This window comes from Petromyzon marinus, chromosome 4, assembly GCF_048934315.1.
Source record: "Petromyzon marinus isolate PM22_M1 ecotype Great Lakes invasive population chromosome 4, UKy_Petmar_22M1.pri1.0, whole genome shotgun sequence".
In the NCBI taxonomy this organism is placed as follows: Eukaryota; Metazoa; Chordata; class Hyperoartia; order Petromyzontiformes; family Petromyzontidae; genus Petromyzon; species Petromyzon marinus.
The window spans coordinates 1,006,666-1,070,246 of record NC_133670.1 but is presented as its reverse complement, the minus strand read 5'-3'; the positions used below and the strand labels follow the sequence as shown (position 1 = coordinate 1,070,246).

Here is a 63,581-nt window from a genome sequence, read left to right as displayed (position 1 = left end):
ATCCTTGCAAGATCTGAACACAGTCCCAGTCATTGGCGAGCTCCTCCGGCAGGCAAGGCTGCGTTGGCTGGGTCATATAGCCCGCATGCCCAGCCACCGCATGCCCAAGCAGCTTCTGTTTGGCCGCATGGAGGGGGATTAACGGGCACGACATGGGCTGGAGAAGAGATGTGGTATGGGAGTATGTGGAGCTGAGTGGGCAGTTAAAGGCAGTTGCCCTCCAGAGGAGCGACGCTCACAACAATGAGCGAGGCGTCGTGTGGCTAAAACACAGCAAGTTGGCACAGTAGGAGGCACAGGTGGTGCATCGGCCAGTCATCTCAGTGAGTCAACCCATGGCACCTGGGTCTGTCCCGTGACCTCCTACCAGCGGGTGTTCGACATTTCACGTGGCCTTAATGTGCACATAGCCTGGTACAAGTGCCGAGTTGACGTCACTTCCACTTAGTGGCGAATTGCGGTTGTTGTGGTTGTGTGTGTGTAAGAGTGTGTGAGCGTGAGCTAGAGAGTGTGTGTGTGTGCACGTTAGCTATATGGGGGGTCTTTGTCCCTGTATAAGAGCGTTACAGGCGTTGCTGTTCACTTACAATGAACGTGCCAGTGCAATATCGAGCTCCGGGGGCCCCATAAAGCTAGCCCCTACAACGTATATGGGTTTTCGTAGCCAATGTTAGCATTCACAAATAAACCCTTAGGCAAAGTTAACTTCACCAGCGAGCTGAAGCAATTTTCATTGTCGCGTTAAACCCCTTTGTGCCACACGCGACGATGTAATTAGTTTGACTGTGTCGGGTGGCTGAGGGTCTTCACGACACAGATCATTGTGTAAGGAGCCTTAATCCCAAACACTCGTATGAAGATGCGATTGCGGTGTTCGTGGCCGTGAGCGGATCCATTGATGCAACTCTATTCCACTTTTTCTCGTGGCAGCAATAAGTTCAAAAGCTGAATGTCAATGTCGAGGTCTGCTGCTGGCCACAACGAGAGGGCTTCATGATGGAGTTCGTGTCGTTTTGCTGAGCCTCCTCCTTTGAAGGAGCACAGACCACAGTGGTTTACAGTATTCCCTCGTTATCCGCGAATCGCACCTGTAATGCTACACGACTGCATCGAGAGATAAATAAAGTGATGAGATAAAATGATGAGAGAGAAAGTGATGTGATTTATTATTTTTGTATGTATTCGTGAGAATACTCAAATTTAAAGATTGTACTGATTTTTTTAAATAATTATTTTCTATATATCACATTTGATGTAAAATAAGATCATCTCCCATAAGTTTTCCTTGAGATGAATTTTGTTGAATCGGCACTTCGATGTTCGTTGGATTTTTGCTTCTTGACAAAGGAACATAAAGTTGGCCATGGGAAAAAAAACAGTTTCGTCGAGATAAAGTCCAACATACTGAAAAGGTTGACTTAATGACAGTGATAGTAAATGCAGGAATGATAGGTAATTGTCTTCGCTTCAAAATAAATGGTAAACTCACATCAGACCGTGCCAGATAAATTCTGGGAATGGAGACAATATCTCCACGATTAGATTCTGAAATGATTTCAGCCACAACAAAATTACGGTGCATTTCACGAATCACCTGACGTGTGTTATTGCATAGTCCTTTTTTGGGGTTGCGGTTTCGAATCAACATTACAATTGTTCCTTTTTTCAAAAATGTATGAGGTGGCATTCCAGATGGTGTCAGCGTAGTGCAGAAATTCTACTGGCTAATTTGTAACGTGACTCGGATCCACATAGCCTACCCAGCGTTACACACAGCGTACAGTCAGGCGTTAGGTACTGATCACCAAAACTATATGTACAATAGGTCTCTATGTATCTGTATGGGTTTACCGTATGGTCCGCAGTTTGTTTTGCATGACCACAATCACACTCCTGTGGTTTGTCTTTAAGTTTCAACTCACGAAGGAGATGTGAGAATTTTCCTGTTGTTGATGTCACCACCGCGCTTAGTGGCGAACAGCGGTTGCTGTTGTTGGTGGTGGTAGTGATGGTAGGCAAGATGGTGATGGATGGCTTTTATAGGTGCTAACAGCAATTGCCCCGAAAGTCTGTGAAGGGTATACGAGGGATCTGTATCTTTCGTGGTGGCGATGCCGCAGGTCTTTCATAGAAAAGAAAATCCCCTTGCGAGGCGGCGCCTTCCATCGCAAGGGGTGGATATTTTTAGAAAATGAAACCTGCCAATCGAAACATGCAGTATGAGCGGGAGACATTTTCACCCCGTGGTTTCAGTTCCGGTTTCAGGTCCGGCTCTCTCACAAATGAAGCCGGCGGCTGCTGCTGCACCCCCCCGACCCGACCCCGAAGCTTCCCGACACGAAGGGGATCCCTGCTGACGACACGGGGTTGATGGGGTGAGGGGGTGGGTAAGGCACCAACCGACTCTGGTGCAGCAGATGAACTGGAAGATTTCACGTGGACAGCATTCCCTCTGCGCGTACCATGCTGTCTGTGTGCCCCCTGAAGAGCCGTCCCTAGTTTACGGCGACTCGCGTTGGTTTGAAGGCGTCCGGGGGAGAGGTGGCACACGGTGGGATTTGCCCCGGGCCCCGCACCCAATTTACGGGCGGGGCCCTGACAACCTGCCACGGAAATATCCCCGAGTGACAACGTATCACAGATGGTGTGGGTTTTACGCCAGAAGCAATGCAGCAGGGCAGTTTCCGCGTGTGTTAACACGCTCTATCACCGGCCTCATACAATACTTGTGAACTCAGTCGTTTGCAGCGACTGTCATTATTAGTGCCTGTCTGCGTGTAAAAAGAAAGGCAGGGTCAGTGACCTGAGACTACCAGTGGCGTGAGGGCACGGTTCCGGTCATCTGGGCACCTCCAATGAGCACGGTTGGCTGCGTATGGTACGAAAGAAGTTAAACACAAAAACGTACATTGAGCATCGTGGCAGCGTGGTGGTGGTGGCACGGTGGTGACACCTGCGCCTCACAACAGCAAGCAGGGTCTGGGTTCGACTCCCGACTCGGGCGCCTTTCGTGCGGAGTTTGTATTCTCTCCCCCTGTTATGCATGGATTTCCTCCGGGTCCTCCAGTTTCCTCCCTTAGCTAAACACACAGGCACAACGTAGCTGGTATTGGGAGAGAACAAAACATCCCAATGCTGACAATTGTCCTGAAAATTACTCAACAGGAATTACGCACAACAGCAAGATCGACCCCCTACGGCGAATCCCTGACAGGACCCACTGCTGAGGAAGATTCGAGACTCATTGAGGCTTTCTTGAAATGTAAACAAACCAGGGTTGCCGCGATATGGCGATGCTGCTACGATGCATGAATCGCGCAGAGTAAGATCCACAATGATTGTTGTGTCCCTCGTCCGTGTCGCCACATATCGGACATCTCTTCAGGTTACTCGTTTACACACCTGTCAAACCATACGGTTTACCCATATTATTGTACAGGGAAATTTAGTTTTTAGGTCTATACGGCGTACAGCCTTTTCAATACTGTCATTTTTTGTCTAATTGTGTTTCTCCCTTGTAATGGGACTTTGCAGGATGAACATTGAGATTTATAAGAGCACGGGGTGACCAATAAGGTCTGAATTGATCTGTAATAAGGTAGGGTACTGACAAGGGGTTGACAGGTATGATAGTTTAACGTTTGTTAAATATTTTATTTAACCCGCGCAACCGTCGATGAATTAACTCAGTCAACACCGTGCCCTGAGTCGGAGTCATTCATTAGATGCGTGGTCACGATTTGACTTCACCATCGTGAATGATGATTCCAGAAACTGAAGAACAAGACGTGTATTTCCAATCGAGTAGAGTCCATTGAGCAAAGAAGCTATTTTCAAGGCCGACCCGGCCGGCAGACAACACCAACGCTTTCCACAATTATACAGATTTGTAAAAAACAAACTTAACAATAGAAATTACATTAACTCGTAAACCTTCGTGACCATGTTGTGCCTCTGACAAGTGTGCGCGCTGCATTTGTATCCACAGTGGCGATGTTCATATTGTTAGTGCGGTGTGTAAACATCGCTACTAGGGATACAAAGGCGGCCGGGCGTGGTGCTGGTCACCCACCCCCTCGTGTGCCGCTCCGGCCTTGATAGATGCTCGCTAAAACGGCACTTGCCCCTACAGTCTGTTAAGGCCATACGGGGGATATTTATATTTGTTACGCCTCTGACAGAGTGCGCTTTGCGCAGTGAGCATTTACCACGAATTGGAGTGTTTACGGCGGGATTACCACCTCCACCGTAACCACTACCATTACCAAAGATCCCCGGTATAGCCTGAACAGTCTGTTGGGGCAAGTGCTGTTAGCGAGAAGCACCGATGATTGCCCGACACGGTACACAAGAGGGTGGGTGGCCAGCACCACGCCCGGCCGTCCTTTGTCTCCCTCGTGGCGATGTTTACATACCGCACCAGGTACTCAATTGAGGCTGAGCCGACCTAGGGGAGGCCCATGACCGGTTCAGAAATTCATCACTGGTGTTGTCCGTGATCTGGAATCGAACTCGGGTGGCCGGGTTCATAGTGCCGCTCGCTGCACTACCGCTCCCCACTACAATCAACAACAACAACAACCGCCATTCGTCACTTAGCGGCGGCGACGTCACCACGTCGCTTGTGCCAGGCCAGGTGCACTTTAAAGTCACGGTGTCGAGATGCTACTTACCTCACCTGGTAAACAGGAGGCCGTGGGTTCGATCCCACACCTGATGCCTATATATTGGGAGTTTGCACGTTCTCCCCGTGGTTGCGTAGATTTTTCTCTGAGGCCTCTGTTTTTTCTTTCCACATTTAGAAACATGCGTTTAGAGTATTTTGCCTGCTATATATTTATATATGATGAGCCACTTCGTTGAGCTATCATTTGTGGTCAGGTCGCTTCTGAAAAAGAGCTATGTAGCTCAATGTGCCTTACCTGATCAAATAAAAGTGTATAGTTTAGTTTATAGGCCACTTGAATTGTTGAATGTTCGCTGACAGGTCACGGGACAGACTGAGCAGGTGCAATGGGTTGACCGAGTCAGATGACTGGCAGATACACCACCTGTACTCCCTCCTGTGCCAACTTGCTGTGTTTTCGCTGCCCAGCATCACCAAAGACAAAGAAAACAATTGGGGCAAGTATTCTAAGCGAACACCCGTGAAGGCACCACCACCACCACCCGCACCACTCTGCGTCCTCCGCTCTGGTAAAGAGACCGCGTGGAGAATGTTTCTCATTGTCACCCAAGTCCAGCGAAGCACGGTATACAACGCGACGTGGCGTGAATATATCGTGGACATTTGATATCGCATCGTCAAAGAAAAAAATACCTCCATTATATTGAGGCAGCCCTATATTGCACGTACTTGCAACAGAACGGTGTATGTATGTATGTATAACACCATGGGCCGACACGGCTTAGTCATTGTGGAAATTCTCACCGACGGTTCAGGTTAACGCGACCACTACACACACCGTACGCAGTGTCGCGCTATAGGAGCCCACGGTGTTTCCGCGTGACTTCCACGGTCACTGCGAGCGGGGCTTCTCGGCCCTCACCCACCCGGCGCTCTCGACGTGGGCTGGGGGTGGGTGGGTCGTGGACTGCACGGGTGGTGAGGTTGGTCAATCTCTGCGGGCGAGGAGGAGAGTTCCCCCCCCCCCGCCCCACCCGCGAGGCCGCTACTCTTGCGGATCTCTTCGGGTTTCGGGATGACGGAGAAAAAACACCCCAAGCTGCGTGCGACGGGCATCTTCAGCGGTTTCGGTAGCAGCGGCGGCATCGGCGGGGACTATTTAAGGGCAACGCCGCAGAGATGCGGAGAGCAGAAGCCACCGTGACCGCCACCACGGTGAAAAGATGTTCATGATGATGCCGTCGTCGCGCGCCGTGCTGGGTAAGATTCAAAGCCTGGGTCATCGATTCTCTCTCTCTCTCTCTCTGCACGCGCTCGCATTCATTGGCCGATAACACATTGACACAGAGAACACAACACAACAAATAACAAGAGTAGATCAGCAGACAGTATGTGTACTTCATAGTGTCTGTATATCAGATCATTGTTTTTTTCCCCACTTTTACACGACCCACATTGACACCATCATAGAGGTGTTTTTGGGTTAGATCGCGTAAATATGAATGTGTCGTTAAACCAGCCACCACCCGACACAGCTAATTCGTAAGGTTTGTCACGAAAAAACAAACATGCGAATTTGTTACGAGTACAACACACTGGTGTGTTGGAGAGTAAACCCACTACAACATTACAAGTCATTGACACCATGGCCACTGTCGGAATTTCAAAAGTTTATTTCCCATCGAGTAAAGCCCAGTGAGCTAAGAAGCTCTTTGTAAAAGGGGCGACGCGGCCGGCAGACAACATCAAAGCATTCCACAATTAGCAGCAGCAATTATCAATCAACGCCGTTGGACACTGTCCACTCGCACAATGCCGTGGGAGTCACCGTATTGTGTAATATATTTGGAGAGACAGACATAATTATGGAGAAGACAGATAATTACCTGCTTATCTATCGCGGTGCTCTATATCGAGGACCGCAAAACTCGGGCAACGTAAATCGGCGCCGGCTCACCGGCTGGCTGTGTGTGCGGGGTCTGGAGCCGCGCAGTTGCCCTCTCTGAGCAAGCGAGCCACGGGCCATCATTGTCGTTGTTGCGATGCGAACATCGCGGGAGAGACGGGAGCCCAGGTTGCTTCCGTGGCAATGCCGCCAACACACGGGGGCTCTTCTACGGCGGCGTGCACGATCGCTGAGCATTCGTAGTCGTTGAGCAACTTGAAAGCACGACTGTTCGTCGCGTTCAAAAGATTGTGGCGATTGTGGCGATGATTATGGTGATTGCATTGGGAAGGCGCACGTGTATTCGTAACGAACGCAGACCAATGAGGAACACGAGACATTCAACAAACTATTTGGTTCTTTCGGTAGTCACGTAGATATAAATCATAAAAATAAAGCCACTTTTATTTATTTTTAAACCACTTTTTTATTTTTATTTCTATCTACGTGACTTTACCGAAAGAAACAAAGAATATTAATTCCTGCAGTCACGAAAGTTTTAAGTGAAAATTCAACAAACTCGTGGACTCCGGATCCCCGCATTGCCCGTGTCTCACGAATCAATCCCTTATCATCACCATCCATGGGCAGATAACCCGTAGGTGTCCACTGCACATTTGGACAATTGTTTCCACTTTCCTCTGCCTTGCCAATATGCTCAAGTAGTGCCACATCTTGCTGGCACCAATCGCTTATGATGTCGTCTTCTCTGTCCGGTTCTTTCCCTTTTTCCAAACAACACACCTTGAATGTTCCTGTTGTCTATCCTACATATGTTTCCAAATCGTACCAGTTTCCTTCTCGTCACTACCTACATCATCAGGTATTCTTCTATGCGTAACCTTTTTTTAACGTCTACGTTGGTCACGTCGGATTTCAGCAACCGACTCAACGTCGTCGCCGTTCTTCTTGTTTTCCTAGAGAGATCCTCAGCTTAACGACGCATCTCCTTGATTAATCTGCCGACGCGCGCGCAAAACGTCGGCATGGAAATGTGCACGCGAACTGCATCGCGGATTACATACTTAATTGAACGAGCTGAATGCCGCGTGCAGCCCCGTGTTTTACAATTTGAAAATGGGATTCGCAAACTTCTCCTGCAATGACGCCTTGACACGCGGCGCTCCGATGAAGGCCGCGCTTACTGTGTCCACACTTTAGACGCGTGGTCATGAGCGTTTTGACGTATGTGTGTGTATGTATGTTGAACTTTCTTCGCACCGTACATATAGCCGACCGTGATAATCGTGCGGGGGGAAGGACAGCGAACTAAACGTCGGGACCGAATGGTCCGCTATTGCGAACGACATCGCAGGCTATTTTAAACCCTCATTTCGTTTGACGCTTCGACAGTTTACTGCTATGGATACTTTTAATAATGCCCCGTGGAAATGATTCGGTGATGGGAGTCGTCTAGCCATGGCGCGTCTTGCCCAAGCGCTGCACTCATTTGTCCTAATAGTGAGGACGATGCCACCACCGACCTGCGTGTGTTCTCTACTCTACGCGTTCCTCTTGTCTCTCGATGTAACTGCAAGCGTGCATATTTTCCCATTTTTCAGTTTCCCTAAATTTGTTATGACTCTCCACAGGCAGTGCACACTGATTAAAACGTTCTTCTTCAGGAACATTGCAATGTGACTAGTAAGGGCTATACAGGGGATATTTTTCTTTGTTGACGATGGTGCTAGAGGTAGTGGAGTAGATGTTTAGTTTGATTATGTTTATGTTGCATTTGTCTTTGATGATGGCGACGATGCTGCTGCTGGTAGTAATGATGATAATGACGCTGGTGTTGATGATGCTGGTAATGTTGTTGATGATCATGCTGGTGGTGTTAATAGTGGTGGTAATGTTGATGATGCTGGTGGTGGTAATGTTGATGATCATAATGATAATAATGCTTGTGGTGGCAATGTTGATGCTGCTGCTGGTGGTGGTAATGATGATGATCTTGGTGGTGGTGTTGACTGCAGGTTTCGCCGTGGTCCTGGTATTCCTTTCCCCCGCGCGACTCCAGTCGCAGGGCTCGGCCAACGCGACTCTGCCCGAGTTGCTTAGCGCAGGGTACATCCACTCAGTCTACCTCTACAGGGAGTCGCAGGAGCTGTACACCGCCTACGTGAGTGCTGACCACATCAGACACAACTAATCTATACTATTTTTTTTACCAGTTAAAGTCCACTGAGCTATATGACTCTCTTTCAGAAGTGACCTGGCCACAAAAGATAATTCAACGAAAAGTGGCTTATCACGTGGAAATGTATAGCAGCCAAAACGACAAAGATTCCCCGTATAGCCTTAGCAGACTGCTGGATAGGGTAGGCCAGCACCACGCCCGTCTAGTGGTGATATTTTACACAGGTAATAATTTAAGGCTGAGTCGACCTAGGATAGGCCGGTGTTGATGATGGCCGTGAGTGGGGAATTATAAACTCGGGTTCTCTGCCGGGGTCGAAGCATAGCGACGCGCTAAGCACTACGCCATCTTACAAAGACCCCACGTATAGCTTTTAACAGACTGTTGGGGCAAGTGCTGTTAGCGGCCGCCTGTCTCTCCCCAGTAGCGATGCTTACACACAGCACCAGGTACTCATTTGAGGCTGGGTCGACCTAGGGGAAGCCCAGGGCCGGTTCAGATATTCGTCACTGGTGTTGGCCCGTGAGAGGGAATCGAACCTGGATCGCTGGGTTTGCAGCGCAGCGCACTAACCTCTGCACTATCGCTCCCCCACCACTACCACTACTACCCTCCGTGCTCGGGTTCTTAAGCCAGTGAGGGAAACAGAGTAGAGGCGTACTCTTTGGTTCTTTCGGTAAAGTCACGTAGGTATAAAATAAATTAAATCACGTGACGTTTCGGGCGCAACACAAGCGTCCATCATCAGGTGGGACAACCACAGCAAGAAACAATTGCTGAAGTGAGCAAACGGGCTTCTGTAACAAGAGGCTATGTAGGTAAGAGAGGGGGGAGGAGCCAGGGAGGAGAGATAGAGAGGGGGGGGGGGGTAAGGGGAGTAGAGCGCTGCCAATTGGAGCGCTACTAGAAGGGATTAAAGGGCGAGCAGAGAACAAAATGTCGGGGAAGGGGGGGGGGGGTAAGGGAAGAGAGCGGGGCTGGGAGCTGAAGCAACAGGAGATCTGAATATAAAGGCAACACCGTAAAGCATTAAAGGGTTTACCTGGTTAATAACATCCTTCCAATGATTGCTCAATTTGTGTCCATCTTCTCGGTTGAAGTTATGTCTATGTTTATATATCTGGATAGCTTCATGAACAAACCTTTGATAGTGGCCCGAAGGTTTGCAGAGCACCTTGGTCTTCAGATTTTTCTTGTGCTCGCGAACACGGTCCGAGACATGTCGTTTCGTTTCCCCAATGTAACAATCACCACAGGTGCAACTTAGTTTGTAGACTCCAGGATATTGCATGTCAGGAATGGTCTTCCTAAAATCCATAAAGAAGGCACTCCACTGCAGCCCATCGTTTCCACTATCAACTCACCTACCTACAAGCCGGCCCGTTTTCTGTCTGATACCTTGCTTCCATTCACTGGCAAGACTACCTCAGCAGTATATAATTCAGCTCACTTGGTCTCTCTAATCAAGGGCATTCCACTGTCCGCAGATTATTTTCTCATCAGCTTTGATGTGGTTTCTCTGTTCACCAAGGTTCCTGTGCCTGACACCTTAGCAATAATTGAACATTTAGTCCAACATGGACTGAACCCTGATGTTCCTACTCTGGTTAGGCACTGCCTTGCCAACACTTTCTTCACCTGGAATGGCACTTTCTACAAACAAAATGAAGGTGCCCCCATGGGTTCCCCCTTATCACCAGTGACAGCGAATGTTTTTTTGGAGAAATTTGAAACAGATGCCATCCAGACATCCACCCTACGTCCTTCCTTGTGGAAGAGATATGTGGATGACACTTTCGTCAATTGGCCACATGGCTTGCCAGTATTTAACCAATTGCTCAACCACATTAATTCCATACACCCATCCATCAAATTCACCATGGAAGAGGAGAAGGATAGTAAGCTACCATTCCTGGATGTTTTGTTTGAGAAGAGACCTGATGGCTCTTTGGGACACTCTGTCTACAGGAAAGCCACCCACACAGATTCCTATGTGAAACCTGATTCCCACCACCATCCGGCACATAAGAATTCCCTAATTAAAACACTACACCATAGGGCCCACTGCATTTTTGACCAACACCACCTAGCCAGTGAACTGGAACACGTACACCAGGCCCTTAAGATGAATCGATATTCGGACCGCATTATCCGCAAAGCTGTTTCTCCAACCATGGAGAAACAACCTACTGAGGCATTATCAAAAATATTTCCAAAATCTTAAACAAACACAAGATCCAGGTCCGATTCAGTACAGTACACAAAATACATGATCAAATCCCATCTGTGAAGGATGTCATTCCTGACATGCAATATCCTGGAGTCGACAAACTAAGTTGCACCTGTGGAAAATGTTACATTGGGGAAACGAAATGACATATCTCGGAACCGTGTTCGCGAGGACAAGGCAGATCTGAAACACGGCAGGACTAATACCTCCGCCGTGGCTGACCATTGCTATAACGCTGTGGGTTCTCATGATATTGTTTTTTCCGAGACCAAGGTGCTCTGCAAACCTTTGGTTTACTATCAAAGGTTTGTTCATGAAGCCATCCAGACATATAAACATAGACATAACTTCAACCAAGAAGATGGATACAAATTGAGCAATCATTGTAAGGATGTTATTAACCAGGTAAAACCTTAAATGCTTTACGGTGTTGCCTTCATATCCGCATCTCCTGTTGCTTCAACTCCCCACTCCCAGCCCCGCTCTCTTCCCTTCTCCAACCCCCCCTGCCATTTTGTTCTCTGCTCGCCCTTTAATCCCTTCTAGTAGCGCTCCACTTGGCAGCACTCCACTCCCCCTACCCCACACCCCCCTCTCTATCTCTCCTCCCTGGCTCCTCCCCCCTCTCGTACCTATATAGGTAACAGCAGCCCTTTTGCCCACTTCAGCAATTGTTTCTTGCTGTGGGGTCCCACCTGTTTACGGACGCTTCTGTTGCGCCCGAAGCGTCGAGATTTAATTTATTTTATTTTATACCTACGTGACCTTACTGAAAGAACCAAAGAGTATGGATCCCTGCTGTCACGAAAACTTCAAATCTAGATTAGAGTAGAGGCGGTTTAAAGCTGTCTCTCCGTGTCTTATTCTACGTCTCTCTCCACGTCTCTGTTCTTGTCTTTCTTCGTGTCTCTCTCCACGTCTCTCTCCACCTCTCTGTTCTTGTCTCTCTCGTGTGTCTTTTCCACCACGTCTCACTCCAAATCATCTCTCCCTCCTTGCCTCCGCCACTGCCACCACCAACCGCAGATATCAGTGCAGGGCGCCCCGTTCAGCGACCCAGCCTTCTCCGCTCCCGAGCTGCAGCTCAGCGGACTGCCCACAGCCGTCATCTCCTACTCGGTGTGGCGCGCCCTCTCCCCGGCGCAGCGCCTCGGCGAGTTAGCACTCGCCTACAGGGCCCTCTGCGAGTTCCTGCTGCTCGCCTCCGACGACCAAACCGGGCTGGGCCGTGCCGAGCTGGGGGCGCGCCTCGCGACTATGCGCTCCCAGCTCCTCGCGCTCACGATGAGCGCACGCGCGGCTCTAGCGCTGCTGCGGTCGGGCACCGAGGGTCGCGCGCAGCTCGCCGGGGAGCTCCAGGGGTTGGCGGCCTCGGACCCTCTGTCCGGGGCCGCCGCCTCGGCGGGAGATTGGAGCAGGAAGGTGCGCGGCTTCGTGGTGGCGCGCGACCTCTGCGCTTGGCTCGCGCGCTCTGTGCGCGACTTTTACCTCCTCAAGACGCAGTTGCCCTGACGGGCCGTTGTTGGTTGTTGGCACGGTCCAGCATGGCACGTTTCCTGCCCCCCTCCATTCCAATGTAGTCACAGATCCGTCGCCTGTTCTATACCAGCGTGTGGTGAATTCGTGCAATGTATGTTTATATATATGGGTGTGTGTGTGGTATTTATAGCCCTTGTGCCGTCGGTATTGGGATCAATATTGCTGTTTATAACGCAGGTGTTTGGGATCAATTTACTGTCTCCCATGGTGTTGTAATTGGCGAGTGGAGGCCCTGACCCACGATCGGTAGTGAGCTGACCTTGCCCCAACGCTCGTGCGTGGAACTGGATAGATGTTAAGTCGGTAAAGGTGCAGGAGCACAGCCAACAAAGACACGTTTGTCAATCACAACACTGTGGCCTAAAAAGGAAAAAAAACATCGAGTACGTCCTCGTTTAACGTGGTAATGCATTCAGTGGAAAACGCACTCAGTTAAACTTTTTTTATCCATAAATAAATAGATTAAAGCACACGCAGTGATCTGGGAACAAATAAGTGAGGGTACGCCGCTGCGTTCCTGTATCATTCCACGTCCTGTTTCACTGTACCACTCAGCCGCACAGCTCAAGAAAGTAATTAATCGTCGAAAGCTCAGAAACCGCGTTATAACGGTGCACGTTCCGCGTTATGACAGCGCGCGTTCCGCATTATAACGTTGCGCATTCCGTGTTATAACGCTGTGCATTCCGTGTATAACGGTGCCTGCTCCGCATTGTAACTGTGCGCGTTCCGTGTTATAATGGTGCACGTTCCACGTTATAACGGTGCGCGTTCCGCGTTATAACGTAGCGATGAGCGTTCTGCATTATAACGATGCGCGTTCCGTGCTATAACGGTGCGCGTTCCGCGTTGTAGGAAAGAACCGCATTGCAGCGAAAACGCGTTGTCTGCACACCGCGTGTTAAGCGAGAACTTGCGGTATATGTATAGAAGGAAACATTCCGGGCAGTGACCCTTTCTTTACGTCCTATTGAGAAGCACCATTTACAGAAACGTTGCCAAAATTATACATTTACTTTTTTGCCTTTTTAAGGCCATATATTACGAAGTGTTCTTGGGGGACGCGTCGAGTTTGTCGCGCTGTCTGTAGTCATCGGGTGAGTTTATAACCAGCCTCGTGACCGACACTGCTGCTGTGTTGGTGGACGGTGCCCGCGGAACGCGATCACGGTGCGTGGGATCACTGCAGATGATCCATCCACGCGGCACGGACGAGCGGGCACAACGCGCGGACAAAACGCTGGGGTGGTGCGGCGACCTGGAGCCCACGCCAACGTGATTTCGACTACAGGCCACAGCCAACATCGGTGCCATTTACCTCCCTTGAACGAACTGTAACTGACCAGCGTGGTGAAGGATGGTGAAACAACCCCCATGGCAGCATGGAGAGAGGCCTAACTCCAGCGGTGGATTAACTAAGTGATTAAACTTATTTATTATTTAAAACATGTTACTCATGTAAAGTAATGGCATACTGTGTATTGTTTTTCGATAACTTATTTAATACTGTTATTTAGTATATTCTTATATATTGACGACATTAAATCATTTTCAAGATGCACCTTAAAATAAATGATACATCATATGTTTAATTATTGACAATAGAAAATAATGTATATGTTTGGTAATAATTGCGCCGCGTGTATAGACAGCTGGAAATAAACAGAACTTGCAGGATAAATGGACAGAACTAGACGGGGGTAAAGGCGGGTTTTCAAGACGTACTCAAATATTTCTAACGACTTTGATTGTCTTATTAGCAAAGGCAAAACGATTGGGAGCTGCACTAGCAAAAGCCCCATAACCTCAGGAACGGAGCCTAGACCTCGGAGTCTTTAGAAGAAGGCGATATGAAGATCTCGGGGACCTCGTTTAAGAATATAAACATGGATCACTTCCTGTAGATACTGCGGGGATAACCAGTTGAGTGCCTTGTAGGTCAGCAACAGGGTCGTATAGTCCCTGCGATACTTGACAGGTAGCCAGTGTAAAGACAAGATAGCCGGTGTGTGATTTGTTCGCGGAACGGTGAGGGCATCTATTCGCTGCTTTCTGAACGAGCTGGAGTCTAACCAGCACTTCTGATTTCGGTTGATGACGTACGGTGCGAAAGAATTTGAACATACATATTACATTAACAGGCATTCAACACGTTCACTTATCAATATATGCTATAAATATGCTGCATTTAAATGTCGTGTCGATTGAGTAGAGAGACAAGCAGTTTAATACCGAACATATATAATATACTCAAACATGGCAACAAATAACATGTCATACACCATGTGTAGTAAATACTATAACACTAATATGGCGGTGCCCTCTGTTGGAGTGAATAGAGAGCCAGGCTTCCAGTCGGAGTCTCCATGTTCGGATCCCGGTATGGGTGACACTAAGCCATTCAATCTCTTCGGGGTCGATCAAACAAGGGAGGTCTTTTGAGTGCCTCACCCATGATATAGGAACGTGGATTTTCACCACCACCAACTCGAGGCATCGCCACGGTCACTGTAAGAGAGGCGCTAGAATCGTGAAAGAAGCACAGAGAGAATATTCACCGACTCACTACAAATCCATTCAGAGGCTGTCAGGAAATCGGTCCAAGTGTCGCTTTGATTTTGTCGAGCTAAGGGAGAACCTGGGTAGGCTAGCAGAGAGACCAGGGGTCGGAAACCAAAATAACAAGAACTGATTTTTTTTTTCAAAATCGGAAAAACCCCCCCTCCATATTTCAAGAGCCGCAATGCACGTGAATGTGTACATTACGTACATACATTGCGTACGTACATTACGTACATATATTGCGTACATACATTGCGTACATACATTACGTCACGAAGCAGTCCTTAAAGTGCCGCATGCAGCTTCGGAGCCACAGGTTGCCGACTCTTGGCTGAAAGTCTAATTTGTAAAGCGCGTGATCTGGCAGCTACTGCCAGTAGGAAACGATGATTGCCTTGTTGAGTGATTTGTGAAAAAGATTTGAACCCAGATTGACGTTGCATGTTGGACAATTCCTCCAGCGCCTGTTCCACAGACAGCGCGATCAGTTGCGTGTTTAACTCTCAAGAGTCTGATGATTCCGTAATTTTAAACGTTCCTACACATTGCAGTGACTACAACGCAACATGATTCTATTTTATATTTTTAAGAAAATACATTTCTCCCTCGTCATTTATTCTGAGATGTGTTGTTGTGTGTGTGTGTTTACGCACCGCGATTGGTAGCAACGATGCACTTGACCAGACAGACGCGAGTGTGGCAGTGTGTATGAAAGATGTGGACAAAGTTCCAACGGTGAGCTCCTCCGGCAGGCAAGGCTGCGTTGGCTGGGTCATGTAGCCCGCATGCCCAGCGACCGCATGCCGAAACAGCTTTTGTTCGGCCGGATCGAGGGGGCTAAACGGGCGCGGCACGGGCTAGAGAAGAGATGGAGTGATGTGGTACAGGAGGACGTGGAGCTGAGTGGACTTGCCGATGACTGGTACCAGCGGTGTCAAGATCGGCCTCTGTGGAGGAGGCTCGTGAAGGACGCTGCTACTAGGCAGTTAGAGGCAGTCGCCCTCCAACAACAACGGAGGGCGGTGGAGCGATGCTCACAACAACGATCGGAGCGCCGGGTGGCTAAAGCACAGCAAGTAGGCACAGTAGGGGGCACAGGTGGTGCATCAGCCAGCCATCTCGGTCATCTCAGCCAGCGGGCGTTCGACACTTCACATGGCCTCAAGGTGCACATAGCCTGGCACAAGCGTCGTGGTGACGTCACCTCCACTTAGTGGCGAATGGCGGTTGTTATTGTACGTTGAACTTCTTTCGCACCGTATGTAGCCAACCGTGATAATCGGAGGTGCGGAGGAAGGACAACGAACTAAACACAAAAGAAAGGCAGGGTCGGTGACCTGAGACTACCAGTGGCGTGAGGGCACGGTTCCGGTCATCTGGGCACCTCCGATGAGCACGGTTGGCTGCGTATGGCGCAAAAGAAGTTTAACACACATACGTACATTGAGCATCGTGGCAGAGTGGTGGCGGTGGCAGCACGGTGGTGACACCTGCGCTTCACAGCAGCAAACAGAGCCTGGGTTCCACTCTCGACGCAGGCGCCTTTCTTTGCGAAGTTTGTATTCTCTCCCCCTGTTTTGCATGTATTTCCTCAGGCTTTTCCGGTTTCCGCCCGTAGCTAGACTAACACACGGTGCATATAATGGAACTGGCATTGACCAAAAAAAATCCCAATGCTGAAAAATGGCACTGCAAATCACTCAATTGGGATGACGCACAGCATCAGCAACATCGCCTCCCACGGCCAAGTTGGCTTGGCAGCAATCTCTTGAGAAAGAAAGAGAATTGAGACTCGGTGAGGCTTTCCCTGGGTAACACGGGCAACGAGAAGCGCGTGTGGTTTGCGGGGGCAGCGTGGCACGGAGGGAGGATTCAGGTTCCCCAGTCGACGCCATGTAATCAGGGTGAAGACTCAGAGAGGCACAGGGTAAGAAGAGCCTCGTTTGCAATGGGTGTCCTGGGGGCACCAGTTGGCTACCATCAGGGGGCGATGATTGCTGCATTATATGGAGTCTCAGTTCAGTAATTTGCAGTGTAAGTTTTAGGATTTGGCAAAATTGGACCGTGTGAGGACGGCACACAGTGGCAGATGGCGCGCCACGTTGGCGAGATATTAACTACCTCGCCTGGTATACATTAGGTCGTGGGTTCGATCCCGACCCTGACACGTGTATTTGGAGTTTGCATGTCTCTCTCCCCGCGGCCGCGTGGATTTTTCTCTGGGTCCTCTGGTTTTCCCTCCACATTTCTAAACATACGTTGAGACGTTGAGAGTATTTGGCTGCTATTCATTTCCACATGATTATAAGCTACATCGTTGAGCTATTATTTGTGGCCAGGTCACTTCTGAAAAATAGCTATATAGCTCAGTGGGCCTTACCTGGTAAAATAAAAAAAAACGTGTTTAGTAGTTTTTAGTATTATTACGGTGCATCCTGCAGTATTAACCAGGAATTGAACGGGAACCTCTGCAAGGGGGCGGGAGGGTCAGACGGTAATGTTGAGGAGCGAGTGGGGGGCTATTCAGATGGAGCCGACTCAACATTCACAGAGACACGGAGATTGACACCGAGAGCACAGCGAGACTAAGATACGCATACAGCTGTCGTCAAATACAAACGGAGACAATGAGACAAACATACAGACAAGAGCTATATACATCGGGACACAGACAAAGAAATGGGCAATAGGAAATGACACAGAGAGACAGGCATAGCAACAAGACGCACAGAGCAACACGGAGACCAATGCACCAACAACAACCGCCATTCGCTACTAAGTGGCGGTGACGTCACCACGGCGCTTGTGCCAGGCTATGTGCACATTGAGGCCACGTGAAGTGTCGAACGCCCGCTGGCAGGTCAGGGGGCAGACGCAGGTGCCACGGGTCGACTGACTGGGATGACTAGCCGATGCACCACCTGTGCCCCCTACTGTGCCAACTTGCTGAGCTCTATCCACCCGGCGCTCCGCTCGGTGTTGTGAGCGTCGCTCCTCTGCCCTCCGTTGTTGTTGGAGGGCGACTGCCTCCAACTGCCCAGTAGCAGCGTCCTTCACGAGCCTCCTCCACAGAGGCCGATCTTGACACCGCTGGTACCAGTCATCGGCAAGTCTACTCAGCTCCACGTCCTCCTGTACCACATCACTCCATCTCTTCTCTAGCCCGTGCCGCGTCCGTTTAACCCCCTCGATCCGGCCGAACAAAAGCTGTTTAGGCATGCGGTGGCTGGGCTGCTTTTAATTGGGCATGACCGAACCAAACGCAGCCTTGCCTGCCGGAGGAGCTCACCGATGGGACTTTGTCCAGATCTTTCACATGGATCCACACTCACCCATCACACTCAACCACGAAGGCAAATGTCCCCGAATAGCCTTAACGGACTATTGAGGCAAGTGCTGTTAGCGAGCACCTATGAAGGCCAACACGGCACACGAAGGGGTAGGCGGCCAGCACAACGCCCGGCCGCCTTTGTCTCCCTAGTGGCGATGTTTACCCACCTCATCAGGCACTCATTTGAGGCCGAGTCGACCTAGGGGAAGCCAAGCACCGGTTCAGATAATCGTCACTGGTGTTGGCCGTGAGCGAGTCCCGTTCGGGGGCTGTGCGCGCTGCGTTAACACGACGCACGGGGGAGCGGTGGCGCAGCGTTTGGTGCACGCACTGCGCTACAAAATGCCGAGATTCGAGTTCTATTCACGCTCACAGTGAGGAATGTCTGATCCGGTCTTGCGTATGCCTGCCTTAAAAGCGAGCGCCTGGTGCAGTAGTCCATGAGTAAACATCAGCACTGGGGAGACAAAGGCGGTCGGGCGTGGGGTCTCCCCCCCCCCCTCACCCGCTGTTGTGCTCCGTGTCGGTTGTCATAGGTGCCGCTAACACAGCACTTAGCATAAGAGTCTCTTACAGGCTACACGGCGGGGTGGGTCTTTGTCTCCGTGCCTATGCGCTGCAAGGGAGCGAGAGAGACGCGGCGCTGTTGATTCAACTCGGAGCTGCTATGCGGCAGTTGCGAGGTCAGCCACGCAGGCGGACGGCTGCGACCAGCCCAGCCTCGCGCCCTCCCCCCCTCCCTCCACGTATCCCGAATGCCGCGCATTCCTGTGCGGCAGGAATTCACTCAGTGGCATTGATGAGAAGACGTCCGACGCACGTCCGAGGTGGCAGCTCTGCCCCCCCTCCTCCTCTCGCTCCACGCAGCAGCAGCAGCATCCTCCCCCTCCTCCCCCTCCTCCTCCTGACCCCCTCCTCTCCCCGTCATCACCACCGCACGCAGTCCCCGCAGCAGCGTCGCGCTACTCGGGGCCGGCGCCGGGTCCCGGGATTCGTCACCGCTCGCGAGCTCCGTGGAGTTTCACCTCCAAGCGCCGGACCCCCGCCCCGCTCATCAGGTGAGCAGCGGGCGAGCGAGCGAGCGAGCGCGGCCTGCGCCTGTAAACCCAGAGGGGATGGAAAAAGCTGAGTTCGAGCCCAGGATGTGATGGCTCTCCGGCTTGCCCTGGGCTCCTCGAGTCGCGGCTCTCACTCCTGGCAGCGGCTAAGCCGCGACCTCCCGGAGCGCCACCTGCCAGGCCAGGGGGGGGGGTGTCAGAGCCCCCACCCCCGCGTCGTTGTACCTGGGGGGGGGGGGGGTGGTGGTGGTGGGGGCCACGGTGGTGGTTGTATTCGCGTCCCCTTGCCTCTCTACTCCCGGTGTCTCTCTCTATTACTCTCTCCGTGCCTCTCTCCATGACTCCGCGTCTCTCTCCGTGACTCTCGCCGTGACTTTCCCCGTGACTCTCTGTGTCGCTGTACGCACAAGTTCAGTCTGTGCCTCTGTTTGTCTCTACCCCGTGTCTTTGTCTAACGCTCCGAGTCTGTCTCCACCCCCCCTCTCCCTCGGGGAACTCGGAGATTCCACAAAAAAGCGGCGACTGTCAGCAGCGAGCTCCCTACAACGCAGACTTAACCACGCATTACGCCTGAGCCTCTAGCGCATGCAGCGGGAATCCGGCTGCGGTTGCTGCTGTCACATCTCGGGGGGTGCAGCTGATTGCTGCACCAAACCAAATTTAGAGTTGAGAAGCAGCAGCAGCAGTCAGGATGATTGGCGATGATCCGTCACTCGCTTTACTCACTCGCTCGCTCACCATCGATGGTCAAGACACCTCCTTGTCGCTCTTCTGTCGCTACTATGGCTACCACGGGCTACTGTTCCCTGTAAACGTCACTCGATGATTCCTCCCACCCGCGTGTGTGTGGGGGGGGGGGGACTCGGTCTATGGGACAATGACGGTCGCTCTGTCAACCGCGCCGGGGCGTCTTTTCTCTGTGGGAGCCCCCGCTATCCGGAACCCACGGCCACCTAAGTCTCGTTGCACGTTGGAAGTCGCGTCCACTCCACGGGCGACCCCGAGGAGTCGCTGAAGGCCCCCACACCACCCTCTCGGGCGGTCCTCGAGCGAGCCTGGCTTGGCGCCTCTGGGAATGATCGTGCGCGTTAATAAGTGTGTACGTATATTGTTGTTATGTCTCACCCGTGCTATGTTCAACAACACATTCACTGACCCACTCACTCACCCACTCGCTCACTCATCCACTCGCTCACCCACTTAGCCATCCACTCGCTCAGCCACTCACCCACTCACTCACTCACCGATTCACCCACTCACTCAACCACTCAACCACTCAACCACTTACTTACCCATCCACCCACTCACTCACCCAACCACTCACCCACTCAGCCATCCACTCGCTCATCCACTCACCCACTCACTCACCGACTCACTCACCCACTCACTCACTCAGCCTCACACTCACTCACTCACCCACCCACTCACTCACTCACCGACTCACCCACTCACTCACCGACTCACCCACTCACTCACCGACTCACCCACTCACCCAACCACTCATCCACTCACTTTCCTACTCACTCACCCACTCACTCACTCATCCACTCACCCACCCACCCACCACACTGAAGGTCACAGCACTTCTCTTTCTGTCTTCCCTCTCACACCGCTCCACTTTGGGATTCCGTCCCAACATTGTCTCTTTTTGACGTTGCTCTATTCAAGACACGCGTTTATTTTCCGCTCCAACAATGCCGGAATGTCTGGGCTCCTTCGTGAGAGTGAAAAGTCGCCATATGTGTGTGTGACCTTGCCAGCCGTGTTCACACAAGGACACGCCTAGTCTCACCCCGATACAATCTCCACAGAGTACGAGGAATGAGCTCCACGCGCAAAGGGTATGTGTATGGCTATCATGGGTTACCAAGCATGAAAAAACAATAATGTATGTGCAATACATATACAGTGAATCCCTGTTTATTCCGTGGCGTTTACATGACGTAGTTTCACTTTAACGGGGTTTTTATTTACCGCGATTCTAGGGTGGAACTGATTACTCGCTATAATGCCAGTCTAGCGCGTGATGGACTACTCGCTATAACGCGAGTCTAGTGTGTGATGGACTACTCGCTATAACGCGAGTATAGCGTGTGATGGACTACTCGCTATAACGCGAGTCTAGTGTGTGATGGACTACTCGCTATAACGCGAGTCTAGCGCATGACGGACTACTCACTATAACACGAGTCTAGCACGTGACGGATTACTCGCTATAACGCAAGTCTAGCACCTAATGGACTACTCGCTATGACCCGAGTCTAGCGCGTGACAGTCTACTCGCTATAACATGAATCTAGGGTGTGGCAGATTACTCGCTATAATGCAAGTTTAGCTTATGACGGACTACTCGCTATAACGTGAATCTTGCGCGTTTCCCACTACTCACTATAGTGCAAGTCTAGTGTGTGACGGTCTACTCGCTACAACGCAAGTCTAGCGCATGATGGACTAATGGCTATAATGCAAGTTTAGCTTATGACGGACTACTCGCTATAACGCGAATTTAGCGCGTTTCCGACTACTCACTATAGCAAAAGTCTAGCGGATGACGGTCTAATCGCGATAACGAGTCTCGAGCATGACGTAATACTCGCTATAACGCCAGTCTAGCATGTGACGGACGACTCGCTATACCACGAGTCAAGGGTGTGATGGACTACTCGCTATAACGCAAGTCGAGCACGTGACCGACGAGTCTAGCGGGTGACAGATTACTCGCTATAACTTTAAGTTTAGCACGTGACGTACTCGCTAAAGCGCAAGTCTAGCGTGTGATGGATTACTCGCTATGACACCAGTCTAGCATATAATGGACTACTCACTATAATGTAAGTCTAATGGGTGATGAACTATACGCTATAATGCGATTCTACAATGTGACGGTCTACTCGCTATAACACGAGTCTAGGGCATGATGGATTATTCGCTATAATGCCAGTCTAGCGCATGATGGACTACTCGCTATAACGTGCGTCTAGCGCGTCACGGGCTTCTCACTAAAACGCAAATCGAGCGGGTGTACTATTCACTATAACACGAGTCTAGGGTGTGACGGACTACTTGCTATAATGCGAGTCTAGCGCGTGACGGACTACTCGTTATAACGTGAGTCTAGCACATGGTGGGCTACTTGCAATAATGCGAGTCTAGCGCATGACGGCGTATTCGCTATAACGCGACTCTTGCGCGATTCCCACTTTTCACTATAGTGCAAGTCTAGTGTGTGACGGACGACTCGCTATAACACAAGTCTAGTGCGTGACAGACTACTCACCATAATGCAAGTCTAGCGGGTGACGGACTACTCGCAATAACGTGAGTCTAGCACATGACGGACTACTCACTATAACGTGAGTCGAGCGCATGACGGACTACTCGCTATAACGCAAGTTTAGCTTATGACGGACTACTCGCTATAACATGAATCTTGCGCGTTTCCCACTACTCACTATAGTGCAAGTCTAGTGTGTGACGGTCTACTCGCTACAACGCGAGTCTAGCGCATGATGGACTACTGGCTATAACGCAAGTTTAGCTTATGACGGACTACTCGCTATAATGCGAATTTAGCGCTTTTCCGACTACTCACTATAGCGCAAGTCTAGCGTGTGACGATCTAATTGCTATAACGCGTCTCGGGCATGACGTAATACTCGCTATAACGCCAGTCTAGCGTTTGACGGACTAGCTATACCACGAGTCAAGGGTGTGACAGACTACACGCTATAACGCAAGTCGAGCGCGTGACCGACGACTCGCTATAACGCGAGTCTAGCGGGTGACAGATTACTCGCTATAACTTTAAGTTTAGCACGTGACGGACTACTCGCGATAGCGCAAGTCTAGCGTGTGATGGATTACTCGCTATGACATCAGTCTAGCATATAATGGACTACTCACTATAATGTAAGTCTAATGGGTGATGAACTACACGCTATAATGCGATTCTACAATGTGACGGTCTACTCGCTATAACACGAGTCTAGCGGATGACGGATTATTCGTTATAATGCCAGTCTAGCGCGTGACGGACTATTCTCTATAGCACAAGTCTAGCGCGTGATGGATTACTCGCTATAACACCAGTCTAGCTATGACGGACTACTCATTATAACGTGAGTCAAATTGGTGATGAACTACTTGCTATAATGTGAGTCGACCATATGACGGTCTACTCGCTAGAACATGAGTCTAGGGCATGACGGATTATTCGCTATAATGCAAGTCTAGCGCGTGACAGACTACTCGCTATAACGCAAGTCTAGCGGGTGATGAATTACTCGCTATAATGCAAGTCTAGCATGTGACGGACTATTCTCTATAGCACAAGTCTAGCGCATGTTGGATTACTCGCCATAATACCAGTCTAGCATATAACGGACTACTCATTATAACGTAAGTCTAATTGGTGATGAACTACTCGCTGTAATGTGAGTCGACCATGTGACGGTCTACTCGCTAGAACATGAGTCTAGGGCATGATGGATTATTCGCTATAATGCCAGTCTAGTGCATGACAGACTACTCGCTATAATTCGAGTCCAGCACGTGATGGACTACTCGCTACATCGCAAGTCTAGCGTGTGACAGAATACTCGCGAAAACGCCAGTCTAGCGCGTGATGGACGACTCTCTAAAACTTTAGTTTAGCGCGTTACCGACTACTTTCTATAACGTGAATCTAGCGCATGATCAACTACTCTCTATAACATGAGTCAAGGGTGTGATGAACTACTCGCTATAATATGAGTCTACCATGTGACAGTCTACTCGCTATAACATGAGTCTAGGGCTTGAGGGATTATTCGCTATAATGCCAGTCTAGCGCTTGACAGACTACTCGCTATAACTCAAGTCCAGCAAGTGATGGACTACTCACTATATCGCAAGTCTCGCGTGTGACTGAATACTCGCGAAAACACGAGTCTAGCGCACGACGGACTATTCGCGATAGTGCAAGTCTAGCTCATGACGGACTACTCGCTATAATGCAAGTTAATCGCTTGATGGACTACTCGCTATAGCGCAAGTCTAGTGCATGATGGACTATTCACTTTCACGCAAGTCTAGTGCATGGTGGACTACTCACTTTACACAAGTCTAGCGCGTGATGGATTACTCGCTATAACGCGAGTCTATCGGGTGACGGACTACTCGCTATAACGTGCGTCTAGCGCGTGACGGGCTTCTCGTTATAACGCAAATCGAGCGGGTGATAGACGACTCACTATAACAAGAGTCTACGGTGTGACGGACTACTCGCTATAACGTGAGTCTAGCACATGACGGACTACTCGCTATAACGCAAGTCGAGCACGTGACCGACGAGTCTAGCGGGTGACAGATTACTCGCTATAACTTTAAGTTTAGCACGTGACGTACTCGCTAAAGCGCAAGTCTAGCGTGTGATGGATTACTCGCTATGACACCAGTCTAGCATATAATGGACTACTCACTATAATGTAAGTCTAATGGGTGATGAACTATACGCTATAATGCGATTCTACAATGTGACGGTCTACTCGCTATAACACGAGTCTAGGGCATGATGGATTATTCGCTATAATGCCAGTCTAGCGCATGATGGACTACTCGCTATAACGTGCGTCTAGCGCGTCACGGGCTTCTCACTAAAACGCAAATCGAGCGGGTGTACTATTCACTATAACACGAGTCTAGGGTGTGACGGACTACTTGCTATAATGCGAGTCTAGCGCGTGACGGACTACTCGTTATAACGTGAGTCTAGCACATGGTGGGCTACTTGCAATAATGCGAGTCTAGCGCATGACGGCGTATTCGCTATAACGCGACTCTTGCGCGATTCCCACTTTTCACTATAGTGCAAGTCTAGTGTGTGACAGACGACTCGCTATAACACAAGTCTAGTGCGTGACAGACTACTCACCATAATGCAAGTCTAGCGGGTGACGGACTACTCGCAATAACGTGAGTCTAGCACATGACGGACTACTCACTATAACGTGAGTCGAGCGCATGACGGACTACTCGCTATAACGCAAGTTTAGCTTATGACGGACTACTCGCTATAACATGAATCTTGCGAGTTTCCCACTACTCACTATAGTGCAAGTCTAGTGTGTGACGGTCTACTCGCTACAACGCGAGTCTAGCGCATGATGGACTACTGGCTATAACGCAAGTTTAGCTTATGACGGACTACTCGCTATAATGCGAATTTAGCGCTTTTCCGACTACTCACTATAGCGCAAGTCTAGCGTGTGACGATCTAATTGCTATAACGCGTCTCGGGCATGACGTAATACTCGCTATAACGCCAGTCTAGCGTTTGACGGACTAGCTATACCACGAGTCAAGGGTGTGACAGACTACACGCTATAACGCAAGTCGAGCGCGTGACCGACGACTCGCTATAACGCGAGTCTAGCGGGTGACAGATTACTCGCTATAACTTTAAGTTTAGCACGTGACGGACTACTCGCGATAGCGCAAGTCTAGCGTGTGATGGATTACTCGCTATGACATCAGTCTAGCATATAATGGACTACTCACTATAATGTAAGTCTAATGGGTGATGAACTACACGCTATAATGCGATTCTACAATGTGACGGTCTACTCGCTATAACACGAGTCTAGCGGATGACGGATTATTCGTTATAATGCCAGTCTAGCGCGTGACGGACTATTCTCTATAGCACAAGTCTAGCGCGTGATGGATTACTCGCTATAACACCAGTCTAGCTATGACGGACTACTCATTATAACGTGAGTCTAATTGGTGATGAACTACTTGCTATAATGTCAGTCGACCATATGACGGTCTACTCGCTAGAACATGAGTCTAGGGCATGACGGATTATTCGCTATAATGCAAGTCTAGCGCGTGACAGACTACTCGCTATAACGCAAGTCTAGCGGGTGATGGATTACTCGCTATAATGCAAGTCTAGCATGTGACGGACTATTCTCTATAGTACAAGTCTAGCGCATGTTGGATTACTCGCCATAATACCAGTCTAGCATATAACGGACTACTCATTATAACGTAAGTCTAATTGGTGATGAACTACTCGCTGTAATGTGAGTCGACCATGTGACGGTCTACTCGCTAGAACATGAGTCTAGGGCATGATGGATTATTCGCTATAATGCCAGTCTAGTGCATGACAGACTACTCGCTATAATTCGAGTCCAGCACGTGATGGACTACTCGCTACATCGCAAGTCTAGCGTGTGACAGAATACTCACGAAAACGCCAGTCTAGCGCGTGATGGACGACTCTCTAAAACTTTAGTTTAGCGCGTTACCGACTACTTTCTATAACGTGAATCTAGCGCATGATCAACTACTCTCTATAACATGAGTCAAGGGTGTGATGAACTACTCGCTATAATATGAGTCTACCATGTGACAGTCTACTCGCTATAACATGAGTCTAGGGCTTGAGGGATTATTCGCTATAATGCCAGTCTAGCGCTTGACAGACTACTCGCTATAACTCAAGTCCAGCAAGTGATGGACTACTCACTATATCGCAAGTCTCGCGTGTGACTGAATACTCGCGAAAACACGAGTCTAGCGCACGACGGACTATTCGCGATAGTGCAAGTCTAGCTCATGACGGACTACTCGCTATAATGCAAGTTAATCGCTTGATGGACTACTCGCTATAGCGCAAGTCTAGTGCATGATGGACTATTCACTTTCACGCAAGTCTAGTGCATGGTGGACTACTCACTTTACACAAGTCTAGCGCGTGATGGATTACTCGCTATAACGCGAGTCTATCGGGTGACGGACTACTCGCTATAACGTGCGTCTAGCGCGTGACGGGCTTCTCGTTATAACGCAAATCGAGCGGGTGATAGACGACTCACTATAACAAGAGTCTACGGTGTGACGGACTACTCGCTATAACGTGAGTCTAGCACATGACGGACTACTCGCTATAACGTGAGTCTAGCGCATGACAGACTACTCGCTATAAAGCGAGTCTAGCGGGTGACAAATTACTCGCTATAATGCAAGTCTAGCAAGTGATGGACTACTCGCTATAACGCAAGTCGCGCACGTGATGAATTACTCGCTATAACACCAGTCTAGCCTTTGACGGACTACTAACTATAACGTAAGTCTAATCGGTGATGAACTACTCGCTATAATGTTAGTCTATAATGTGACAGTCTACTCGCGATAACACGAGTCTAGGGCATGACGGATTATTCACTATAATGCCAGTCTAGCACGTGATGGACTACTCGCTATATCGCAAGTCTAGCGTGTAACTGAATACTCGCTATAACGCGAGCTTAGTGGGTGATGGACTACTCACTATACCATGAGTCTAGCGCATGACGGATAGCTCGTTATAACGTCAGTGTAGCACATGACGCACTACTCGCAATAATGCGAGTCTAGCACATGACAGCCTACTCGCTATAACGCAAATCTTGCGCGATTCCCACTACTCACTATAGTGCAAGTCTAGTATGTGACGGTCTACTCGTTATAACACGAGTCTAGGGCATGGCGGAATACTGGCTATAACGCCAGTCTAGCGCATGATGGACTACTCGCTATAACACAAATCTAGCGCATGGGACAGACTACTCGCTATAACGCAAGTTTAGCACATGACGGACTACTCGCTATAACGCGAATTTAGCACGTTTCCGAGTACTCACAATAGCGCAAGTCTAGGGTGTGACGGTCTAATCGCTATAACGAGTCTCGGGCATGACGTAATCCTCGCTATAACGCAAGTCTAGCAGGTGACAGATTACTCGCTATAACACAAGTCTAGCACGTGACGGACTACTCGCTATAGCGCAAATCTAGCACGTGATGGATTACTCGCTATAACACCAGTCTAGCATATAACGGGCTATTCACTATAATGTAAGTCTAATGGGTGATGAACTACACGCTATCATGTGAGTCTACAATGTGATGGTCTACTCGCTATAACACAAGTCTAGGGCATGACGGATTATTCGCTATAATGCCAGTCTAGCACGTGATGGACTACTGGCTATAACGCGAATCTAGCGGGTGATGGATTGCTCGCTATAATTAAAATCTAGAATTTGACGGACTACTCGCTATGGCGCAAGTTTACCACGTGATGAATTACTCGCTATAACACCAGTCTAGCTATGACGGACTACTCATTATAACGTAAGTCTAATGGGTGATGAACTACTCGCATTGATGTGCGTCGACCATGTGACGGTCTACTCACGATAACATGAGTCTAGGGCATGACAGATTATTTGCTATAATGCCAGTCTAGCGCGTGACAGACTACTCGCTATAATTCGAGTCCAGCATGTGATGGACTACTCGCTATATCGCAAGTCTAGCGTGTGACAGAATACTCGCGAAAACGCGAGTCTAGCGCGTGACGGACGACTCTCTAAAACTCGAGTTTAGCGCGTTACCGACTACTTTCTATAGCGTGAATCTAGCGCATGACCAACTACTCTCTATAACACGAGTCAAGGGTGTGACGGACTACTCGCTATAACGCAAGTCGAGCGCGTGACGGACGACTCGCTTTCACACGAGTCTCACGGGTGACGGGTTACTCGCTATAACGCAAGTCTAGCACGTGACGGACTACTTGCTATAGCACAAGTCTAGCACGTGATGGATTACTCGCCATAATACCAGTCCAGCATATAACGGACTACTCATTATAACGCAAGTCTAATGGGTAATGAACTACTCGCTATAATGTGAATCTACCATGTGACGGTCTACTCGCTATAACATGAGTCTAGGACTTGAGGGGTTATTCGCTATAATGCCAGTCTAGCGCTTGACAGACTACTCGCTTTGACTCAAGTCCAGCACGTGACGGACTATTCGCGATAGTGCAAGTCTAGCTCATGACGGATTACTCACTATAACGCGAGTCTAGCGCATGACGGACTACTCGCTATAATGCAAGTTAATCGCTTGATGGACTACTCGCTATAGCGCAAGTCTAATGCATGACGGACTGCTCACTATAACGCAAGTCTAGCACGTGATGGATTACTCGCTATAACACCAGTCTAGCATATAACGGACTATTCACTATAATGTAAGTCTAATGGGTGATGAACTACACGCTATAATGAGTCTACACTGTGACGGTCTACTCGCTATAACACGAGTCAAGGGCATGACGGATTATTCGCTATAATGCCAGTCTAGCGCGTGACGGACTACTCGCTACAGCGCCAGTCTAGCACGTGATGAATTACTCGCTATAACACCAGTCTAGCCTTTGACGGACTACTCACTTTAACGTAAGTCTAATGTGTGATGAACTACTCGCAATAATGTGAGTCTACAATGTAACAGTCTACTCGCGATATCACAAGTCTAGGGCATGACAGATTATTCGCTATAATGCCAGTCTAGCGTGTGACGGACTGCTCACTATAACGCAAGTCTAGTGGGTGACAGACTACTCGCTATAACGCGAGTCTAGCGGGTGATAAACTACTCGCTATGTTAGTCTAGTGCATGATACACTACTCGCTATAACGCAAGTCTCGCGTTATGGCAGCTTTCTGTGATGCTGAAAGTTGGTACTTTAGTCCTGTGGTACTGGTAATGTAGTACAGTTGCGTGCGTAACGTCATTTCACTCCAACTTTTCCCTCTCACTCACTTCATATTTAGATGACTATCACATATCGTGTATTCATTGAAATAATCTATAAACACACCATATTTGAAAAAGTTCAACATACATACGTAAAAATAAACTTGTAAAACAGTAAACTGTCAAATAAACAATAATAAAACTACGGGCTGGAACTGCATCCCCACCTTCACCGTTATTCCTTAAGCTTAACGCGAATTCATTTTACGCGGAAATTTTCAGGATCGTAACCCCACGTAAACAAGTATGAAGATTTTTTTTTATATATATAAAGTATGTTCTATGTATATACGTTCTAAGTCCTCGTTTGACGCATTTCATACAACATGTTTTCGCTATAACGCAGTTCTATTGGGGACACTGCTTGCACAACGCGGAACGTGCACCGTTATAATGCGGTTTCTGAGTGGTTGACGATGAACTACTTTCTTGAGCTGCGCGGCTGAGTGGAGTGATACACTACGTGGAATGATACAGTAACGCGGAGGCGTACCCTCATATCGCTTCTTTGTCCTGTCATGGGATGACTGTAGGCTGAGTTTACAATGGAAATGTGCTCCAATAACTCGGTAATTGCTCGCTTAATGTGGTACTTTTCAGGACAAATGCACCTCCTGCCGCGTTCAACAAGGACTTACTGTAATTCCCTCTATTCACCCAGAAAAAGCCCCGCCGAGTCTCAAGGCTATTTCAGGAGGGCCCTGCTTTGGGACGTTTGGCTCAATATCCATTAACGAGTGGCACATAGGAGGAAACTGGAGTAGCTATCATTTACTTAGTTTAACACGATGGTTTATCCAGGAAAACCTCACCGAGTATAAAGACTTTTTTTTTCAGGAGAGTCCTGTCACGTTTTCCTAGTCGGGGGTGATGTTGCTCTCTTAAATCCCAACTGAGTAATTTTCAGGTAATTTTTCAACTTTGGGATGTTTTGGCCATTACCAGTTCAACTGTACCTGTGTGTTTTAGCTGTGGGTGGAAACCGGAGAACCAGAAGGAAAGCCATGCAGAACAGGGGGAGAGAATACAAAATCTACACAGAAAGGCGCCCGAGTTGGGAATCGAACCCAGGCCCTTCTTGCTGCTATGAGTAGCGAGCGTCACCACCGAGCAACTCAATGCGTAAGAGGGGGTAACCCTTAACCCACGCCGTACTGATGGATTTAATCCTCCTTTCTGTACTCCTATATGGCCACCTCACAGCCCAAGCATGAAGGCGCCTCTCATTCCCCAGGCAGGGTCCCGTGCACGTAGCCCCTCGGCTCCTCATCCCTCCCCGTGGCCGATGACGAGGTCAGTGAGGTGGGTGGTTCACGTTGCCCGGACGAAGTGGCCCCACGCCTTCACCTGACAAGAGACCTCGCGCTGCCTGCACATACAATGGGCGCTGTGAAGTGAGAGAATGAGGAGGCCTACATTATGATGTTAAATAGGTGCGTTATGCCCAAATAACGTTCATATGTTCGTCAGCTTGTTCGTATAATGAGTTACGGAACAGGAATCTATGGAAATAAAAGCGACTTCGATCCCATTCTCCAACCCACCACGCTTAAACACGCAACACCTCAAACCCATGCTCGACCTCGGCCTCCTAAGAGCTGGCCGAGAGGAATTTGAAAAGCGATTTGTCAAGACCTCTCTCGACGGGGGCAGATGAGCCAGCATCATCAGTCGAGCGCAGCAGATAATTATATACGCGCCTTCTCCAGCGCACCGTGGCATCAGGGCGCCAAGTGGCGCTTCTCCAGCAGGCTTCGACTTGTTTGATAGACGTGAAAGGTATGAAGTTGAAGTGGAGTGTGGACCTTGGCTGAAGCTCATGGCCAGCCAGGCTAAGGCTGGCACAACGGGCCTGGAAGCCCAGAGGCTAAGCAGGCTGGTGGCTACAGCGCCGCCCCACGTGCGTCTTGTGCCAGTCGTGAGTGGCTCATGAAGGGTTGTTCATCAGCTGATGCCAGTGGCGAGTACATACAATCCTGTACCTCGTGTGTCTGTTGTTAAATATAGTGCATACTCGACTAAAGCAAGCGACACAAATATAAGAATGTGGCTATGCAGCCGGCCAAGTATTTTGTGAATGTAGGCGCCTTGATGGGCAGGGTCCCGCTCGCTCTCTTGTGTACCAGCTGGACTGCCGCCCGTCCAGTCTGACCAGTTCCGCGTGCATTCATTTTGCGCGGTGCGGTGCGTGGGTGTGTCAGTCAGTCTTTGTGCTGTGATGTGTGTGTGCCTGTGGTTTGATCTGTACGCGAGTTTGTTAAGAATTCACGCGCCTTCGGCAAAGTGACCCTGAAGAAACGGCGAGCGCAGATCGGCAGTTACTCCAGGACGCACGCGTGCTTGGTGTGCGTGGGGTTTGGCGACTGAGTCATTGCGGCAAAACATTTCCTCCACCAAAAGTAAATCGTGGAGTGCGTAGCTGCACGAGTAATCACGGCCAGAGCGGGCGTCCCCTGCGCTCTGGGATGATGACGTCACCAATTGTTTGAAGTTCATTCAAAAAAACAATGCCACGTTTTGGTGGTTGCCGGGATTGCAAGCCACGGTTTCCCCAATCTCCAGTCTTTTTCCGCGTTTACCAATTTACTCCTCCTCATCCATCACACACTAATTAACTCGTTCCACCCTGCACGAGCCCGATAATTGTTAAATACGTCCCACGTGAGGCACCAAGTAACCCTCCACCACCCGACAATATTGTCACGTTTACAAATATATCATTCATATTTGCCAATGTATTGGTCAAATTCCGGGCAGAGCAACCGGATTAGTGGGAGAGGCTACCTGAGGAATGGGAGGGTCGAGTGATCGGGTAGGTGGGGCTGGTAGCTCGGCACGCGAGTCCCTGTTGAGCCGTACAGGCATTGTTCCCGTGTGTATCAGCGTTACAAATCGCTGGTGGTACAATTTGTTTTTCACTACCGGCTGAGACTTTGGGTCCGAATACCGGTTCCAGCAGCCTGTGGTTAGACCGGTGTTTCAAGTTTATGATGCGCTCATATTTCGTTAAGTCACTTAATTCGGCTCAATCCCATCTGTGACAATGCCCGATGTGTTATGAGCACGGGAAGGAAATTGATCGTGAATTAAGCGACCTTTTGCATCGAATCTTGAGGTAGCTCTGTGACTTCGTCTTCCATGGTCGTTTTCTGACACAGGGGTGTGCACTGCTCGCTGGGGAGATTTTGTGAATAAATTTGGCTCTGCATCGTAAGACACCGTTTGCGCTTTAAGTAGAACTGGAGAAAAGCGAAACATCATACGATGTGGAAGCAGTCTCAAGTTCAGGTGTATTTAACTACCCAGGCGATAACTCAAGGCATCAGGGTAACTCTTATTTTTAAGAGTGACTTGGGTCACCAAAATGACAAGAGCTAAAACATTACATAAACACCCGTACAGAAATGAAGTGAATAGAAATCAGAATATAAAAAACTGTACTGTATCAGATGAGGAATCTAAAATCGAGATCAACTCAGAGCTGAATATTAAATTCCCTGCAGTACGAATCGGCTCAAGCGCAGATGACCTCTAACCTGATCACAGCACAATCATACAACACCTAGCTACAGACACATGAAACATTACACGAATATCATGGGACCTCCTTTGCCAGTACCAACATTTGAGAATAGGGTTTCCCCTTTTTTCTGGCAACAAAATTTTCTTGCTGTGGTTTTCACACCTGATGATGATTGATTGTGTTGCAATCGAAACGTAGTGAGAATTTTAATGTTTTATATTTGTATTATTTCATTGTTTCCCTTCTACGTGACTTTACCGAAAGAACCAAGAATAACAAAACAGGTGTTAAGATGTTAAAACACCAAACTGAAACCTTTTACAAGGAATCATATCTGTCTCATATGTTGGTATTGGCAAAGGAGGTCCCATGATGTAGTTGCTCACCCCGAGCTCTGATTACTCTGATAGTGCATTGTCTTTGTGCTGTACGCCTTTTGGCGTCCTCTGGTCTAACACCGTTTGAGACTAGGCTCCAAAGAAAGCTGTCTCTGGTGTGGACCAATCAGTTTCAAAGTCAATGCATATATTATCAGAATATTTTTTTGTTTGCATTCTGACCACAAGTATTGTGGTTAATGCAGACATGATTCCTTGTAAAAGGTTTCAGTTTGGTGTTTGAACATCTTCACACCTGTTTTGTTGCCAGAAAAAAGGGGAAAACCTAGTCTCACGTTACACGGATATAGGGGGAGTGGAGTGCTGATATGTATTATATTCTTCTGTATGGTAATAGGTGTCTCATGGCCCAGTGTGTCTCATGGTTGAGTGTGTCATGGCCTAGGTATGTCTCATTGTTCAGTGTGTCATGGCCTAGGTGTGTCTCATGGCCTAGGTGTCTCATGGCCGAGTGTGTTTCATCGTCTAGTGTGTCTCATGGCCCAGGTGTGTCTCATGGCCCAGTGTCTCATTGCCCAGGTGTGCCTTCTGACCCTGGCGTGACTTCGGACCTGACCCGCGTCTCCCCTCCGGCGCCAATGGCGTGGCACCCCACGCACGTGAACGTACTGGTGCGCCAGGCGCGCAGCTTGGGCCGGGAGGCCAATGCCTACGTGACCTTCAGCCTGGGCACGCAGCTCTACCGTACCTCGGTGCAGGGGCCGAGCTGCGACCCCAAGTGGCTGGAGGAGTGCACACTCGATATTGAGCGCTGGTCCGGCGGAGACGGCAATGGCGAGGCTGCAGTTCACGATGCTGCAGACGAGCGAGAGGGAGGCCGAGCGAAGAAGGCGAAGGCGAGGCACTCGCCGCTGCTGGTGCTCGCTGTGATGCACAGGGTCACGCTGGGGGCGGACAAGTGCCTGGGCAAAGTGGTGCTAGCCCTGGAGGAGATCTACCGGGACAAGGCGAGGGCGCGTGCCGCGTGAGTGATGGACGCGCTGTGCGCATAGCCGCTGTTATCCAAACCCAGGATCTCGGCGGTCCCCTCCTTACCTTCTTTCGTTCCTCTCTTGAAGCGTCACCTCTTCTCCATTGCCCATAGACTCAACGCTGCCCATAGACCCAACACTGTTCATAGACCCAACACTTCCCATAGACCCAACACTGCCCATCGACCCAACACTTCCCATAGACCCAACACTGCCCATCGACCCAAAGCTGCCTATCGACCCAAAGCTGCCTATCGACCCAAAGCTGCCCATAGACTCAACGCTGCCCATAGACCCAACGCTGTCCATAGAACCAACACTGTCCATAGAACCAACACTGCCCATAGACCCAACACTGCAATAGCCTCAACATGATCATGGGACCTCCTTTGCCAGTTCCAAAATATGGGAATAAGTTTTACCATTTTTTCTGGCAACAAAATGGGTGTTAAGATGCTAAAACACCAAACTGAAACCTTGTACAAGGAATCATGTCTGCATTAACCACAATACTTGTGGTCAGAATGCAAACAAAAAACACACTGATAATAACCAATTCTCATATTTTGGTACTGGCAAAGGAGATCCCATGATGGTGCTGCTCACCCCGAGCTCGCATTACTCTGATAATGCTTGTCTTTGTGCTGTACGCCTTTTGGCGTCCTCTGGTTTAACACCGTTTTGAGACTAGGCTCAAAAGTGAGCTGTCTCTGGTGTGGACCAATCAGTTTCAAAGACAATGCATATATTATCAGTGTTTTTTTGTTTGCATTCTGACCACAAGCATTGTGGTTAATGCAGACATGATTCCTTGTTAAAGGTTTCAGCTTGGTGTTTTAACATCTCAACACCTGTTTTGTTGCCAGAAAAAAGGGGAAAACCTATTTTCAGACTCAACATGCCCATAGACCCAACGCTGCCCATAGACCCAACACTGCCAACAGACTCAATGCTGCCCACAGACCTACCGCTGCCCACAGGCCCAATGCCGCCCACAGACCTAGTACTGCCCAGAGACCCAGCACTGCCCAGACCCAACACTGCCCGCAGACACAACACTGATCATAGACTCAACACTGCCCCTGTATGAGGCTGTGAGGCTGTGTGCCCATGATCTCGGGGTGTCGTTGTACCCTTAGGTGGCACGCGCTGGTGGGGGGGCGCGGCGACACGGCGGGTGGGCGCGGCGAGCTCGAGGTGACCATTAGCTTCCTGCGGAGCACCAGAACAGGTGTGGGCCTCCCCCTCTTCCCCGCACCTCCACAACGCAAGCAGGAGGTCACACCAGGGCCATGAGACACACTGGGCCATGAGATGCACTGGGCCATAAGACACACTGCACAAATTTAGAGCCTTGCATTTTTTGTATCATATTGACTCAATGTCATTACCATTGTCTATCCACTGCTGGATGAAGGCCTCCCCACATCGCCACCCTGTATTGATGGTGCAGGGGTTTATTTGCCACGTGGCGCCTGGCACCTCAGAGAATCCTTGACTTTCGTGTCAGTAAATCCCACTGCAATCGACGACCCATTTATTATCGAGATGACGCTGGTTTACCAAAGGAAAGTCTCTGTTACTTTTCAGGAGGGTACTGCCAGGTTTGGGGGGGGGGGGGGGGAGGGGGCAATGTTGCTGCTGCGTGTAATCCTAATTGAGGGATTTTATAGCTAGCTATGGGAGGAAATCAGGAGGAAACCCATGCAGAACAGGGGGAGAGAACATACAACCTCCACACAGAGAGGCACCCGAGTCAGGAATCTAACCTTGGCTATACTGTTACCACTGCGCCACCACCCTGCCGCCCACGGCATAAGGGTTGAGTAAGGCTTTACAATATACGGTGATGTCTATTGTATTCTATGCTGTGCACAATTAAACTCGGATTTGTCATTCTGAGTAATTTTGCCATTGCATTTTGTTCACTGACTGTGCTGCATGCTGTTTAAGGAGAGTTTGTGTTATTTTGGGGCATCTTGTGACAGTTTCCACAAAGCATTACACACCGGGCCATGAGACACGGTGGCTGTGCTAACCCCGTGCCCCGTGACCCCCCTCTCTCTGTCTCTTTCTCACCAGGTGAAGGGGCATCGGGAGCAGGGGAGGACATGAAGAACGGCCCCAAGGAAAGGTACGCTTTAAAAGACTGTTGTGGCGAGGGCTGTCAGCGAGCATCACCTACGAAGGCTGCCACGGCGCACGAGGTTGTGGGTGGCCATCACCACGCTCGGCCGTCTTTGTCTCCCCAGTGTTGATGTTTACACACTGCACCAGATACTCATTTTAAGGCTGAGTCGACTTAGGAGGTGGGGGGGGGGAGTGGGGGCCTAAATTGGTTCAAGTAATCGTCACTGGTGTTGCCATAAGCGGGAATTGAACTGGGGTATGCTAACTGCTATTCTAATGACACACAAACACAAAATCACCTTCACACTGACTCCACACTGATACTCACCAATACTCACGGATATGTACACACCTTCGCTCTCACCGAGCTTGGTGGTGGTGATGATGGTGGTGATGGTGCCGGTGGTGATGGTGGTGATGGTAGTGATGGTGGCTATGGTCGTGATGGTGTTGGTGGTGATGTTGGTGGTGATGGTACCGCTGATAGTGATAGTGGTGGTGATAGTGGTAATGATGGTGGCGGTGGTGATGGTGGTGATGTGTCCCTGCAGTGTGGCGTCTCCTCGCCGCATGTCGCTGGCTCGCTCCATGTCGGACCTGGTGAGCCGGCGTCTCGCTGGAGCCCCCCTGGATGAACCTGCAGGTTGGGAGAGGCACCAACAGGAGCATCACGGCTCCCCTCCCCCCCTCTTTCCCGCTCCACCACACTCGCCATCACATCAAGCACATCATTAGTGTAAACTCAGTAGCATGGTTCAACAACATACACAGCAGTGAATATTGAACATCGGGAGTGAATAGTGAACATCTCACACGGTGAGGCAGCCCAGTGGTTATGCATTTCTTGCTTGTAGCAGATTCACGGTACGAATCTGGCAGGCCACCCTGGTTAACACTGCGAGTATATTGACCATAAACTACTACGTGCCCCCTGCTTAACGGTGGATATTAACGATCCTGTGATTACATAAAAAAATGAAGAAAAAAAACTGCACTGCAAATTAGTCAATTTGGATTCCGCGCAGAGCAGCAGCAACATCGCACCCCCCCACTTACTGCGAAAAGTTGGCAAGACCCTCCTGAAATAGAGAAGAGACTCGGTGAGACTTTCCTTGGGTAAACGAGCATTATCTCACAATAATACGACCACAATCAAAATACAGTAATACCCCACTTTACATTGGGGATGCGTTCCTGAAAGGTGTGACGACGAATATCAAAACGACATAAGTCGAAGCAATTTATAGGTTAGGTGGTGGAGGCAAAGGCTGAGACGTGACGGATAATGAGAACTGACCGAAAACTGAAACTGAAACAGTGACGTTAGTGTGGGTTAAGGCGATATATATCGGGTATTGGTATTAATAAAGTGAAACGTATTTGCAAAACGGCTTAAAAGGGGGAGACGTAAACCGGGGTATGATTGTGTTAGTATATTTTTTATTTAATTCTTACTTTCTCACTGAGCCTTTCCATCCTCAGAACCAGCTCGTCGTTTCATGCCCGCAGCACCGTATGTAAGGCCCTGTTGTTGTTATCATGACTACAACGCTCATTTGCCCAGGAAAGCCTCAATGAGTCTCATAAATCTCCTTTCAGTTGGTAGGGGTGGGGGGGGGTGAACATTGTGGTGTTTAATCAAATAGGATGCGGCTTGTGTGAATGTGGCCAGAGCCCCATATGCGTCTGACCGTTCTCACTGAAGGAGAGTGTGGTTAGAAGTTTCATATTCTGTTTAGATTCGTAATGAAAGCGCTTGGCTACGCCGTTCAAACTGTAATATAATGGAAAGAGATTGCAAAAACGTGTGGTTACCACTGGTTTCGCAGAGAATATAGATTGCAAACTCATTTCTATCAAACCGTTTTTTGTGTTTAGTTTGTTGTCCTTCCCCCGCAACTCCGATTAGCCCGATTGGCTACGTACGGTGTGACAGAAGTTCAACATACATACATATAATCTCATCTTTGCGGGTTTTCACGAAACATTTTTTAGGATTCCCAGTGAAACCAATGGTACCACACATGTTCACAATTGCTTCCCTCCACATTGCAGTTGGAATGACGTGGCTAAGCGCTCTCGTTGCAAACGTCAAACGAACATCAAACATTCAACCACACTCTCCTCCGGTCCCCGTTCTCCCCGCCGCCCAGATGCAGACACGCACACCCACAGGAGGTCGTCGAGTGCATCCAACCACTTCACTCCAGCGGACCCCAAGTCCAAGCTGGCTCGCTCCAACTCGGCCGTCGAAGGCCACGGCACTGACGCTCCGACGGCGGACAACGGCGGCGGCGTGGAGTTCGAAACGAGACCGCCGGGCCATGCATCGCTTGGAAAACCAAGCATTAGGCCTCAACTCTGGCCAAGGCCGCCTGAGGCGCAGGGTCGCTTGCTCTTCAGGAACCGCGCGCAGCCGCGGGAGGGCCCCACAGGAGCGCAGCAGCAGAGGGAGCTCGCCACAGCCTCCATGCATGCGAGCTTGGACAATGAGGTGGGTACACACGTCCTTACGGGAGTGGAGCAGGAGGGGTGGCCCCACGGTGGCTAGGAGATGTTAACTCCCTCGCCTGGCATGCAGGAGATCGTGGGTTCAATTCCGAAGATGACACCTGTATATTAGGAGTTTGCATGTTCTCCCCGTGGTCACGTGGGTTTGATTTCCGTTTTGTCCCTCCACATTTAGAATCAACAAGCCATTTTCATTGAGCTACCATTTGTTTTGTAAAAGCGATACCTAGCAAAATAAAAATAGTTGAATCGTTTAGTTTAATACTTTCGCCAAGGGTGTGAAAGTCTTAGTTTGGGAGAGGCTGAAGCCGGACTGCGCAACGCGTGTGCCAGTGCCGTGTGGTAGACTCTGCTAGGTGAAGGTTCGGCTCGGGAAAGAATAATGGACTCGCCTCGAATCACGAAGACTAGGAGACGGAGCGTGTGTGGTTCATGGTGCTCAGTCCTCGGTCGCCAACCAAATGACTTAAACCCTACACCACCCAGCAGTCAGAAACTTTTTTTTCATTCTGGAATCTTGGGCCAGTTTGAATTTTGGTAGAAGTTTTCAGAATGAATGAATGGGGCATGACCCTAGTTGTGTATAAAAAAAATATTTTCCAGATATTTCCACAAAACAAACAGTAGCAGACAATCTATGTGTGTCTGTGTGTGTATTACCCGCTACGAACCCGGTGACCCCAGTTCGATTCCCACTCATGGCCACCACCAACACCAGTGAAGCTTATCTAACTGGTCCTTGGCCTCCCCTTGATCGACTTAGCCTCAAATGAGTACCTGGTGCAATATGTAAACATCGTCTTTAGAGAGACAAAGGCAGCCGTGCGTGGTGCTGGCCTTCTACCTGCCCCTTCGTGTGCCGTGACGACCTTCATAGGTGCCCTTTAACAGCATTTGCCACTACAGTCTGTTAAGGCTATACGGGGGATCTTTGTCCTTGATCTATTGCTCAGTAGTCTGTCTTGTCGCAACCTCAATCGTGATGCCAAGGATAATTTCTCACCATGAATGCGTTGTATGCTTGCATTTATCTTTTAAAAATGCAACGTCAATCGAAGAACAACCAGCCGTGCTGCGGCGCGTGGCCTGTAAACCCATCGCTGTGGGGGCAGTGAGATCGCCGTCTCCTGGATTCTAGCCAGGGTGGGGTGATAGCACAGCAAGTGGGTTCATCCCCATCTGTATTCCATCTGTACAGGGAGTATTATCCTCGCACTTCGCATTCATGGGTTGGTCAAACATCCAAATGTAGATCAAACAGAGCTTGGGAAATTGTTTGCGCTGGTTCTGGCCGCCTCTACACTTTTCTGTGGTTTCCCCGCGCCTCTGAATCTGACAAAAACTGTGCGCGACATCACATCTGTGACGTTTATTCCATCTCGGTACCGTAAGTCCTCGTTTAAAGCGATAGGAGATGCGTTCCTGAAAAGTGCCACGTTAAGCGAAAAAGGTGTTTAGCAAAAACAATTTCTCCATATATAATCGAGTAGCGATAAAGTTTGGCGAGATACGATGGACTACGCACACACAGCAAGATGGCGCGACAAATAAGTGAGGGTACGCCGCTGCATTACTGTATCATTGCACATACTATATCACTGTACCGCTCGAAACAAGTTCGTGGTCGTCCGTTATAACGGTGGGAATTCCACGTTATAACGGTAGGAATTCCGCGTTATAATGGTGCACGTTCCGCGTTATAATGGGTGCGTTCCGCATTGTATGAAAAGTGTTCCCTAATAGAAAGAAACGTGTTACAGAGAAAATGCTTTGTGTGAACACACCCCACATTAAGCGAGGACTTATCGTACTTGGTAACGGTGTGGGGCCTGGCTGTGCGTGCGGAACAGAAACTTCGGAATCTCAGCCGGGCCGATCTCGTTGCGCTGATTATCCATCACAAAGAAGATCTGGTGGCCAAGGACGACCTCATTCGCTCTATGGAAGACTACATCGACACTCTGCTTCTCAGGGTCATGGAGCACACGCCCTGCCTGCTTCGCGTCCCCTACACGCCCTGCTCACCCCGCCGCTAGCCTCCTCACCTCCTTGCCACCTCACCAGTTCACCACCTCACTTCCTCACCACCTCACTACCTCAGCCCTCACCACCTCTCCCCTCACCATCTCACCCCTGAGCTCCTCGCCATCTCATCATATAACCAGCTCACTTCCTCACCACATAACCAACGCACCTCCTTGCCACCTCACCACTAACCACCGCACCGCTTCTCCACTCAACTCCTTGCCACCTTACTTCGTCACCTCACCAGTAGGCTTCATGCTCACCTCGCCTCCTTACCACCGCACCACACACCTCACCAGCAAGCTCGGTGTTCATCTCTCCTCCTCACCATGTCGTGCTGTGATGCGGAAGTGGGCAGACATGCGTCGTTCTTCCCTCTGCGGGGGCGAGGGCTTCCTCTTGAACTGCGCCACACGTGGCTCCCTCGGCTCGAGGACATGGGAGTTACGCCGTGGGCCACCTTGCTTCCCCTAAGCACGCCAGTGGCCTGGTCGCGCTGCATGCGTGATGCCATTTCACGAAAGTTGGGCCTCCCATTTTCACTTCTGCATGGGCCCAGCATCGCAGCACCCCCGTGAGAGTTCGTCGGCACGTGCGGTTGGAGGGACCTTGTCAAAGACGGGTGGCTGAAGGACGCTAACCCGCAGGTGCCGGCTCCAGCTCCTTCTGGGTGGGGCGGGAGGGGAGGCAGTCGAGCTGCTGTGTGGGGGGCCACCGTAACAGTGAGCACTGCTGAGTGGAGTGAACTTGGCTGGGCCAGAGGGGGCATCTGGTGGTGCAGGATCCACCCCGAGCGCCACGCCCCGTGTCGCCACTTTTCCCATCGCTGTGTCAGCTGAGGGCCACGAGGAATGTGAGGCTCGAATAATGTTTTTAAATACCCCATTTTTAAAATTCTATTCCAATTATGTATTCACGTCACGAGATACATGTTCATTTGGAAATCAAGCAGAGCAGTGCACCACCCCGTATCAAAGAATATCCCACAGAAGCAGAAATCACAGGACTACTTCCGAGCTTTGTATACCCTGCTACAGATAACTGTTAGGTTGATTAAATATATATTTTTTATTCTTAGAACTGGAATGTTGGCCAAATCAACTTAAAACTAAATTTTACGCAACGCGTTTTTTTGTTTTGCTCCATTGTTGGCGACCGGGTTGAGACAATCACCTGACTCCGCTTGAGAACCCGGTTTAAACCCGGTGGTCACCGACCCACCCCCCTGTCACTCTGAGCCGAGACGTTGAGACGGCTCCTCAGGGCACACGGCTGGCTTCGTTGTAGTTTCACGGCAGGGTGAGACGCCAGTCGCACCGTTTAAGGAGACAACATCTGGTTGATGACGTGGCCCAGCGGTAGCACGCTCGCCGCTCATTGCAGAGGTTTGCGGGAGGCCACCCTGGTTATTACTGCGGTGTGGATTAAACGCAAAAATACTATGGGACGCCTGCTTCATAGCGAAGCGAACGTTACAGACGTCATTCGGAAAGAGAAACGAGTTCGCCATCGTGTGCCACTTGAAAAAGTACACCACTGAACATTCAATTCCGTTGTTGCTCTGGAGGCCTGGAGATCGCTGATTGATGTTCGGCCGCCGTATTAATGGCGTTCGTTGTAATTTCTCACTTAATAGAGGGGGCTGCATGAAGGCTGCCATCTTTCACTCCAATACTCAATTGGGATTGCACGAAACACCATCGCCCCTTACTGTGAAACTACTGCGGGGTGTGTCTAGGAAACGCAGCGCGTTCCTGGTCATAAATGTCTAAATTATACGTTTGAATAGTAAATACTTAATCGTTATTAACATTAAGTAAAAGTTATGAAGAGGTATGTGGATAATACCTTAGTTATCCTGTTAATTACTATACAGTAAACAAGTTTAGTACTGTATGGTCACATTTTGTACGGATGTGTGTGTGTACGCACATAGTATGTCATGTGTGTGCATGTGCGTATGAGTGTGCATTTTAATATTCTGCTGTCCCTCGCAATTGTCACCTTCATCCCCCATCTTTAAACTAAACATCTCGGATCCCATTCCAGAAGACCCTTTTTGCCAGTATTAAAATGATGAAAAAAAGAATGGGCTTTACCCTTCCTGGAAAGCATAGAGGTGTTAAGATGACCAAACACCAAATAGACACCTATTGCAAGGCATCAAATCTGCAATAACCACACATGCTTATGGTAAACATGCAAACAAACATTCTTTGATAATGTATGCATAGTATTTGAAACTGATTGGCCTACATAAGAGACAGTCTCCTTCATGGCTTTGTCTTACCAGTGTTAGACCAAAGAACGCCAAAAGGTGAACAGACAAGAACAATGCAAATACCAAAGCATTAATAGCACGGGTCGAGCAGTTTAATATATGGGACCATTTTTGTCGGTATCAAGATGACGAAAAAAAGAATAGGTTTTACCATTTCTGGCAAGAATATAGGAAGTGTTAAGATGTTCAAACCCCAAACAGACACCTGTTTTCACAAGGCATCAAGGTAATGGAGACCCTCTTCGGATCCCAATCACCTTGCAAACGTCCGCTGTCTGTCACACGGTGGATGTATCCCTGAGTCATGATGTTTTCAACTGCTCTCCAGGGTTTCTCCTCTGGCTGTTGCACGGAGATGGTTATACTGTGCATGGCCCATGACCTCTTGCTCTCCTCCAACCATAGCACTTTCTCCTTGCTTTTGTTATCTCTCACTGTGGCTTGCAGCACTTTGGAACGCTCTGTCTACCCTTCACGTCGTTCATTTCCTCTTATTGTTCGTTGTCTCTGTACGAGACCTGTTGTCCTCTCCTGTTCTCTTCCGCTCTGGTGTTCAGTAGAAGCTTAACATTCGCCTCTGCTCATGTTCATCTTCTATTCAGGAAAAGGCTTCACTGAGTGTGGTGGGCCACAGGATTGCCCCTTGTGCTACCCTGGAGAATTACACTGCCGTGTGGTCACTACCACGACTAGGGCTGTCTATTGCTGACCTTTTCTAAACGTTGGGGGAAAACACGTTAACCTTTTAAACAAGGGTTGATCTTTTGCCTCACTATCATGGTAAATAATGCCTCATTTGCACATTGCAATACCTTGGTGATACACAGGGTCGTGATGATGAAAGTGATGATCTGGATGGTTTTCGTGGTTGGTTGGAGTCAAGCTCTGCGAAGTTTATTCATGCACTTTACTTGAGTAGCAAGGCCAATAACAATAAGAATGGGGTTTTAACCAAGAAAGCCTCACTGAGTCTCGAGGATATTTTTAGGAGGGGACTGCTTTGAGATGCCTGGCCCATACCAATAATAAGTGGCATGTAGGAGGAACTGGAGTACCTGGAGAAGACCCACTCGTAAGTGATAAGAACACTGAAAGCTCTGCAAATATGGATTACAGAATGCGTTGGTATACTGTCAGCTTCTGGCCGCATCACAACCCAAGCTTGCACCAGCTGATATCCCAGACAGTCTCATTCGAGTTCAAACCAGGCTCACATTGTGTTGCTCCGAAAAACGCCTTGCGTATCGCCGTGAAGCGCAGAGCTGCAGCATGCACATCCACCGCCATGGTTCTTCACCCACGTGTTTGTTGAATGGTAAATATTTACAAATGTGATCAGAAATATATTTTGCACAGTGAGTGTGTTTTTAAAAAAAGAATAACTACAAACGTAAGTGATGGGAATTATTTTTCATTTATAAAAGTGCTGTAAATGTGTTAAAAAATGCGTCTGTAGGCAATCGAATTCTAATTCTGATAGGGCAGGTGAATCATTACTTGAAGGTCTGAATCTTGTTTTGCTGTGTGCTACGGGCTTTTTGTGGAGAGTTCACAATCAGGCTTTTTGAGTTCCATTTCAATCTTCCACTCAAAGCGTTTGCATTCATACAAAGCGTCTGTATATCGCTGTAGGGAAACGCCACTCTTCCATCTATTATCCGCTTTCCCTTTTATCCAATGGTCCGCGTGGTGGTGGTGTCGAGGCGTTTCTCTGCAGTTCAAATGAGATGTTGTGTGTACTTGATTTACTATGATTTTACAACGCCTGTGCTGATGTTTGGACACCTTACTTAAGTGTGGGTTTTGTATTAATTAAAGCTTCAGGAGACCGCTGCTTTCACTGCTGTGCACTCATTGTCATTCCGGATGCGCTGGTGGTGGAAAGGATATCTGCACTTTATAAGAAGTAATATTTTAACCAGAGAGTTTCATTAACCTATCGGAGAAAACTTTACCCAATTAATGGTGCATGGCCCATTGATTCCCTATGAGGAATTGGCAGGAACGTTTACAAGATTCAAATGATTAACAATGACTACATCTTGCTGTTTTGCAGTTCTGCAAGGGGTTTAGATCACAATATTGTTAAACATTCCTTGAAAGAAAAAACTTCATAACTCGGGCAAACAGAGGCACAGGCAATCGCCATTGGGGCGGTAGTGTCAAAAGCGCACCGTGAACATTGGCGCCGCACAGCAAGGGGTTCGATTCCCGACTCGGGAGTCTTTCTGTGTGGAGTTTGTATGTTCCCTTTCCCCCTGTTCTGCATATAGGTTTCCTCCGAGCTCTGGTATTGGTCAAACACAATGTACTTACAAAAAATTACAATGAGGATTACACAGAGCAGCAGCAACACCGCCCCCTACTGCAAAAACTTGGCAGGAAAGTTGGTGTCTTGGCTCGCCTACGCGCGCATCATCACACTTCGCAAGTTGAGCGCGTCTCTGTGGAGTTTGTATGTTCTCCCCTTGCCATGCTTGGGTTTCCTCTGGGTTCTCTCAGTCCCCCTCTCTCCCCAAGCTAAAAAAACCCCCCAAATACAATGTAACATGTCTTGGTCAAACATCCACGTTGGCGAGATGTTAACTACCTCGCCTGGTATACAGGAGGTCGTGGGTTCGATCCAGACCCTGACGCCTGCTGTATATTTGGAGTTTGTATGTCCTCCCCGTGGTCGTGTGGATTTTTCTTGGGGTCCTTCAGTTTTTCCCTCCACATTTAGAAACATGCATTTAGAGTATTTGGTTGCTATATATTTCTACATGATAAGCCACCTCGTTGAATTATCATTTGTAGCCAGGTCGCTTCTGAGAAAGCGCTATATAGTTCAGTGGACCTTACCTGGCAAAAATTAAAAAAAGGAGTTTACCTGCTAATTACTCAATTAGCATCATTAGACCTCCTTTGGGTCGAGGCTCAAAAGAAAGCCGTCCCTTGGTGTGGGCCAATCAGTTTCAAGGACAATGCATATATTATCATAGTATGTTTTTTGTTTGCATTTTGACTGCAGGTATTGTGGTTAATGCAGACATGAGTCCTTGTAAAAAAGATTTCAGTTTTGTTGCCAGAAAAAAGGGGAAAACCCTATTATTACTCAATTAGCATTACACGTAGCAACATTGCCTCCTACTGCAAAAACTTGGCACCACCCTCTCTCGTGAGAAAGCCTCGGTGGGGCTCCCGTGAGTGAACAAGCGTGACGATAAATAACGTTAGCAAATATGCGTTTATATTATTTATATTATTTTGCTGCTATACATTGCCACATGCTAAGCCACTTCGTTGAGCTGTCATCTGTGGCCAGGTCGCTTCTGAAAAAGAAGCTAATAGCTCAGTGGGCTTTACCTGGAAAGAATAAACATTGTTACGTTTTATTTGTATATATTTAGAAGTTATTTATTTACTGTTTAGGGGCCGTCCATAAATGACGTCAAGCGATTTTTGACGATTTTTGACCCCCCCGGACAAAAAGTCAGACCCCCCCCTCAAATATGACGTCACAAAGCTCTGCCACCCCCCCCCCAAAACCATATTTCCATTTTGAAAATAAAACATGCTTCAAATCGCTTTAAACTATTGTCATTGTAGTGCGTATTTAATGTGGCGCTGCACTTTGATGTTGTAGGAGAAAACATTTATTAAAAAGTATATTTAATTAAGTAGAACGTGTTGTCTGTATTTATTTAAAGTTGCGCATTTTGATGTGACGTCACATTTCTCAACCCCCCCCCTCGTCACACATCGTCACAAATGTCTGACCCCCCCCCCCCAGGTGCGTGACGTCATTTATGGACGGCCCCTTAATACATAGGCTTTCGCGACCAATATCATCCATAATAGAGTTTTTTGGGGTTAGATCGCGTAAATATGAGTAAATATGCGATCTAACCTAAAAAAAACTATTATGGATGATTTATTTACCTTTCTTATACTTTGAACTCATATTGTGTTTTTGTATGTTGTTGTTCTGCCTTGCCCCGACTGGACGTCTGTGGAAAAGAGCTTTATAGCTCATCGGATCGGATTCCTCCGGTATTTACTATAATGAGCCAATAATGTCTGTGTCCCGCGCGTGACGTCACTCCACGTCGGCCAGCCCCCTTCATTAATTCTCATGAACAGGTGACGTCCTCCACATGGACCCCCCCCCCCCTCATTAATGATCATGAGCAGGTGACGTCACTCCACGTGTAGCACCCCCTTAGTAATAATCATGAGCAGGAGACGTCACTCCTCCTGAGGCGCCTCCTCCCTCCTCCTCAGCGTCAACTTACAACCCTCACTACAAAGGCAGAACCCTCACGTCACGCGATCTCCGTGACGCTGTTGTTGAGACAAAGAAGTAAAAATGACGTCATGATGAACAAGGGATTATAACCTTACAATGAAATAGGTCTGTGTCACCGCGGCCTTACAAATTGCACACTAATTGATGCAATGAATATCACGTCGCGGTCTGCTTTTCGCTTGCAAGTTTCAGATTTACTGAAATACACCCGTCCTTGGACGTGCAAAAGACGAGTAAATAAATATTCTCAATGCTTCTGTCATGAGCTATCCATCATCCATCACCTCTCAGTGCCACGTGCTTCCGCCCACGTGGTTCCGCTACTTCGCGTACATGCCGGCTTTGCTGTTGCTGGTGGTGGTTGTAGTTGGTTCTGGTGGTTTGGGTGGTCGTGGTAAGGACGTGAGCAGGGAACAGTCGCCCCGGGTTTGCCGTCGCGACTGAAGGCGACTGCCGTCTACCGCGGTCTCGCACAACTTTGCACAGCGCTCACAAGCGCTGCGACTCGAGACCAGGGCCTTGCTCGGGCGGGCTCCCTCTCCCTACCCCCGCTGCTTGCCTGAATTCCCCGCCGGCCGTGAGTCGGCGCGCTACCCGCCCGGCGCCCCCCCCCCCCCACCAACCATGGAGCTGCTGCCGCGGAGCCACCGCGACTTCAGCAGCGCGCGCTACTGGGAGAGGTTCTTTGAACGGCGCGGCGACGACGCCTTCGAGTGGTACGGCTCCTACGAGGAGCTGGCGGGGCTGCTGCGGCGCTACGTGAAGCCCAGCGACCAGGTGCGCGCACCAGGGCCACAGAGGCCGCCGTGAGCTCCCTCCTCCCCGTCTGCCGCCGCTGCTGCTCGGATCGAGCATAGAGGAGGCGCTCGGCTCCCGTTTACAGCCCCGCGGAGCCACTGATGGTGACATTCCACGTTCGTATGACCGGGGGGGGGGGGGGACTTGTGGAGTAGTGGTGACACTCGTGGCCTGAAAGAAAGTCCTGGGTTTGATTCCCCAACATGGGCGCCTTACTGTGGAGTTTGTGTGCTCTCTCCCTCTGCTCTGCATGGAGTTTGTCGGTGTTGTCCGGTTTCCTCCGATGGCTAAATATACACTCCCATACATTGTAATTGGTATTGGTCAAACATCCGAATGCTGATAAATTACTTTAAAATTACTTAATTGGTGTTGCTTTTGACATAGCACTATAGGCACCCTACATCTGTGTAACGTTTCAGATTTTTGTAGCTTGCATGGTTGTGTAGTCCTGTGATCAGCCTGGAAGTCACCTCTACCCGAGGCGATTCGTGCTGCAGTGAATGTAATATTGAGCTCTGAGCTAACGAAGATTTGTCGTGGCAAGGTACCGTATTCGATTCCCCATCTGATAGTTGCTTTTGTTCTGATTGCATTACTGCATTCATGTTATGCTTTTGTCATTTTAGTGACCCGGGTTACCCTTGCACGTCCCGTGTGGACCAGTGACGTGCGGAGGTTTCAAGAGCCGAACGGCTCACAGGGCTATACCAAATAAATAAACCGAAACTGAAATGGCTGGGGAGGCACTGGCGAGTGTCAGAGCCAGATTCACACACTGAGGGGGCGTGGCCTCACTGAGGGGGCGTGTCCTTACTGAGGGGGGCGTGTTAGACACGTCCCCCTCAGTGAGGCAGATCTGATAGTTGCCTCCCCTGGTGCTTTTTCATTGCAGTTTCATGACGAGACCGGCGAGCCTAAATATCTTTATACACATACGTCAAATAAGTTACCTGGAGTATGGAAGGCGAGGATATGAAATGAAGGGGTCTACAAACATTCCATTGGTGACATACTGAGAGTGACAGGCACGCGCTTATTTCCCGCACTCTATTCAGTTACTGAGGGGTTGCGCAATCAGAGGGGGGAGGCTGAGCGCGTCGCTGCCTCACCTCTCGTCTCTTCCTGTATTTGCAGCGGAGCTCCGGAAATTTGGCGATTTTGACTATAAAAATGATTGGAATTGTACAGAAATGACATAACACAGATCAGTGGAAAAATTTTAATATTTATTTTATTTGATTATTCTTCTTTTTTCGTAACAGATATTTTCATTGTAGTATGACAGGTGAGGCTCTGCCTCCCCTGACCGCACGTCCCTGGTGTGGACGTTGTATGTCCTCCCCCAGTTCTGTAAGAGTTCCTCCCATTCCTATAAAATCATAATGCACAGTAACTGGTAATGGCCAACCATATCCGAATAAACTATACACTTTATTTATTTACCAAGATCCACTGCTATACAGCTCTTTTTCAGAAAGTACCTGGCCACAAATGACAGCCCAACGAAGTGGCTTGTGTAAAAATTTATAGCAGCCAAATACTCTAAACGCATGTTGATTCTAAATGCGGAGGAAACAACTGGAGGACCCGGGGAGACGACGCAAACTGCAAATATACAGGCGCCAGGGTTAGGATCGAACCCACGACCTCCTGCATACCAGGGGAGGGAGCTAAGATCTCATAACCGCAGCGAGTGTGGGAACTGGGTGAGTTTACATCTTCGCCACCGTGGCACCCCAATGCTGACAAATTACCTGCAAATTGCTCAATTGGGATTACAAAAAGAGCAGCAGCAAACTTCGTAACCCTGCTCCAAAACACCTGACACGCCTCGGTTGAGGTTTTCCTGTACTGTCCGTGCTGCACTCTTGCCACGGCCGTACTAACTGTGCATGTGGCTGGGTGGAGGGGGTGACTCCTGTATGGCTGGGTGGCTCCTGTGTGGCTGGGTGGGGGGTGGCTCCTGAGTGGAGGGGGTGACTCCTGTGTGGCTGGCTCAGTGGGGGTGGGGGGTGACTCCTGTGTGCTTGCGTAGGGGGTAGCTCTTGTGTGCCTGGCTCGGTGGGGGAGGGGGGCTTCTGTGTGGCTGGCTCGGTGGGGGGTGGCTCTTGTGTGGCTGGTTCGGTGGGGGGTGACACCTGTGTAGCTGGGTGGGGGGTGGCTCCTGTGTGGGTGGCTTTCTAGGGGGATGACTCCTCTGTGGTGGGGTGGCAGGTGCTGGTGGTTGGCTGCGGGAACTCGGAGCTGAGCGAGCGAGTGCATGACGCCGGCTTGGCCAAGAGTGTGGTGAGCGTGGACGTGAGTGAGACGGCCGTCAGGGTGATGCGCGAGCGGCGACCCGACCTCGACTTCCGAGTCATGGACGTCACCGCCATGGACTTTGACGACGGCTCTTTCCAGGTGCGGTTTATGTCAAACCTGGCACTGACATTGTGTGAGTGGTGATGCCCGTGTGTGTGTGGGTGCTGTGAGTGGTGATGCCCGTGTGTTTGTGCTGTGAGTGGCAATGCCAATGTGTGTGTGTGCTGTGAGTGGTGATGTCCCCGTGTTAGTGCTGTGAGTAATGACGTCCACGTGTGTGTGTGCTGTGAATGGTGATGCCCATGTGTGTGTGCTCTGAATGTGGGGAGCGGTAGTGTCACGGTTAGCACGCTGCGCTATGAACCCAATGACCCGGGTTAGATTCCCGCTCACGGCCAACACCAGTGACGATTATCTGAATCGGTCCTGGGCCTCCCCTAGGTCGACTCAGCCTCAAATAAGTACCTGGTGCAGTGTGTAAACATCGCCACTGGGGAGACAAAAGCGGTCGGGCGTGGTGCTGGCCACCCACCCCCTCGTGTGCCGTTCCGGCCTTCATAGGTGCTCGCTAATAGCACTTGCCCCTGCAGTCTGTTAAGGCTATATGGGGGGTCTTTGTCTTTGAATGTGGAGAGCGGTAGTGTAGCAATTAGTGCGCTGTGCTACAAACCTAGCGACCCGAGTTCGATTGCCGCTCATGGCCAACACCAATAACGATTATCTGAAGCGGTTCTGGGCTTCCTCTAGGTTGACTCAGCCTTAAACGAGTCCCTGGTGCTGTGTGTAAACATCGCCACTAGGCAGACAAAGGCAGTCGGGCATGGTACTGGCAACCACAACCCCTCATGTGCTGTTCTGGCCTACATAGGTGCTCGCTAACTGCACCTGCCCCAATAATCTGTTAAGGCTATATGGGGGATCTTTGTCTTTGAGTGGTAATGACCTTGTGTATGTGTGTGAGCAGGTGGTGCTGGACAAGGGCACCCTGGACGCACTAATGCCAGACTCATCTCCTCCCACGCTCCTCACCGTGACGCGCATGTTCTCTGAGATCTCCCGCGTGTTACAGGTGCTTCCTCCATCCCCCCCCATAGCTACACACCTGGGATGTGTCCCAGGCTACCAACGTGAGTATGAAGTTTAATTCATAATAAAAGAAGACTTTAAAGTTACAATACAGTGCACCCCCTTGTGCCGTCTTTGCTCGAGCGTATTCATGTGTGTGGGAGTGATGTCGACGATACAGCTGAAGCATGACAGTACATGAGCTCGGCTAGAATGTAATTTCAGTACGTGGCTAGGAATTGATTTGAATCAATCCATTGAGCGTTTTGCCGCGTGCACCCATCCTCTGCTCGTGTCTCTGGCTGCATGTGCCCGCCAGTTCGGAGGGCGGTACCTGTGCGTGTCGCTGGCCCAGGAGCACATCCTGCACATGCTGGTAGAGCACTTCAGCACCGTCGAGGGCTGGCCGGTACGCGTGCACGTGCTGCCACAGGCCCCCACCAGCCCTGCTGGCTCCACCGAGCACACCGGGCCCAACATGCCGGTCTTTTTCGTGGTGCTTACACGCTTCCACAGGCTGCCCGGTCCAGCACAGCCACCCATCTTGGAGCTCTGTCTGGACAGCCAAGGTGGTGGCAAGCCCACACGGTACCCACACTCACCCACCGAGTACCCACACTCACCCACCGAGTACCCACACTCACCCGGTACCTACACTCACTCACCCAGTACCCTCACTGGCCGCGGTGGAGAGATGTTAACTACCTCGCCTGGTATACAGAAGGTTGTGAGTTCGATCGCGACCCTGATGCCTGCTCTATATCTGGAGTTTGCATGTTCTCCTCGTGGTTGAGTGGATTTTTCTCCAGGTCCCCGGTTTTTCCCTCCACATTTAGAAAGATGTCTTTGGAGTATTTGGCTTCTCTAAATTTCCACATGATAAGCCACTTAATTGGGTTATCATTTGTGGGCAGGTCACTTCTGAAAAAGAGCTATTTAGCTCAGTGGGCCTTACCTGGTAAAATAAAAATAGTCAGTAGTTTAGTAGCGTTTATTCTGTGTTTCCAGGCTGTAGTGTCAGTGCTGTGTCCAGGCTTTAGCGTCAGTGCTGTGTTTCTAGGCTGCAGCGTCAGTGCTGTGTGTCCAGGCTGCAGCGTTAGTGCTGTGTATCCAGGCTGCAGCGTTAGTGCTGTGTCCAGGCTTTAGCGTCAGTGCTGTGTGTCCAGGCTGTAGCGTCAGTGTTGTGTGTCCAGGCTGTAGCGTCAGTGCTGTGTGTCTAGGCTGTAGCGTCAGTGTTGTGTGTGTCCAGGCTGGAGAGCTCGAAGTGGCTGCTAAGTGCTGTGCAGGACCACCAGCTCTTGGCCATTGTGAGAAGTCGGCTGCAGCGCCCGGATGGTGCTGGGGAGGACTGCTCACTCGACCTCCTGGCCCCTGGGGCAAGCTCCCCACGTTATTCGCTCCACGTGGTGGACCGCCGGCCCTCACCGCCCGGGAAAGCCTTCGCCATCTTCATTGGTGTGGCACTGAGCAAGCACAGTCGTGACGCACGATCACACGTGCTTCCTTCATTCGCTTGTTCGCTTCCCTCTCGGTAGCCTCGCTCTCCCTCTCGGTAGCTTTGCTCTACCTCTGCTCGGCATCTTTAATACAGGGAAGCTCGTGGCAGGAGTCTGGGGCTGGAAGCGCTCGTTACCTTTGGGTTGAATGCTTTCAAAACAAATGAGATCGACAATAATAAAGTCAGTACAAATGAGATACTAAACAATTGTTAATTGACAAAGTTATCCATTATCATTCTGGTCGTTAGCAGCCACGATCTGCCGGAGGAAGGCCTCCCCGAGCCGCCCAACATCTCTCACGGTCTCGCAAAGCGAACAATTCATCCGGTCCCTGCACGTGAGCCAATCTGATCGCCCCCCCCACCCCTGCCCCACCCCTGCCCCCACATGCGCAGTGCCCCAGGGCCGTGAGAGCGAGTGGCTGTTCGGCTCCCGTGAGGGCCGACGGCAGCTCGCGGCGTCGGCGGGGTTTGGCCGGCTGGTGGTGGCCACGCTGCACCGGGGCCAGGACTACGCGGGCGGCATGGAGGCGGTGCAGGCCGAGCTTTCGGGCCCTGTCATGCAGCTGGCGCCGCCGGGCCTTTCCTCCCGTCGCCAGCAGGTGGGGCTCGCGACACGCGGTGCACCGCAGTGCCTGGACAGACTGTGCCAGAGAGAGACCCGCGTGTCGTGAATCGCCCCTCAAACATCGGAACTGGTTCCTTGGCTTCCCTTCGGTCGACTCCGCTTTATAATGCGTACCTTGTGTACCGTATGTAAACATCACCATTGGGGTAACAAAGGCTGCAGGGCGTGGTGCTGGCCATCTACCTGCCCCCTCGTGTGTCGTGCCAGCCTTCATAGGCGCTAATCGTTAACAGCTCTTGCTCCTACAGTCTGTAAATGGTCCTTGGGGATCTTTGTCAGTTTAACATGTAGGCTTTCGCGACCAATATTATCCATAATAAAGGTTTTTTTGGTTACATTGCGGAACGGCACATTTATATTTACGCGATCTAACCCAAAAAACCTTTATGGATAATATTGGTCGCGAAACCCTGCGTGTTAAACTGGCTAACTTCTGGGGAGAAACTCTGCATCAAGTGGGTGAAACTGATGTCTTCACTGGCATTCCTCATAAGATGCAGAGATTTAAGGGTAATACCAGCCATTTTTATTTCTATGACTACATTAACCCTGCCCTCTGGTCCTCGCACCTAATGCTAACAGCGGTGACATCATCTTTACTCTATTTAAGACCGAAACAGGTGTACATCTTCACAATTGTGGCTAATCGCCTGGTTTTAATCACCAGCAAAATGTCATACTCGAATTGTAAATGTTGTGGGTTTGCTCCCCAACACCGGTGTGTTGAAGTAGTAATTAATTGGCACATTTTGTTTGTGACAAACCTTACTAATTGACTGTATTGTGTGGTAGCAGCGGGTTTAACGACAGTTATATTTATGCGATCTAACCAAACAAAACCTTATGGATGTTTGTCTGTGCGTGCGCGCGGGCGTTCAGGTGCCATTCCTGTCAGCCGGGGGCCCCGGGGCAGGGCTGGGTGAACGCGCGGTACGGCTGCAGGCGGCCGGGATGGTGGTTGAGGACGTGACGGCCGAAGACGCGCGCCGCTACCGCCGCCTCCTCTTTCTCTCCAACCCCAACCTCATCCAGTCCGAGGCCAGGCTCATACCCAGTGTGTGCTCACACTCGCTCACGCTCGCACACGGACACATGGACTCACGGACACGCACACTTACACGGACACGCACACTCACACATGGACATGTAGTCGCACACAGACACGCACACTCGGACAGGCACACTCGCACACTTGCACGCAGACACGCACACTCTCACATGGACACGCACACTTGCACATGGACACGCACACTCGCACATGGACACGCACACTCACATGCACACTCATACATGGACACACACTCACACGTGGACACTCGCACACGGACACACAGAATCAGAATCACAGTCTTTCTTTACGCTGGAGGAATCTGTGGAGCTTTGAAGCTCTTTTTCACAGATCTCCAGTAGGACACACGCACACACCGAGAAACGAACACATTGGAGGAAGATAACGATCAAGTCACGCTCCACCCAGTTAGCCGAGTGGCACCGAGCACGTTAACCACGTGCGCGGGAATGGAGTGCAAATCGCAAATACAATGGCGGGGTTTGCTAACCATGTGGGGACGAGAGAGACGCCCGAGTCGGGAAACGAATCCGGGTCCTCCTCGCTGCGAGGCACGAGTGCCAGCGGTGCTGCACGTGTTTCCGCAGGCACTGCCTTGGCGACAAAGAAGAAGAACAAAAAGAAGAGTCCGGGACGGCGAGCAGAGCCGGGGGGAGCCGCAGCAGTGCGCACCGCGGACGGCGCGGAGATCGACGCCGCCTTCCTCTCCTGCGATCACCACCAGGCCATGGTGGGCGGCCTCGCCCTACTGCGCTTCGAGCCAGGTATCGGCCCAGTGGCTTGCACGGCTGCCCGCCGCTTGCGTGTCTCGACGGGCCTGTGCCCACACGCCCGTTGACTTCCATGCCCTGCTGGTTCTCCCTCACGCCCCATGCCCCCTGCGCGTCGCTCCGCCGTGTCGACGCGCCGTGTCGATGCCATGTTGACGTTGCTCCTCTTTGACGTGCCGCGTTGGCATTGCGCCGCGTTAAAAGTCGCTCCGCGTTGCTCCATGTTGATGCGCCGTGTTGATGTACCGTCCATGCATTGCTCTGCGTGCGCCGGACACAGCCGCCGCGTTCCGTGTGCTGCTGGTTGGCCTTGGCGGCGGCTCCCTGCCGCTCTTCTTGCACCGCCTCTTCCCGGCCTGCTCCCTCGTCGTCGTGGAGATCGACCCGGCGGTGGTTGCCGTGGCGTCCGAGTGGTTCGGTTTCTGTGGCGACGAGCGCGCCCACGTGGTGGTCGGGGATGGCGTTGCTCACATCCGGGCCATGGCCGCTCGCGGTAATGGCCGTCACTGGGCACCGCGGAACCACACGTTGCGTGCTGCTCACGTGCTGCTCATGTGCTGCTCATGTGCTGCTCATGTGCTGCTCATGTGCTGCTCATGTGCTGCTAGCCTGTTGCTAGCGTGTTGAGAGCGTATTTTAACCGTTTTGTGAGTGTGCTCCAAGCGCGTTGCGAGTGTGCTGCTAGTGTGCAACAAGCGTGCTGGGAGCTTGTTGCTCACGTGTTGCAAGCGTGCTGCTAGAGTGTTGCCAGCATGTTTTCGAGCATGTTGTGAGCGAGCTTCCGAACTCCTTGCCAGTGTGTTGCTAGCGTGTTGAGAGCGTGTTGAGAGCGTGTTGTGAGCCTGCTGCGAGATTGCCGCGAGCATGCTGCTTGCGTGTTGCTAGCGTGCTGCGAGCGTGTTGCTAGTGTTACGCGTGTGCCGTGCAGGCGAGCCGGCACTGGACGCGGTGCTGTTTGATGTGGACAGCAAGGAGCCGGCGCTCGGCATGAGCTGCCCCCCGGCGGCCTTCGTGGAGCCAGCGCTGCTCCGGGACGTGGGCTCCTTGATCGGCCCGCACGGTAACACTCACCACACGCTCGCCACTCTCACCGCTCTCAGTCACCACTCACCGCTCTCACCACACGCTCGCCACTCTCACCGCTCTCAGTCACCGCTCTCACCACGCTCGCTCACCACATGCTCACCACTCTCACTCACCGCTCTCAGTCACCACTCACCGCTCTCACCACACGCTCGCCACTCTCACCGCTCTCAGTCACCACTCTCACCGCTCTCAGTCACCGCTCTCACCACGCTCGCTCACCACATGCTCACCACTCTCACCGCTCTCAGTCACCACTCACCACTGTCACCACACGCTCGCCACTCTCACCGCTCTCAGTCACCACTCTCAGTCACCGCTCTCTCCACGCTCACTCACCACTATCTCGCTCACCACATGCTCACCACTCTCACCGCTCTCAGTCACCACTCACCGCTCTCACCACACGCTCGCCACTCTCACCGCTCTCAGTCACCACTCACCACTCTCACCACACGCTCGCCACTCTCACCGCTCTCAGTCACCACTCACCGCTCTCAGTCACCGCTCTCACCACGCTCGCTCACCACTCTCTCGCTCACCACATGCTCACCACTCTCACTCACCGCTCTCAGTCACCACTCACCACTCTCACCACACGCTCGCCACTCTCACCGCTCTCAGTCACCACTCTCACCGCTCTCAGTCACCGCTCTCACCACGCTCGCTCACCACATGCTCACCACTCTCACTCACCGCTCTCAGTCACCACTCACCACTCGCACCACACGCTCGCCACTCTCACCGCTCTGTCACCACTCTCACCGCTCTCAGTCACCGCTCTCTCCACGCTCACTCACCACTATCTCGCTCACCACATGCTCACCACTCTCACTCACCGCTCTCAGTCACCACTCACCACTCTCACCACACGCTCGCCACTCTCACCGCTCTCAGTCACCACACTCACCGCTCTCAGTCACCACTCTCACCGCTCTCACCACGCTCGCTCACCACTCTCTCGCTCACCACATGCTCACCACTCTCACTCACCGCTCTCAGTCACCACTCGCCACTCGCACCACACGCTCGCCACTCTCACCGCTCTGTCACCACTCTCACCGCTCTCGGTCACCGCTCTCACTACGCTCGCTCACCACTCTCTCGCTCACCACATGCTCACCACTCTCACTCACCGCTCTCAGTCACCACTCACCACCCTCACCACACGCTCGCCACTCTCACCGCTCTCAGTCACCACTCTCACCGCTCTCAATCACCGCTCTCAGTCACCGCTCTCACCACGCTCGCTCACCACTCTCTCGCTCACCACATGCTCACCACTCTTGCTCACCACTCTTGCTCACCGCTCTTGCTCACCGCTCTCACTCACCGCTCTCACTCACCACTCTCACTACACGCTCGCCACTCTCACCGCTCTCAGTCACCACTCTCACCGCTCTCAGTCACCGCTCTCAGTCACCGCTCTCAGTCACCGCTCTCACCACGCTCGCTCACCGCTCGCTCACCACTCTTGCTCACCGCTCTTGCTCACCGCTCTCGCTCACCGCTCTCGCTCACCGCTCTCGCTCGCCACTCTCTTGCTCGCCGCTCTCGCTCGCCACTCTCTCGCTCGCCACTCTCTCGCTCGCCACTCTCTCGCTCACCACTCTCTCGCTCACCGCTCTCGCTCACCACTCTCTCGCTCACCACTCTCACCACACACTCACCACTCATTCACAAACCACTCTCACTCACCACGAGCTCATCACTCATTCGCACTCATCACTCTCAGTCGCTCACCAATATCACCATTCTCCATCACTCACCAATCTCACCATTCTCCCTCACTCACCACTTTCACCACTCTTACTACACTCGCTGCTCACTCGCTCACTACTCTCACTCACCACTCAATCGCACACCACTCGCACTCACTAAACTTACCACTTTCACCACTCTCTCACTCACAAACCACTGTCATTCACCACTCTCACTCACTCACTTTCACTCACACGCGACTCTCACTCACCACACACACCACTCTCACCACTCCAACTCACACACCACTCAAAAGACAAAGATCCCTATTTAACCTTAACAGACTGTTGGGGCAAGTGCTGTTCGCACCTATGAAGGCGAGGGGGTGCGTGGATAGCACCATGCCCGGTTGCTTTTGTCTCCCTAGTGGCAATGTTTACACCAGGCCCAGGACCGGTTCAGATATTCATCACTGGTGTTGCCCGTGAGCGCGAATCGAACTTGGGTGCCGGGTTCATAGTGCAGTACGCTAACCGCTTCACTACTGCTCCCCATGCTCCACTCTCGCACCCTATTCTCACACACCACTCACACACCATTCTCACACACTCTACACTCTCATACACTTACCACTCTCACCCACACTCACACACCACTCCAGTATCACCACTCTCATTCAGTCTCATTCACTCACCACTCCAGTCACACCACTCTCACACACTCGCCACTATCACTTTGAGTGGAAGATGGCCGCCTTCACGCGGCCCACTGTTAAGTGAGAAATCACGACGAATGCTATCAACGCAACGACCGAATACACTGTGTAACAAAAAAAGTGTCCCTGGGTAGTATTATTTCCTAATTGCTTATGCCTCGAAAGTACAGAAAATGGCTATTATTCCCCACAAACTTTGCTTTTGTGACCAGGATAGTGATATTTTGAAATGTACCTATTTTCAATGAGAAAACGTGTGCATTTGTGTCAATACTTCACATAAAGTCCTGGTCACAAAAGCAAAGTTTGTGGGGAATAGCCATTTTCTATACTTTTTAGGCATAAGCAATTAAAAAATAACACTTACTACCCAGGGACAAAAATCGTGTTACATAGTGATATATCGATCATCGAACTCCTGGTCTCCAGAGCAGCAACACACCCACTCTGTTACACACCACTCTCGCCACAACAACCGCCATTTTACACTAAGTGGCGGTGACATAACCATGGTGCTTGTACCAAGCTAGGTGCACCTTGAGACCACATGAAGTGTCGAAGGCTCATTGCTGGGATGTCACAGGACGGATACAGGTGCTATGAGTTGACTGAGATGACTATCAGATGCACCACCTGTGCCCTCCACTGTGCCAACTTGCTGTGTTTTAACCACTCTACGCTCTGCCCATTGCGAGCATCGCTTCTCCGGCCCCCGCTGTTGTTGGAGGGTGACCTAGTAGCGACCTTCACGAGCCTCCTCCTCTTGACACCGCCGGTACCGGTCTTCAGCATTTTTCTTTCACGCGATTGTGCTGCGCGTTTCTGCTGCTCCTGCCGCTGCGGCTGTGCTGGGCACAGGGCTCTTCATGCTGAACCTGGTTTGCCGGGACCCGGCGCTCAAGCAGACCACGGTTTCCTCGCTCAAGGATGCCTTCTCCTGGGTCTCCTACGTCACGATCCCCGAAGAGGTCAACGAGGTCTATTATTGCCGGGGCCCGGTGACGCTGCTGGCCGCCGCACCGTCACCGAACCCCGGGACGGCCGATGGCGTCTCGGCAAGCTCCTCTGAGGGAGAGGCAGCGAGGGAAGGGGGGGTCGCGACGAGACGCGGGGGGGCCACGGACGTACGTGAGGCTGGGCAGCTGTCGGCGGAGCTGCAGGCCTGGCTGCAGAAGCGGGCCAAGAGTCACGTGCATGAGCTGCGTCTTGCCGAGATGCTGGGCTCTCTGAAGCTCGCGTGACCCCCCCCTGCCGCTTGTGGACTGCTTTACTGTGGAACCTGTTGCGTGCCATGGGCACGACCCACCCCCCTCCACCTCCTTTGAACTTGACTCTTTTTAAAGTCACCTCCTGTCTCTCCTCAAGACCCGGTGATGATGCCCTCCTGTGGACCAGGCCAGATATTCCACATCAGCGAATGTAAGGCAACAAAGACCCCCCCGAATAGCCTTAACAGACTCTTGGGGAAATTGCTGTTAAAGAGCACCTATAAAAGCTGGCACTGCGCATGATGGGGGGGGGGGGTGGTTAGCCAACAGCACGCCAGACTGCTTTTGTCTCTCTTGTGGTAATGTTTACATACCTCACCAGGTACTCATTTGAGGCTAAGTCGACCTATAGGAGGGCCAGGACTAGTTCAAATAATTGTCACTGTTGTTGGCTGTGAGTGGGATTGGAACTCGGGTCACAAGGTTCATAGCGGGAAATACACACACACATAGATTGTCTGCTGTTTGTTTTGTGGACATATACACAACTAGGATCATGCACCATTCATTCATTCTGAAAACGTCTACCAAAATTCAAACTGACCCAAGATTCCAGAATGAAGAAAAAGTTGCTGGGTGGTGTAGGGTTTAAGTCATTTGGCCGGTGAAAGGGTTTAGAGAGTCTGGTTTGCAGCACATTTAGTGTGGGCTCTTGGGAGGAGGGGTGTGTGTGTGTCGGCGTGTGCGCAGTACAGCGGAGTGTGTGGATGTTTGTGCTCTCGGTGGAGGAGTGTGTGGATGTGTGTGCACTGCACGGAGGAGTGTGTGTGGATATCTGCTGTGCGTGGAGGAGTGTGGATGTGTGTTATCTGGTTGTAGGAGTGTGTGGATGTGTGTGCGCGTTGCAAGGAGGAGTATGTGTGGAAGTGTGTGCGAATGGTGTGCGCTGTGTACAGGTGTGTGGATGTGCGAGTGCGCTGCTTGCACGTCCTTGGTTGATATTGCAACCAACCGTTGCGTGATCGTGTCTTTCAAGGAAAATATCAGCTTTGCCAAGCCGCTGATGTTGAACAAGTGGAGACATCTACGGCAGTACTTCATATGTTTCTGTTTGGCTACAGCCTATTTCAGTGTATGCTGTTTTGTGGCATGTGATGAAATGTAGCACCAGTGTAAATAAATGAAACACCTCCGACCTGTGTATTGTGTTGCCTGAAAATGGACAAATCTGCAGAAAATATGGCCGTTACAAAGACTCCAGACTTTTCAGTGGGTTTGTCGAGTTTTCACAGTAGGGGGCGGCGTTGCGGTGTAATGTAGTATTTTTCAGCATTGGGTTGTTTAGCCAGTTTGTTTTGCCTATGAAAGAAAACCCATGTAGACTCCACACAGAGACACCGGAGTCGAAATTGAACAGCTCCTCCTCCTATACGAATACTACAACTGTGCCACCATTCTGCCGCCCAAACGGTTAACTTTTATCGAATTGTTTTTTTTTTCTGCAGGGCTGTTTTGACACCGTGACGTGCCTGAATGTAGAGCTTTCGCACCGTGCGTAGCCAATCATGCTAATCGAGAGGTGCGGGGCTGGACAACAAAACAGATAAAGCAGTTCTAAAGAAATTAGTTTTCAATCAAGATTTGAAAGTGCCTGATGGTTTCACGTAGCTCTCGAAGGGTGAATATTTGCGGCTTGCCAACCGTCGACTATCAGGTTCTTGCTGCTTTATTGTCGCCTTTACTTTTCACGACTCCATCTGTGTTTTCACTTTTCATTTGTTCTTTTGAGAAAATAAATCCGTTGTGCGCGAGTTCTCCTCTGTTTCTGTGCATTCTCTTTAAGTGTGTGTAGCAGTGTGCCTTTAATGGTTTGCAATTTCTTCCTTTAACATGTTTCTGCAATATTCTGTGGTTTCACATCACTTGTTCTATTGTTTTTGCCCTCACTTTTAGTTCCCTGTCCATGACAATTATTTACGTTTTTACAAGGCACAGCAGACCAAAGTGCTTCTGAGCATTGTACAGAGAGATGGAAAGGAAAAAAAAACATCTTTAGTTAACATAGGAAATTAGTAGATTTTAAGTTTTCTAAATTGGAGAATCTTGGTGATCAGGCGCAGTTCTTCAGGCAGAGAGCATTCCAAATATTTGGGCCAAGGAACAAAAATTCCTGAGTTCTGAAACTTTGCTAAAATCGTGGTTGAGTGTGGTCACGATGCGGGCACCTCGGAATCCGAGAACGAGGATTTGTGAAGCTGCAGTTTATCGGGCAAATATTGAGGCAATCGCTGAATTTGTTCATTCAGCAGAGTACGTTGAATCATGCAGCACGGAATCTCAATTGGGAAGCCGTTGGTGTCGGTTCCGTAATGTCTGGGAGGTCAAAAGTCGCGCAGAGAACGACCGCTCGGTGTAAAGTCGCGCGGAGGCGTTCGGAATGTCCTGATAAAAAAACAAACACATTCGCCAAAAACACTGCGACCTTTAAAATAAATATAGCATGCGACGTTACTGGCAATCGCCCTTCATAGCACTGGAA

The 63,581-nt window shown here is 50.3% G+C and overlaps 3 protein-coding genes across 3 annotated transcripts; all 3 read left to right on the top strand.

Moving 5' to 3' along the window:
- The first annotated feature begins 5,702 nt into the window (after positions 1–5,702).
- On the top strand, positions 5,703–12,454 carry CLCF1 (cardiotrophin like cytokine factor 1). The gene is made up of 3 exons (XM_032946631.1): positions 5,703–5,792; positions 8,593–8,694; positions 11,969–12,454. The coding sequence occupies exons 1-3, from the start codon at positions 5,703–5,705 to the stop codon at positions 12,452–12,454; spliced, it is 678 nt and encodes a 225-aa protein (XP_032802522.1).
- Positions 12,455–18,997: 6,543 nt separating this feature from the next.
- LOC116938851 (rab11 family-interacting protein 2-like) lies at positions 18,998–45,748 on the top strand. The gene is made up of 7 exons (XM_032946569.2): positions 18,998–19,432; positions 34,517–34,961; positions 36,108–36,199; positions 37,051–37,102; positions 37,650–37,741; positions 39,252–39,592; positions 41,460–45,748. The coding sequence occupies exons 1-7, from the start codon at positions 19,042–19,044 to the stop codon at positions 41,643–41,645; spliced, it is 1,599 nt and encodes a 532-aa protein (XP_032802460.2). The 5' UTR covers positions 18,998–19,041; the 3' UTR covers positions 41,646–45,748.
- Positions 45,749–48,245: 2,497 nt separating this feature from the next.
- Positions 48,246–62,853, top strand: METTL13 (methyltransferase 13, eEF1A N-terminus and K55). Its single transcript, XM_032946571.2, has 11 exons — positions 48,246–48,980; positions 51,219–51,404; positions 52,270–52,374; positions 52,690–52,958; positions 53,620–53,825; positions 54,265–54,470; positions 55,376–55,550; positions 56,153–56,329; positions 56,616–56,828; positions 57,264–57,395; positions 60,693–62,853. The coding sequence occupies exons 1-11, from the start codon at positions 48,828–48,830 to the stop codon at positions 61,073–61,075; spliced, it is 2,205 nt and encodes a 734-aa protein (XP_032802462.1). The 5' UTR covers positions 48,246–48,827; the 3' UTR covers positions 61,076–62,853.
- The last annotated feature ends 728 nt before the right edge of the window (positions 62,854–63,581 follow it).

Excerpts from the sequence above, each read along its gene's own strand:
- CLCF1 (XM_032946631.1), top strand. The coding sequence starts at position 5,703 with ATGACGGAGAAAAAACACCCCAAGCTGCGTGCGACGGGCATCTTCAGC. Across the intron at positions 5,793-8,592 it reads TCGGCGGGGACTATTTAAGG|TCGCAGGGCTCGGCCAACGC; the intron begins GCAACGCCGCAG and ends GCGCGACTCCAG. Across the intron at positions 8,695-11,968 it reads AGGAGCTGTACACCGCCTAC|ATATCAGTGCAGGGCGCCCC; the intron begins GTGAGTGCTGAC and ends CACCAACCGCAG.
- LOC116938851 (XM_032946569.2), top strand. The coding sequence starts at position 19,042 with ATGCGGCAGTTGCGAGGTCAGCCACGCAGGCGGACGGCTGCGACCAGC. Across the intron at positions 34,962-36,107 it reads AAGGCGAGGGCGCGTGCCGC|GTGGCACGCGCTGGTGGGGG; the intron begins GTGAGTGATGGA and ends TTGTACCCTTAG. Across the intron at positions 37,103-37,649 it reads AAGAACGGCCCCAAGGAAAG|TGTGGCGTCTCCTCGCCGCA; the intron begins GTACGCTTTAAA and ends GTGTCCCTGCAG.
- METTL13 (XM_032946571.2), top strand. The coding sequence starts at position 48,828 with ATGGAGCTGCTGCCGCGGAGCCACCGCGACTTCAGCAGCGCGCGCTAC. Across the intron at positions 52,959-53,619 it reads GGTGGTGGCAAGCCCACACG|GCTGGAGAGCTCGAAGTGGC; the intron begins GTACCCACACTC and ends GTGTGTGTCCAG. Across the intron at positions 56,829-57,263 it reads CCGGGCCATGGCCGCTCGCG|GCGAGCCGGCACTGGACGCG; the intron begins GTAATGGCCGTC and ends TGTGCCGTGCAG.